The sequence below is a fragment of the Caloenas nicobarica genome, chromosome 4 (assembly GCF_036013445.1).
Source record: "Caloenas nicobarica isolate bCalNic1 chromosome 4, bCalNic1.hap1, whole genome shotgun sequence".
NCBI lineage: Eukaryota > Metazoa > Chordata > Aves > Columbiformes > Columbidae > Caloenas > Caloenas nicobarica.
The window spans coordinates 20,305,755-20,377,843 of record NC_088248.1 but is presented as its reverse complement, the minus strand read 5'-3'; the positions used below and the strand labels follow the sequence as shown (position 1 = coordinate 20,377,843).

The 72,089-nt window shown below is 37.5% G+C and overlaps 1 protein-coding gene across 3 annotated transcripts; it reads right to left on the bottom strand.

Moving 5' to 3' along the window:
* Window positions 1-19,569: 19,569 nt before the first annotated feature.
* On the bottom strand, window positions 19,570-57,974 carry IL15 (interleukin 15). Of its 3 annotated transcripts, XM_065634783.1 has the most exons (8): window positions 57,883-57,974; window positions 57,421-57,543; window positions 47,625-47,760; window positions 24,477-24,586; window positions 23,142-23,223; window positions 22,611-22,652; window positions 20,825-20,968; window positions 19,570-20,248 (listed from the first exon to the last, which is right to left on the bottom strand). In XM_065634783.1, the coding sequence occupies exons 3-8, from the start codon at window positions 47,685-47,687 to the stop codon at window positions 20,135-20,137; spliced, it is 555 nt and encodes a 184-aa protein (XP_065490855.1). In that variant the 5' UTR covers window positions 47,688-47,760; window positions 57,421-57,543; window positions 57,883-57,974; the 3' UTR covers window positions 19,570-20,134. The 3 variants fall into 3 exon arrangements, with proteins under 3 accessions (XP_065490855.1, XP_065490854.1, XP_065490856.1); XM_065634782.1 differs by lacking the exons at window positions 57,421-57,543; window positions 57,883-57,974 and adding an exon at window positions 56,461-56,725; XM_065634784.1 differs by lacking the exons at window positions 57,421-57,543; window positions 57,883-57,974 and adding an exon at window positions 52,411-52,507.
* Window positions 57,975-72,089: the final 14,115 nt, after the last annotated feature.

The window sequence follows — 72,089 nt, the reverse complement described above, 5'->3', positions numbered from 1 at the left end:
AATATACTAGAGAAATACAGTTCAAAGGCGATAGTGTTGTGTTCAGCAGACTGTGTCAGAGACCATTGCATCTGTGTGTAAAACAGAAATGAAGAGAAACTCGTGTTATCCAAGAAATGTTCCTTATTTCCCTCAGCTGTTATATGTGACGTGTATTAATTTTTAGAAGACAGCTCCAGGACAACTATTTTCTTAAAAATAAAATCAATGCATAAACTTGTGACCCTCGTCTTTACTACTGTCTAAACTCCTCTGAGGTTCTCACCAGATGGAACAGATACTTATTAGCCAGAACTCAGTTGAAAGAGGAAGAAAAAAAATCCATGCACAAAAAAGCATCTCTTCATAGGATAATACAATAAGCAGTGAAATAACAAAGAAAATTATAGCTAATTTAGTCTGACATTGTTTTCCAACTGGGAAGGATGAAGTGAACTTTTTAGGCAAGATGTTGGGCTAGATCTTTAGAGGACGTAAATAAGCACAACAACTTTTTTCTTTATGAGATAATGTCAATGATTTTATTTTTAAAGGCAGTTAAAAGAGACAGTGCTTCAGATTCTCAGAAGCATGGAATTTCAATGTAAGCAGGACGGAGTGTCTGAGGCTGGATAGATCTCACTCCTACTGTCTTTATTTTGGAAAATTGCACAGGATAAAACTGGCCTGCAAGCAAGTCAGATCACATTGATTGTTCTAAGGCTTCTGGTTTCTACGAGGGCTTTTGTAATTCATTCAGGGACCATGGAAGTGTATTATTTCTGGAATGTCATCACTCTACTTGAAAGGTATCACAGAATCAGCATAGTCATCATTAGAAGTGAGGAATATATTTACAGAGTTATTTTATCACCTGCAACAGTCTGCTGTACAACATCAAACTTGTCTGCAATGTGATATGCTTTCCACCTTCTGGACAAGAAAGAGTCAAAGGATTCACTATGAGTTTGAGAACCTTAACCTGGAACACATTGTGATCTTCAAGCCAGAGCATAAAGAGCAGCAGTTTCTGGGAGCAAAATGGAGAGTCCTTCAGACCCTGTATTCTACTTTCTGCTTGCCCAGAGAGAACAGGCATTTCAACGAATATAACAGTAAGATGTTCGGATGCGTATTAGCCATCTGCCTGAAGATAGATTTACTGCTGTGAGGGTAAGAAAGCAGGGGACTGAATTGCTGATAACCTTCTTGATGCTCTCTGGTACAGAGAGAGTTTATATAATTGGCACCAGGTTTCTTTCTTTCTTCAAGTGACTTAAGGTAGTCCATGTAAACTGCTTTCTCCGAATACAGACTTGACAGGATCAACTACACTTTTTCCATAGAGTATATTCATGAAAACATGTCACCCTTGAAAACGTAGCTAAAGCAACACACATCTACAGAGAGAAGGAAGGTAGAGCAGTAATACTGTTCACAAAGTATCACTTGCCAAGATGTCTGAGCATGTATCCACTGTTGTATCTGTACAATACCATGTGTGAACTTAAACATCTGTCATTGATCTGCCAGTGCTCAGGTGCAAGATGATGTGGACCTCAAGTGTAGTTACAGGTTCCTCACAAGAACTTGCAGCATTTGTGTGGGCTCCACCCAGCCTCTTTGCATGTCTATGTGAAGGTCTCCTCTGGATAATTTGCAGCTGGCAGATGTTAGGAAGCTGTTTCCTACTGCTTATTAACTACAAGATACTGCTTCCTGACAGAGATCTGTTATCTAAAGGTCTTCATACCGAAGGATCTTATAAGAGGATAGTATAATTTGTGTAGAGCTAAGCTCTTTGAATTTGGCCTAAAGGGAGCTATGACATCATTGTCCATAACAGTGGAAGATTAGTTTAACTGCCCCTCTAGTGAGAGCTACTGCATCTCCTCTCTGATTTGATACTGGACTAAAAATGTAGCTGGATTTACCATTCACTAACCTCTCAGATGTGTGTGCAAAACTTAGGTTGTAGCAGGCATCCAGTGAATGAACTTGATCAAGATCTCAGTTGAAGAGGCATGTAGACCACAAGTCTGTGGGAAGTTCAGAGATCAGATAGCCAGTCTGTTTCCAGCGGCATTTGGCAATAGCTCAGTTAAGAAATTGCTGTATTGTAAAAGAATGCAAGATAAATAAATATGCTTTCTTACTAATGTATAACATGTTCTTTTGTAATTTCCTTAGGGATGGAAGGCTTTTTCTCATGACTTGTTTCATTTCAACAAAAATAAGAGGAAAACCAGGATTAATATATTTAAGTACCATTATCGCAAGAGAAACTACCATTTCAGGGATAATAGAAGCTAATTCAGAAGGCTCATGCCTTTATATTGATGCTTTTTATTTTTTTTTTAAAGGAGAGCATCAGTGAAAGTCTAGAAGCAGAGAGCAGAGGAATTTGAATAACAGTAAACTGTAAAAAAAGCCAAACCCTTCAAATTTTTGATGTTAAAAAATCATGAGTTGTCTCTGTAGTATATAAACGCGATGCAAAAACTTTGGTTATGAGTTTATAAATATCAATGAGTCAATGAATTTGTAATTGTGCCTACAAGGGCTCTGCTTATAAAATGTACAATGTATAAAGAACAAAACGAGGACTTCTGCTCAGTCAAGGAACAACTGAAATTAGGCTATGCTCTGAGCTGTCCATGGCAGAAAATGAATCATTCCTTCCATTTAAAAAAAAAAAAAATCTTTTTTTTTTTTATATTTGAGCAACTAAAACATCTCCTAATTCTATGGTATATGTGATTTGGTGGAAGCCTCACTGAAACATATTGGAACAGTTCCACCACTTTCAGACAGACTCAGTCACATTTAAGATTTGAGCAACCAAAAATTGTTTTGAATTGACTTAGGTGACAAAACATTAAATACCAATCTTGATTTCATTTAACACATTCGGGTGATGTATGGTCCTGGCATGTGCGCATTTTCAGATTTTCACTTAAAGCATTTGAATTTCAATTGTATAATGTGATTTCATAAATTAAAAGATTGTAAACAAGTTGAAAAAAACCAACCCACAAAGACATCTTTTCCCTAATATATTTCGATGAAAAATATCAGCATTAAACGTATTTTTTGACAAAATAAGTTTGTTTGACAATTTGAACAAGATCTAAAGTTTCAAATGTCAGCTTAAAAAATTCTCACACTGAGACAAGTCTGTGAGCCTTCAGTTTATTTTTGCTTGTTTTATGGTAAAAGAAACCAAGGGATACAAACATGCTTTTACATGCACTTCTTTGTCTGCGGTCATGTTTTTAATGTTCTAAACCATGAGTGGTGTCTATGACCTATCTGCTATTTCTGTTCCAAATAATTGCAGTAGCTTCTGCTCTGAATCATGTTCTGGGCACTGAAGAAAGAAGGAAATGCCAGCTGTGCTGGAAGCAAAGCCTTTGTCTACACTGTCCCATCAGCTTGAAATCCTAAGTGTTTGGAGGACAGGCCAAAACCAGATGTTGAACATATGCCTTCTGCTGTGGATGGATTCCTCAGTAAACCTTATTCCTCAGTAAAGACTTGGACTATCTGAGATAAAACAACACCTGTAGCAAAGTAAATTGGATCTAATACAGAATGATGAAATTGATAGAAAATTCTATTTTTAAAAGGTCTGAAGTTTATTACTTTATTTAGGTTTCTACAGTAACTACTGAATTGGTGTGGTCACTACTCAGTTTAAGAAGTGAGAAGAGCAATAACAGAGTGGGAAGATATCATCACCAACAGAAAACTCCTCAGAGAGTAAGTTTGCAATTAAGTCATTACAGATGCTGACTTAGGAACTGAGAGAAACCAATGTTTCAGATTTGTACAACATTTAAAGAGATACCAGCAAATTCAGTGGTGAGGAGTGAAAAGCATCAGAAATCATGTGCGGATCTGGTTTGTTCCTGCTGGGCTCACTAACAAAGTTTCTGCTGACCATAAAGTCTCATGATCAGGTCTAACTGCTCGTGTTGTTGTTTGCTTTTTGTTCATGAGGAAAACACTGAGATATTAACTGGGGAAAAAAAAAGTTTAATTGGCGTAATTGTGATCTTCAAGAAATCTAACATTGTAATCTGAAGTGTTGGCCATTTTCCTCTACAGACAAGACATGGATTAAACTCCCTGTACAAAAAATATCTGACCTTTCTCTATTTGCACTTCAAACTAAATATGGCCTTTATTGTACTAGCAGTGCTGCTTGTAATGCTAGGGGTAACAGAAAAGAGATAGAAAACTTACTTTTACAGATGTAAATGGGTTGTTGAGACTAGCAATATTCCTTTTTTCTTGATTTTTTTCTCTTTAGGACAGTGATGTGTGAAATGGGCTATTACCTTTCATGTTAGGCCTCTTCTAGTCTGCTAAACATGGAAAACATGAAATGTAGCTGATAGCGTTAAACAATTTATTTTGAGCACATCTCCCAGGTATTCACCACTGAGCAGAAGCGGGAAGGTACAGTAACTGTTTTGTATGAGAAACAGCATTTTTCCTAACACGTGTTGACAGAGGCTTGAAGTTTAGGCTTTGTAGGTTTACCAAAAATTCCTTCCTTTGCATTAGTGATTTGAAGTATTTCTTCATCAACTAAAATAAATAAGGTGGGATACAGTCATCCTCCATCAATAAATCAAGAAAGGAAATCACAGTACTCAGTATTTATTACTGCCCAATCTTTGTAAGTTACTGAGACCGCAATCTCTTCAAGGTGGTTGCTGTCTCCTATGTTGTTTGTACAATGCACAGCATAATGAGCCTCTCCTTCTGGTTGCCTTCCCAGTGCTATCGCTATACAAAATAAGTAATGTCATTACGATTCCATCATATTTTCTTCTTCTTGTAATCAGTTTAGTCACAATTCACAGAATAACATCACCAAGACTCAGAATTATGACTGCCTTAGCCATAATATGAGAACTGGCAGCAACAAGAAGCACTATTCTTTCTTCTAAAAGGGAGTACCCTGATAAAAGTAAAATTTAAGACCTTTGAAAGGCCATTTACTCTTTATAATTGATGTGGCTCTGTGGCAGGTAGTGCAGTATTAAAATAGGAGAGTAATGTCTAATATTTGGATCACAGATGAATAAAATGAGTTTTGAGCATTAGCAAACCAGGTAATGAACTATGAGTTCTAATGAAACTGAAGTTTAGAAGGTTATTGTGGAAGCCTGGACACAGATATGTTTGAAATAAGCCTACTAGCACAAAATAGGTATGTAATAACTATAAATTTTGAATTCTGAATTCATTAACATGCTCGCATAATTACAGGACTAAGGGCAGCAAAAATAACAATAACTAATATGTAATCATTATGAAATACAAGTACATTTCCCTGTTCAAGTAGTCTTGTTGGTACTGTGGTGAGGAACTTCATAAGAGACTGAGGTGAAATCCCAGTCTGAGACTCAGACCATGATTTGTAGACATTCAGACTTTGACTCCTCAGTTTTAAGATTAGTCTGAAAACCACATTCTCATTACTTGTTCTTGTGCTTGTGATTTTTTTTTAATCAAGTTTGTAAGTGCATAACGTATATAGCATTTTAAATATTCAAAGTACTGGAAAGGCATTACTGTTAATTATGTCTCTTTTATTCCCCCCTAAGAAGAATAATTTCTTATTGCTCACTCTTTTTTTTTTCCTCCTCCCGGCTTTGGTGAACTATTATATTCAGTACCGAATAATGAGAATTTGCAGTGCCTCCCAGGTCAGATGCCCGATTAACTCCTGCTTCAGATTTGTTGAGCTCTTTCTCTGTCTGTCCTGAAACAGTGCTTGGACAGGCTGGAGAATGGCATGGTATGAAGCAGAGCTCTAAGTGCTGGGGACAAGAGAGCAAAGCTCACAGCTGAACAGGTCTGAGAGAATTAGGAACAAAAGTGCTAAACCTACACATCCTCCTGAAACCAACTTCTCCAACTTCTCTGTTAATTGTCTTGCTATGTTGCGGTAATCTTTTTCCTAGTTCAATAGCAAACCAAAGAAATCTTAAATTGCCCTAACAGGAATCTGATGCTTTCTTCATATCCTAGAAAGTGCTTTAGCAACCATTCACAGAGTATTTTTGAAATACTAAGAAAGAAGTTCGACATTGTCAAGTGTTTGGAAGTGAGAGAGGAAAACATCCAAACTTAGTTTTGGAAAGCCTGTGCAGTGCAATATAGAAACCTCCTTGCTGAAGTGAATGATGTAGCTCTATTTTTCAGTCACTATAGAAAAATAAAATGCAGGGATTCACTTTGCAGGAAAGGCACTTGATAGTGGTCTTGAGGCAACACTTCTGCTATCATGTAGACTTCTGTCTCAGGTCACAGCCTTTATACCATTTCTACAATTTGCATGTTGGCAAATATGATGTTAGCAAACATCTCTAGCTCTAGTTCAGGGTGAACCAGCTGATCCTCTAGGTAGCAAGGCTTAGGAACAGGGCAAAAACTGACTCAGAGGTTGGATTCACCTGGAGCTCTTTGCAGCTATGACCTCAGGCTTGGACACACACCCAGCTATCAAAGGGAATATCCAGGAAACTCCTCAATGGCTATCAAAGTCAAATGAATAACATAGGCTGGACTTCAAGCCTTAGGAATCTGTGTTGGTTAAGGGCACTTAGGAGCACATACAATTGTCTATGATTGTTAACGCGTTTTGGTGTTGCTTATTTATTTCTGATGAAGCAAGTGTGACATCTGTCGGTATCTGTCTTAGGTGAGCTCTCTATGATAACACACTCCTCTAATAACAGCACTTGTATGCATGCTTCCCTTCAAGGCCTGAAATGTGATACAGCTACTATCAAATTTCCATGCATTACTGCTTTTTAACAGTCAGCCTCTTCCAAGATAAAATTAGGACGGTTAAAAGTACTTCAGCATGAAAACCACATTTTATATATACATACAGCTTGCCTGGGCAAGGATATATCAACATTTTTCTGCTATATGAGCCTGTAGGGTGCTGCAAACAGCCGGTTTATAATAGGGCCTGAGATGTCAAAGATGGACTGCTGCAGTCTGAACAATCCACCCTGACCCCATCTGTTTCTGCTTAGGGTCAGTTTATGTGAGGATGAGGTAGAGAGTGGCAGCCCATGTCAGTAGCCCCAGTCCAAAGCAGACATTGTCCCTACCACCACATCTGCCTCAGGACTGCCAGGAAGGGGTCAGAGAGCTACATTCTCTGGGATCACCAGAGACTTTGGGTTCTGTGTCTGGTCCTATCTTATCTTCAACCCATATTACCAAGAGTCTGTTCTTGCACTTTCTTTGTTAGGGAAGCTGCTGGGAAGGAAAACTAGTTTATTGGAGGTATGGAATAGGAGGTGGATGTTAAGGTGAGAAGGTGCGTTTAGAGGTGGGGAATATGGGGGAGTTCTGTGTATTGGATGGGATGAGGTGGAGTGGAGAGACAACATGACAGAAGAGGGGCAGGCTGAAGATGGGGGAAAGGAAAAATCTTCGTCCCTCTCCGCACCTTTCAAATTGTCCCTCAGGCACAAGACCTAAGCCTCAATTTGTATGAATGATCTTTCCCTGGATCTGACTGCTTGCTCCCAGGCTTACTTAGTTACATCTGAGTACCCTTCTAATACTCCTCTGACTTCTCCCAGCCTATTCCCTCCCCCAGCTCCCCATGCCTACTCTTCTGCCCCGCAAAAATACAATCCTTTTTCTGCATCCAGACGGCAACACTGAATTTTGCTTTCATAGCTATGTAGCTCTGAGCCTTCACCGCTACAAGTTAGTCCAATAGTTTAAGCGGGGAATCATCATGTTGTTAATACACATGATACTTACAACACTTAGCAAACTTCTCTCCTACTATAAGAAACATTCTGATGGAAAAAAGGAGTTACAAACTGATTTCAGGCTAGAAAATAATTATAATCATAGTGAAAGTAACTAACCGATTTTTTTTAATGCTGAAATTCTAGATAGAGATCTTGAAAAAATACTTTAATGCTGCACAGACCTGCCCATTCCATTAGCATTCTTTAAATAAGACTTAAGGGAAATAGAGTGCTAGTGAAGGCTAAGGGCTTTTCTTGTTTGCTCGATGAATGTTTGCTGAACAATATATTTTTTTTTAATGGGGTGTGACTGGAAAGTGATCTTACGATGAAATATGCTCAAGTATTTTCTTGTTCAAAGGGAAGTACTTGAAAAAAAGGGAGCGGTCTTAGGTGTGATCCCAAAATAATCTCTTTCCAGTGTCTAGCTACAGCAGCATATGCCAAGGTGAAATATCCCATCATCAGATATAAAGTATCAGTTGGTGGTTGTTTACATTCAAGTAATGGACCATCTTGAAATTACAAATCAATCTGTCTTTGATTCCTAGGCTGTGTTTTAATGCACAGTGAACTATTTTCTTTGTGCTGTTCCATTTTGCTTAATTGTCCATATTGTTGTTAAGTACCTAAGAGAGTCGAGGGGTTTTGACTCAATCTGGAAAGAGCATGCTAAGGTATTTCTAACCTGTCTTTACATTTAAAATGTTGCATTCTTCTATCAAAATATTAATCCAGGTGTGACCATTAAAATCTGAAATTCTTTATTCCAGTTTTAATTGACCATCAAGCAGATGCACAATCTAGTTAAAATGCATAGAATACGATGGAAAAAAATAGTTCTCTTTAATTCTATTCCTTAAGATTGAGAACACATATCATATACACACACACACACACAATCATTTTCATAGGACATCTATCACAGCCCTGTTGAAGCATGAAGCATAGAAAAATATGAAACTCTGATTATATCCCCCAAAATCTCTTTTAGAAGGAAAGCAGGTGGCAGCTGCTTCTCTTTTACGTTTCTGGTTTGTGTATTTACAGCAATTGATAGTTCCATACTGGGGGGATTGAGGGTGGGGCGAGTGATTTTCCTTTGGTGACCACTGATTTCTTTTTTTGGTCTTTTTCCTGGAAGAGAAATCTAACACATTCCTCTGTTTAGCTTAGGCATAGGGTATGAAATTATACTAAGCACATGGATTGTGAGCCCTTTACCAGACAGGTAAAATGTCTGTCTTCTCAGACAGATATTCTTAAACTCTCCCTTTTGATGAAATATTTGACGTAACTTGGGTGCAGCATTTGCTGGTAATACTATTTTTTCTAGTTTGCTACACACCCATGAGAGAGAAGCAAGTGGGGAGATCTTGCAATCTTGAACTACCCTACATTTAAATGTGTATTTAATGTGTATTTAATGTGGACCATTTCGGAAAAGACACGAAGCATATTGAATAAAAATAATGCACCTTCCAGCTATTTTTCAATAGATCTAACATAATGAGTTTACTAGTTTGATAGATGCTAGCATTGATTTTAAGTTGTAAATAATTTTTCATATAATACTGTATTCAACATAAAATGGGCCTTTATACTTGACTGATAAGTCACTGAGCTGAAATATGGTCTTGGTTGTGTTGGTGTAAATGCTTATCGATGACACACTACTGCAGAATTTGACCCTTTTGCACGGGAGAGAGGACTCAGTAGATCTGCATATGAAGAGTTTTTGTTATAAAATACAATATGCCAGGAAAGTATTAACCATTGTTTACAATCAAGCAATTATCTGGTTGATATTGCCACTGCTACATATGTGGTTAAAACTGATTCCTAATGAATTTTTTTTCAAGAATTTTCAATCCTCAGGTATTTTTTTCAATGCAACTACAGAGATAATTTTAATACAAAATGTTTCTGGCTTTTGTGGCCATAATTTAGATATTTGATTGTGGAATGCTTCAGAGTCTTGACACTTAGGAATTTTTTTTATGCTCCTCATAAATATTTTATGCTCCTCACTTGCAAGAATCTGTTTTCATACACAAGTATGGCAAATGCCCTGATATGCAAAGAGGCTGTTTTAAGGACTTAGGATTTTTATTGCTTTTGTTTTGGTTTTGTTTGTTTGTTTGTTTGTTTGTTTGTTTTTCAAGTTTGTGCTCTTGAGGTCTAGCCAAATTTGGATAGAAGCATTTTCAGATTACAAAACAAGAAGCTATCTCATTTAATCTCTATTTATACACAACAGTTCCACAGAGATTTTTCCCATGCTCATTCTTTTCCCCACTTCTGACCAACAAAAGGACTGTTGTGGTTTAACCCCAGCTGGCAACGTGGACCACACAGCTGCTCACTCACGCTTCCCCCTGCAAAGTGGGATGGAGCAGAGAATCAAAAGGGAGAGATAAGAACAGTTTAATAAGACAGAAAAATAAATGTATATAAATAACATGCACAGTGCAATTGCTCATGAACACTGGTCCCATACAGCCCATCCCAAAAGAACAGAGATCCAGACAGCAGTTTGCACTCAAACACTATCATGCTGAAGAGCTGGTCCCGGAAGAAATACACCTCCCTCTAAATCAACGTGGCACTTATGAGCTGGATATTTCGCAAGCTCACTAGAAACAATATTTTAAAAGACAGACTTTTGTTACTTGTTTCTTCAATCCCTCCTATTCCCAGATCAGGAACCCAGTCATGCTGCCTTCTTTATTTTTATTTTTCTTAGTGCTAGTTATTATTTTATTTTTTTAAAATACATATGATATTTGTATTATGGATGGCCTCAGGTTTAAAGCAACTGCAGGTGTTGCAAGAAGGTTTTGTTACTAAACTTGGTATCATCTGAACACTTCCAAGAAGAGATTATCTTAGTTCACTGGTCCAGGCTCTGGTTCTCTGTACTGCTACTGTTAATTTGGCCTATCCCTTTTGATATCCTAAAAGTTATTTGGGAAATCCTCCAGCATGTGAAGAGCCAGAATGCAGCACAACTATGTTTTTTTTTTAAACTGTGTTCTAGTAAAATATTAAACTCTGTTGTGCAGATTTTAAGCCTCAAATTCTGTTGAGAGCTGGAACAGACTAATCTTTCACAGTAGGTTTTCTTCTGATAGTTAGAGGACATTCACAGTCATAACTCATTTGTGTTTTCCTCTGTGATAGTGTGATGGCTCTGTGGGGAGGAAAGGTCTGCACACATTTGTTCATTAACCTGATCCCTCCTTGGGATTGCATGCACATGGGAATGGAGGCACAGGGGAATCCATGTTGCTATTGGATATTGGATTGCTATTTGAATGCATGCTTTGTCTGTGTGGAACTGCAGCGTTGCTTAATCGGTATTTTCCCTTTGGTTACTTGGTTGAAAAGTCCAGTTTGTCACAGCTAATCTTTAATCCACAGCAACTCCCAAATGTATTTAGTGCACTGAGTAGTACATGTCGAGGCTTGAATAATAAATTCAAAGGTCATTTGTGTTCAGCGAAGTATGATTAGGGATCTCTGTAATTTGCACACCTCTGAGCTCACGTACCTCCTGGCAACTGTTCTATAGTGAAGGCTGGAGAGCTAGCTAGGTATTTCCAATAGCAGGGGATTAAAAGATGCTCAGTGCTCAACTTTGCTAGTTGATTACAGTTAGTATACAGCTGGCAAGAACTTCTAGTATTTTATTTCTCTTTCATCTGTCATTTAACATTGACTCTCATGTATGTTTACATGGATGCCTAAGAAAGAATTAAATATTTCTTTCATTGGAGATACAAAGAAGTTGACTAATTTTGTCTAGTGAAGCCAAAGTGTAAAGGTCCTTTATAAATATCTTTGAGGTTCAATAGCAAAAAAAAAAAATTATTTTAATTAAGGAAAATATTAGTGGTCCATTCTTTTGATCCCAGGATCAAGAGGCTGCTCATGAGTGAGTTTCCCACTTCTCTGTAGCTGGGAACATGCTTTTAACTGAGAATTGTTTCTTGGGCTGAAGCATAAGAGCAGCTAACAATGCTTCATTTCAGTTATTCTCTCTGATTCTGTTTTCTTCTGGATTTCATAAAGTTCTTTCAAATACCTGAAAAGGAGGAATTGAAGCAATACATCCATGATAGCAAACTGTCTTAATTTAAGCTGTCCACAGCAATTGAAGGCTGGTGATGACGGCAAAAGAGCAGAGATGCACAGCCTTCTGTAAATTCTACTTTTCAACACACGGAATTGTCACCTCACTGCTCTACATCTTCCTTGTTATGCAAAGCAGGATATCGCCATTCTTTACAACTCAAGTTAAAGTCAGTGTCCTGGAGACACAGTCTAACTCTAAAGGTATAGCCTTCCATTTTAAGAGATCGCTTTAAAAGCCTAAGCCAGGGGTGTCAAACTCATTTTCTGTGGGGACCACATCAGCTTTGCGGTTGCCTTCAAAGGGCCGAATGTAATTTTAGGACTGTTGTACATTTATACAGTCCTAAAATTACATTTGGCCCTTTGAAGGCAACCACGAGGCTGATGCGGCCCCAACTGCAAATGAGTTTGACACCCCTGGCCCAAGCCGTATCTGAAAAAAATGCAAGAAGGGAGAGTATAAATGAGATGGTGGACAAAAAAGGAATATACAAAATGTAAAATTAAATTATAGTCATCTGAATCACATTCACATGGGGATATGATTAATCTATTTTGCTTCTCAACATTTTTATTTATTTATATTTCTATTCTTTATTTAACTCTCTACCCTTAGCCACGATGTTGCAGGGTTTCTTCCTAGAAATGTATCCAATTGCTAATAGTTGGGATGCTTACAGTGAAGTTACAGAAATTCTGACCTAAGATTTACAGTAACATTCCCTGTTAGAATATATTCTGAGAAAGGTTTCAGTATTTTTAGATGGGGTAAACATTGGTTTGAAAGCTCCCTCAATTCTAAAATCACTTTTATGTATTTTAGACAGCTCAAGTCTCTCACTTTAAGTAAAAGATGTTTTCAGGTCTTTTCATCAAGGGAAAATATAGACCATCTTAAGCATAAAGTGAGTTTTACCATTATATTTGCAAAACAAGTATGAGTTTGTACAATTAGTTGTAGAAGTATTGCCAAAGGTACATATCAGACAGTATTTGAGCAATCTTGAAAGAAAAATATGCATAAACGCTTCCTTGTATTGCCTTTACACAAATGTATTTTGGAAAATTTTTAATCACTTTAGATGCAGCCAAGATTTTTACTGTTGAGCTGATTTTGCTGGATTATCTGAGAGCCATTTCAGACTAACTTTAAGTTGCAGTTTTTTTAAAATAGTCCAAGTTGAAAATTCCAGTAATTCTTTTTGGAATATAGAATAAAAACACTAAGTGTCCCTGAAGTCCTGAGAAAGTTTGGGAATGTAATCTATACACTGTTTATACGTGCTAGTATCTGTACACAGTGTTTTCCTAGTTTATGACAAAAATGCAAACTACTTCAATACACATTTTTGATATACATACATTTGTCATCCTCTTCACAAGGACAGCAGTAGTCTTATAATAAATCTGTAACTTAAGAAGTAGTTTGAAAGACTGTTTCTGAAGATGCAATAAGTGTTTCTATTAGAAAATATTTCCAAGTATAAAATAATTTTACTTACAACTCTGCTTACAACCAGAAAACAGCTAATAAGAATCTTTAGCAAAAATAAATTTCTGAGCAATCTTGATACGCTTTTGTCATAGCAACAGCTGTGAGTGAACATTGGGTGAAATAAACATCTTTTCCTTGCAGAAATATTATCCAGCCATGCTGCTCAAGTTTCAATGTATGTTCCAGTGTCAGAACTATTACGCAAAAACTGTTCTGGAAGACTGTCTGGCAGGATCTGAGGAGCTAAAGCAGCTTTTTGGGTGAGCGTTGTTTTGCCTTTTTGGAGGATAAAAGATATTGTAAGGCTTTTTGTTTTATTCCACTAAGTAATTCTAAGATCTGTTTGCAATCACTGTATTATAACTCACCTATTTGATACACTGTATTTTATTAACAGAAAGCTTTGATATGGAATTAGGGTTGCCTGGAGGTATTAATCATGCCTTTCTGGAGTGGCTTGTTAAACAAAACTCAGAGTCTGACCAAGAATGCACGGACAACCTTAAGCAGTCAGCTTTCGTAGCAAAGGTGATTTGCCTGCACTGAAGCTTGTATTCACTGTCTCAGGCATAGCTACTGTGAATATTGCAGAGCTTACTTAAAGCAGTTTGGCAGAGTGGTAAGGAAGTTTCTTTTCCCTAGCACCAGAATGATGCGTTCTGAAAGCACTTCACTGTAATGGCGTTGAGTGAACCTTATTTCTTGTATGGGGATGTACGTGGCACAAAAAAGGAGTGGATATGCATCTCAAGATATTTAATGTCTCTTGTTCAGTACTGCTTCAGCTGCAGAACCTAGGGTGGTATCACTGTTGACAGCAGTTAGGCTGGAGATGTGTCATTAAAAGTGTAACACACTTAAGGAGAAGAAGGCTGTAAAATGAAGTGCATACAACATTTTTTTACCACAAAGCAAGAAATGTTTTACTGTGGGAAGGTTGTATGGCAGACCTTGGTTTATAACGTTCATTAAAAAAGGTATCTATGGAACAGGTTGCTGTTAAAAATAGTGTCTGAATGCACATGCTACTTAATTCTTACTCCTTTGCAGAACTTTGAGATTTGTTAATCTCAGCATCCATGGACGTGATATTCAGCCAAGGAAATAACTGTTATTCTTTTATTTCTGTTTCCCAGGATTCCGTTGATTGTGTTGGTTACAGAATACTCTTAGGTGTTAGAAATCACTGATACCAAGATGGTTTGCGCTTGAAATGCTACTTGTAGCTGGGCAGGGCAAAAGGATGCTTTGGTTTCAACATACAGTACACTTTGTTATAGTGGAATGGGCATTTTGGTCATGATTTGCAGGCTTGGAAGAATGTAGCTAACAGCATAGTGAGAGGAGTCACAGATACCTGTTTGTCTAAATTCCAAATCTTGTCAGCTTTAATATCTACTGGTTACAATAACTTGAAGGACCAGAGAAAAAAAAATGACTTTCTACACCTTCCTCATGACTCCTGATAGCATATTTGTCAGCAGTGCTATAATTTTTGTCCTGTCCCTTTATGTCACTGCACTTCAAAAGTATTCCTTGCTTTCTGGCACTACATTCAGATTCATACATTCATGTGGTCACTCCCAAATAAGCTGTACTGTGCCAGTGGGCCTTAGGGCCAAGGAATAGTTCTTCATCCTTTCTTTTAGTTTGTATAGATGTAAAAGTCTTTGACAGTCATGAGAGCAGGACTTTAGAATTTTTATTTTAAGGCAACTTGCCTAGAAGAAAATTATCTGCACAAAATTCATGTTCTATGATAGCCATCATCAACATCCTACTCAGTTGCTAGTAGGACTTCTAGAACCTCCACTGCATGGAATCAGAGATTACAACTTGCAAAGAACTGTTTCAGGAGCCCTTGGCTGTTGGTGATTGTGTCCTTTTCCTGTGCATCGAGGAGGACAAGGCATCATTTCCATAGTTTGGTCTTACTGTCAGTCACTGGACAACGGAAATCCTGTACAGGCATCTATCTGGAAAAGCTTGTTCTTACCTGCTGACAGAATTGATGCCTGCTTTGTGGAAGTTTACTTGCTTGAGATCCTTCACCACTGCTGAAACGAAACATAGACTATCCAGGGTTATCAGTGCTTTCAGAGCATCCCAGAACAACATGAGGGGAAAAAAGGGGCATTAAACTGTCAAAAACCCCTTTAGGTATTTAAGGCAATAGTTAACATCTGCACCTTATATGTCATAGCTTGAGAACTTAAAACTTACAAATAACTTAAGAAATTCAGTGAATTCTGTTGAAGTTGTCCCAGGTAGATCTTCATAATTTATTAGTGATATAAAATACTAGATGGTGAGGTCCTAAAAAGGAATTGTATCAAGTGATGAAAATACAGTACAGCCAAGGGATTTTGGATAAGTTACCTTATCCAAGTGCCTGATACCTACTGCTAGGACGATTATCTAAGGTAAAATGAAGCCCAGTCACTGTCCTGCAGCAGGGAGTGTAAGAGAGAGAAATGTTGTCTGAAGATGTCAGTAAAAAATTTAAAATATCAAATGATGCATGGAAGCAGGAAGCTTGTAACAGAAAAAGTTGCATAAATTATTCATAATGACCTAATTTTCTTTGAATTAGTTGTAGCAAGCTTGCCAAAGGAACAAATAAAAGAAAATATAGATTAATGCCTCATTTGTTATTTTGCGAGTAAAAGAAGAAGAAGAAAAATGTTATGTATAAAGTCACAATTAAGGTTAAAGAGGAGAAGAAATTCCCAGCTATCATCATGGATGGCTACAAACACCTGCTATTCAGTATTGCTGATTTAGGGGACTGGGGATTTCCAGGTACTACTAACTACATAAATATTAAGTGACTTGAGTGCTTTGGGATTGACCAAAAGAATGATCTGACTTCTCAGGATGCCATTCAAAATCAGTCAACTCTATCAATTATAAGAAATATTAGGTTGTGGTGTTTTTTGTTTTTTGGGTTTGTGTGTGTGTGTGTGGTGGGAGCAAAAATTTTTGCTCATTGGGAATGTGATGGTTCAAAATATCCCAGAATGGGATTAATATGTCCTGTATTACTGCAAGAATACAGATTTCAAGATAACTGAGGGAAGTATACGAGTCTTAGAAGATCTAGGAAAAGTAATTTTTAAATAAAATTATTTCTCAGTTTCACCTATGGCACAAATAGCATAATTCTACATACAATGCTATCATTGTTTTTGCCATATTAGAAACTATATTTAAAATTTCTCTTTAATTCTCTTTTGTCACTTTAATGAGACCTGTCATTTGTGCTACAACAGCTGTTAAGGTTGTGTAATGATTAGTGACATGCAATATTTCATTTTGAAAAGCCCCCTACAGTTGGTTCCTAGAAGGCATTGAATAAACAAAGCTGCAAGCTGATGGCTTCTGTTCATCTCACAACAGGAATACTGTATTTGGGACTAATGCAGGTTCCTTCAGCAATACTGTCACTATATTTTATAATTTTATCTTGAGAAAGCAACTTGACATACAAAAAGTTAGTTGCAGTTCTTTGTTTTCCTGAACTACAACTTGTGAAAGGAGTGCATTAGAAACCAGTCTCAGAGTGGTTAAAATGTTTTTATTTTAACTGTATGCAGTCCTTAGAACTGTTGTTATTTTGGGGGGGTTGTCTGTTTGTTTTTGTGTTTTTTCCCTGCATTTTTATTCTGATAACCATTTATCATTTTCTGGTGGGCAATAGACTTGTTTTGCTTGGTTATTTTTTGCTTGGGTGCCCTGTGGACCACAAGCTGAAAATCTCTTGATTAGAGTATATGGTAGTCAACTCTGTACACAGACATATACACACATAAAATAAGCAACAGTATATGAAGAAGCTCATCTGTTTCATGCAGGAAAGTGGATAAGCACTAAGCTGTTCCAGTTAGAAGCCGATAAAATCTCGTTACTCCTGAAGACTCCAATGAATATAACAAAAATAACGCCTCTACCTTAAAGTCCTTGGAATGCAAGACATGAATAAGAAAATACAGCAAAAATAATAGGTAGAAATAGGTGTATTTGAGCCTGTAAATATCTAGTGGTAAATCTGCATGTTCCAGAAGTCTAGAGCACTCGGTGCAAATAATTTGCAATGATTTGAAAACCAAACCAAAACACCTTTTAATTTTGCTTGTTTAACTTTTCATAGTCAGTCCTTGATCCACAAAGCAATACCTGATTTTTGTGAAATGCAGGTATAAATTAAAATGTGTCTCTATCGCAAGTTGTAGATGGAACCTTTTACCTTGCTTGTACCACAAAAATTATGACACTTGGACTTTTTTTATATGGTTAATGTTCATACTATGTAACTGCCAATGTAGATCAAATGTGCAGTGCAAACCACAAAAAAATTTCTATTGGTTGACTAAGCAGAGTTAGGAATTTTATTGACAATAAACAGTACAGAATGAACACATAAATCAGTGTGATTATATTGTATTAAAGCAATGTTATTTTATTATTAGATTGTTATGTATAATATGTTCTGTCATAAAGCATGTCTCATACTACAGTTTGACCAGTGTCTATTCAAAAGCAACCCTATTGATGTATCAACATATAAAACAGCTGAGCATGTTTGTTAATAAATAGATAGCATACTACTTAAAAAAACCCTTTTTGTTAGAAGAAAAATTAATTCAGGTTAGATAATGGTAAATTTAACATTTGGACAGAGCAAAGAAAACACCAGGAATTATAAATTGATAGGAAGATTGAATAATCACAATATAAAATAAAACATAGATATATATGCTTTTTAATAAATATTAAAAATATATTTTTATATATGCTGCATGTTGATCCCCTGAGCATCACGTAGTTTGCCATATCACATATTATGCAAGTTTATTTAATTTGAAAGGCACAGCCACTTACAGGAAGATACAGAAGGTTTTGGTACTGAACTTTGGCTAATTCTCAGCTCTGTATCATCAGGTTTAAATAAAGCAGTATTTTGTATAAAACCATAACCACAAAATAGGAAATAAAAACTGAACCTCTTTTTGTGCTGAAGAAGCTAATGGCACAGGGAGAAGTGATGTAAAGCAGAAGAGTTTCAGACAGATGCAAACTTTGTTAAAGCTTGTAACTTTGACAAACATTCCCCTGCTCAAAAGAAAGTGCTGTAGAATGGTTGATGTGAGACATAAGAAAGGAAAATGAGGTTGCTGGAGGATGTATTAAGCCACATATAGCAGTCTGGTTTATCTGGGTAATTGAACTCTGACCTGTGTATATTGAAGTGGAAAGCCCAGAAGAGTATTGAGTCGAACTAGGGAAAGAAACAAAGGGGCAAAGTTTCTGTGGTTCAGGACTTCATGGAATTAGAGTTTGGGGGTGAAACCATGCTGTTGTTTTGTTTTCTAGACTAAGGAATTCAAATATGATGAGAGACTAACTGTAGATAAATCTTAAGTAAATACGTGGGTTTAGAAATTTGGGAGAACTGTGCAGGCATCCTATTGGAATATAAAGCCATTTATGTTCCCCAGGTAAATCAGATTTTGAAGGAGGAGGATGAAGGATTCAGCTCTTCTTCGGTGATGTAGTCACATTTGATAGGAACTTTATTATGATCTGTTTCTGTTGGACACATGTTTTTACAAATGGACTCATGAATCATTTGAAGATGAAGGTATTTATGTTAATTCATTTCTTTTGTCCATGAGGACATGTTCTAAAGATTATGCCACACATCTTACATAACTCCTGATATTTCTTCAACTGCTTCCCTCCCCATTCACCATCTGGCAGAGACTTCAAACCTTTTACCCCATAGTTAGTCACCATTCATCTCTGAAAAATCTGATTCAGACTCAGAAGAAAGAGAAACAGGATAAGATATTAATTTGTGTGCTAAAGTTAAAAGAAGCTTATTTAGCCTTAGGTATTTCTCAGTAAATACCCCAGAAATCCCTCTGTTTTCTGTTCATGTTCTAACTTCACTCCTTTTTTCCCCATACGTTTTTCACTTCTTGAGGTAGTGATCTGCCTATGCCATGGTACAGATAACTCAGTCATTTAATGAGATGTTTCATTCTTTACTGTATTTGCCAATTTCTGCCCCATTTTTACAAATCAAATTGATTCTTGATTAGTTTAATTTGACCAAGAAAATACCACCTCTAAAAAAGCAATCAGAAGAGGGTAAGGTACTGGAAGATTTTAATTTCTTTGTCTTTATTTTCTTCACATTGCCATATGAACAAGATGGATAATCTGAATACAGATGGTAAAAAGATAGATTTCAGATAATAAAGGTAGCCAAATGCTTTAACAGAGTATGATAATTTTATAGTAATAATAATAAAATAAGAGCTTTGCTCTGAAACCCCACTCAGCCCTGAACTGATGTTCATGAGGAAGTTCCTGTTCCAGACATCCTGAGATATTCTTAGAGAATTTTGTTGAAAGTTTGTTAAGTTTGGAAGGATTTCTTTTCTGGTGGACTTACAAAAAAATAAGGACATTTTAAGTCAAGGAGGAGTGTTAAACCTTGTTAAATTCCTTTTATTTATATTTCGTAAGTAGTATCATCTATATGCATTCAGTTATGAATACATTGTGAGTAACAGGGATTTTATTATTCTTTGTTTACTTGTGCTATGTAAGTAGGATTGTAAATGAAGTTCTTTGTAGTTTATTGTTGGTGATAATCTAATTTCTCTGAGGCGTGTTCGTGGAAGAATCTTGGTTCCCAGCTTGTGTCTTTTGGTCAGTGTCTGCATTCCCTCTGTATAACCTTTACAAAACTCTGTATAAATTCTGTAAAATTTTTTTCTTCATACTCTTCACATTCTTTGCATTTTGCTGATGTTGTGGAATTTGACTGAAAGAGAAAATGCAACAGTAAAGCAGGATACTGACCTGTTTGTTCTGACAGAGGACTAATCCTTGTTTGTCCTGTTTTTGTGAACAATTCCAATGCAGTCAATGGCTGCAGAAAGCATTGCTGAAGGCTTCCATGGTACTTATGTTCTGTGCAGTTCCTAGCTTGCTTTCTGAGTAGAATCAGACACTGCACTTCAGTGAGAGACGCAAGTGGCTGTCCCTTGGAAAACTAGGATACTTTCCTGTATGTGTCTGAGCATATTTGACTTTGGATACTGAAGTTACAAACTTTATTTATATATACACATTCAAACACCCTGACATATGTATGCATGCGGCGTCAAAAGTATTTGGATCGATAGGAATCGTGAAAGTGTTTTTCAGAAAAGCACTGAATTCTGCTGTTTCATCACTGTATGCGTAGCTTTTTTGTTGTTATATGTAGAGGTTACTGGATCCCATTTGCTTTCATCTGTACCATCCCACCTTTTATATCATGAAAGAGGTATTTCTGCTACTGAAGAAACACTTTTGATTTGTGGGGGTTTTTTTCCACAGTGTTGGTGTTACTTACCTTGTTATTTTCTAAGCTTGCATTTCCATTTTTCCATATGTTCAATACATCCTGTGTTTTACTGCAATTTTTGATATAACATTCTTGAACGATCACTTTCATCTCTAAGAAAAAGCATCTCATTATAGGTTCTTGGCATTCTTTCTGAAAAGCACGAAGTTATAATAGTTTTATGATTAAAAAGGAATAAGTAAATGTAAGTTAAAATTTACCACAAAGTGGCTGATTTTTATTTGCTGGAGATCTCTTCTTACTATTCAAATACTTTTAAATATCTGCAAAGAATGGCTGTAAGAGCTAACAACATAAAGGCCAGCCAGTTCACTAAGATGAAGTGAAACATAGCGTCTTGATGAAGAATACAGGAAAATAATTAATTAGGGAATAAATCTGGAATATAATTAAAAGTAGCAGATTTAAATTAGTATTATTCTTGGTAGTTCTAGCACTTTCATTCAGAGATCAGAATTCAGAATAGGTAAAGGAGAAGAGAAAGTAGATATTACCTGTATTTCACAAATCGAGAAAAAGAAGCAGAGCTACTGATTTCTCCATCAAGTCAATAATATAGCAAAGAATCACTCCCAGGCTGTCTGACTTCCAGATCAGACTGTCCCACTTTCAGAAAATCTTCCTGATATTACCAGGTATCAAATCAGCCATTGCAATGGCTTAGCCTCCCTGGCTCAGTTAAGTTAAGAGAACGTGTGTGCGGATGTGGACGTGCGTGTTTTGTGACATTTTTCCCTGTCATGTGCAGGACTAACTGTACAGACACATTAGCCTGTGCTTGCTCAGGCTTGCCAGATGCACTGAACACATCAGCATTACTGTATTCTGCATGCCAACTAAGAGTGCTATGCACTCAGGTAGTCGTTATTTCTAGGAAGTCTTTTATTAACTCCTTATGTACAAGATTCACATATTGTTCGTGCTTGGTACAGTCCTTGTGTCAGGAAAGCAGTGTCTCAGAAGCAGGGCTGCTGCCACACCAAAGAATCCAGCCAGTTCCACCACAAAGGAGACTGCTAGGAGTGTGGGGTACTGGCTGGGTTCATTTTTTTTGTGAGATGCACATGTCCCATGGAGTGCAGACCGAGCTCCATGGCAACAGATTGTGAAAAAATCTCTTTAGGATTGAATGTATGGAAACTGCATTTAAGATGATCATATTTTACATAGGTTTCTAAGATTGCATTAGGAATTATATTGATAAATTAACATAATTCATCCTTTGCAGGATAAATTATAATCTATAACTACTATAAATCTAAATCCTTGAGAGTACCTAAATTATAATGTCCAACTATTCTAAATCTAAATCCTCGAGAATACCTAGGTATTTGCTGCTAAAGCTAATGAATGGCAAAAGCAGAGAAATGCACAGGTAAATGCGGACAGTTACTTTCCATATTCCACTTCTCTGGTATTTTATTCCATTAAATAGTGCATGGTGTTAAATAATCATATTTGGAAGTATTTTCTTTATCACTTTTTCCCTCCCCTAAATTACAAATGAATACCAGAATTATTTTAGCAGTGTTTGTTTTGATAAGATGATTTTGCATAATCTCTTTTAATTGATTAATTTTAATAAAAGGTGATTCAATAAAAATAATTAATACATGCCTACATAATTTATCATAAGTACTTTAACTAACAGAACTGTTCCTTCCAAGGCAAATTATATGATTTCTGAAACTTCTTGCTTTAGGAGAAAGTTGCTAGTAAGAAATTAAACTACCCTATTATAGACCAGTTGTGGTCAAATTTGAAGTTTACTTACATCCTCATCTGTGTTTGCAGTATATAAGCTGACATCAATGTCCTAAAAGAAAACAAGAGTTAGAATTATGAACGTTAGCTAAAAGTCTGAGAGATAATAAAGCTAACTCTGCAAGACATGGACTAGCTCCAAGTTCAAAGGCCAAATCCATCCAGGTGCTGGGAGCCAGCAAGTCAGGGATGTCCAAGTCAGGCAGTAACCTGCCGAACAGGCTTCCCTGTGAGGAGAACTCATCAGAATTGAGTCCCACAATAGTTCCTCCGAAGAAGGTAACTCCCAAGCCCACTGACCCTTTTAGGAGGAAAAGTGAGAAAGAAAATCATATTTCATTCTAGACGCTGCAGTATTCGGTCAACTTCAATTCCTTTTAACTTTCTATTGCTTTGCTTCTACCCATGAAAGAGCATTATACCAACACCATCCCTTTTCCCGCTCCCTGTCACTGACACTTTACAGATGAATACAGTGTGAAATAATAGATTGTGTCTCTTCCTGTGATTATATGAAATGCCAACTTTTTTATAAACTTACTTTGGATGTCTTGATCTGCTCCAAATCTTTCAGAACTTCTGCCCACTTGCAGTGACCTGCTGCTGTCTTTGGTAAATAAGCACTAGAACAGAAGAAAAACAGTGACCACTAGGCTAAGCAGTAGGTATACACTTCATTTATGCTAAAAAAAGAGCTAGAGATTATTTAGATACTATAGATACATTGTTTACATGTATATATATTTATAAATGGTAAATATGTGTGGCAAGTATCTTTGACAAATCATAAAATCGTATAGCTATATAAACACTACATCTCAGTCACACGCGGTATAAACAGCTAATGTGTTTTTTAAAAAGGCCAGATTAAAAGAACGTAATGCAAGAGAAAGGCTCAACTACTAATGCAAAATTACAATTCCTTTAAGGTATACAAAACCCCCCCACATTTCAAAGTCTCTTATACTGAAAATTTCCCCTGCTGCTACTACAGAATTTCTACTGTAAGCCCTGTAGAAATAGTATTTGTCATTTTAAATGTATTTTTTTTGTATACAGGAATGCTTCTTCCTGCTACGGATAAGATTTTGCTCAAAGTGAACCACTAAAGAGTGGAAGGAAGGTTTCCTTCTCCTTTGCAAGATATTTGGAATGTGAATTGCAGCTTTAATGTGTCCGCTCTTGGATCCTTAATTTGGATGCCTTTCAGTACTGCTGTACTATAAATAATATACAACAATGTAGGGAAAGACAGACCGATTGTTTTGGAAAGTTAGTTAAAAAAACCCCAGTTGATAAACGTTTAAGCCTTAAGCAAAGGCTCAAAAATTACAACATTTTTGGGAAAGGAAAAAAATGGGGTTAATAAGAAGAATCGAAGGACACGACATTTTTGCCAGAGGAGGAGTGAGAGAAGAAATGTCAGACTTTAGCAAATAGATTTGGCTGAAGAGGACAACTAGGGCATGTGGGCCCTAGAAGCAGAGCCGCTTTTCTAGGACAGGGAACTGGAGTAAGAATGGAAGGACACGTCTCATATACATAACTCAGCATACACGTTTAAACATGTTCACGTGTGGTGAGTTGTTTGTCATCGCAAAGATATATGGCAATTGAGTGAGGTCTTTAAATGCATCGATTCCAACTACTTGAGGGTTATCATGGAGATTAGGGCCAAGATGCATTCTTGGCCAGACTGAGCCTAGTCAGAGAAAGAATAAAGTTAAGGGCCCATGGCCTATGAAGCAATGAGGGACTGCACATCATGGCAGTAGAGGATCCACTCTCTTAGAGCAGCTGGAGGCAAGTAACAGCTGTGATAGTAAAAATAAATAATTTGTATTTACTGTCTAATTAACATTGACTTTGTAGTTACCATAGGAAGAAGATTATTAGTCTCATCTCATTCTTTAAAAGGCAAACGAAATGGCTGTTCAGAAGAAGATACAGCTGATATTGCAGACAAATACTTTTCAGGTATGTTTTCTGGAAGATACAACCAAGATAATAGCTTGTCACAACCTGATTTCACAGTGTTTTGCTTTAGTACTAACTTAATTAACCAATTTGACAAGACATTCAATCAAGGCAAGACTACCTGTTGTGTGTAGATTAAAACACCAACTGATTTGTAGCTTGCAGAAATATATAATCACTTTACAAAACAGTTGGTAGAAAATCAGATGCTGAAGACACACTGCAAAAATCTGAACTCATCCTGGGCTCTATTTATTTTTCTGTTCATACTGCAGACTGCAATATAACACAGGCACAATATTAAAGAACTTCTGTTTTGTTTTCCATCCTGGAGATCGTTCCCCTGCCTATGTATTGCCACCCAAATTCTAGGAATTACCTACAGCTATAATATTACCCACAATGTTGTGGTTACATATATATGAAACTCTGCATTGAATACATCAAAAACTATAGTTACGTGTATAGATCTTAAATATAGCATTTATATATAGTATATATTTATGTTTCTTTACATAGTGTATATACACCTAATACTTGAAAGTGGTGCATTTAAGAATTTTGTCAGTGAAATCTGACAAATGGAAATAAGGAGGAGGTGTGAGCTGTGCACTGACCATGAGCACAAGTTTCACTGTGCACAGCCTGGGAACCTTCCTTTCAAAATCACGAGCCCTTTGATTTCAGCTGATACAGTTCCTTCACAAAGATAGGTTAATTGTCAGCAAGTGTGCTTCTGGTCCAATGTTTTATTTCTTATCATATGTGCAACACACTTATATTACCTGCCTCAAATGATGTTTCTTTAGCAGTGGGTTATTTACATGCTAAATTGCAAGTGAATAGTTTAAAATGGGCCAGACAACATAATAAAACAAGAGCTGGCACTGTGCAGGGGTAAAAATATCAAAATGAGAGGTCAATCCATACATTGGTAGGTTTGCAGCTAAATTGCTGAAAGCCACCTGTTTTAAAGCATCTACTGGTAAAGCCAGAAGAGTAATATATGTGTCACAGGCAACTTCTGAAGAGTATTTGCAACAAATGTTTGTTACTTTCATAAACAGAAATTTTTAAAATACATTGCAATTATTCTGTTTCCAAAATGCAAAGATTTAGCTGAAATAGCATAGTAACCTAATCACTACATAAACTTCTGCACTCAATAATGTAAAGCAGTGAGAGACCCTTTGTGCATCTGTGTGGGTCCAAAACCTGTTAAATAAGAAGTATGTAAACAAATGATAAATAGATAATCTAAATTAAAGTAAGGCCAGAGCAAGGAACATCCATCTACTGAACTATTTTAGTATGGAACATGCCATGTTATTGTTACCCAGTACTATGTCTAAGAACAAGGCTCAACCTGCTACTGTTTCTATAAAAAATGGAAATCTAAAATATATGAATATTAAAACCAAAAAGTGAAGTATATATAAATATAATATTTTTCAAACATACATGACTGTAATGGGAAAGAAATATTAACTTCTTGGCTATGATCAAAAGAGCTAAATGATTTTTTTATAGGATGACAGAAAGGCTGTAGCTGTAACCTTTTCACAATTACATTGTTTGATCTGAAATTTGTCATGGTTTTGTTTTGTTGGTTTGTTTTCTAAATCTCCATACTAACTGTTTTGATTTGATTTGACAGTCCTTAAAAATATATACTATTTTCTTTCTTTTACTATTTTTCCTTTTTTTTTTTTTTTTTTTTTCATTTAATTGAAGTTCAGAAGTAGCCTTATGGGGAAACTCAAAGTACATTTTAGGCAATATAAAATCTGGTTTGTTGGCTACAGTTGAAGAAAACATGTTTTAATCCCATGCTTGATTTTTAAAAGCATGTTTTAACAAAATTTTTTTAAATGTATTAGAAACATTTCACAAGCCAGTTTTTAACAAACAAGATGAGGTGGCTGCAAATGAAAACAGAAAAGACCTCTGTTGGGTCCATAAGCACTTACCAGCTTTGTGTTTCATAATTAGTATTATACGGCCTTAAAAAGCTGATTTGAGTCCAAATGCATCATCAAATTCATGCTGTAGAACGAAGTGTTCAAGATGAGGAGAATAATACATCACAGTACCGAATGAATAATGGGCCAGGGTTATCATTAGTTTGTCATTTGTTTCCTTGATCTTTGGTTTTCTTAAATATGGTAGGTAACTTACAGTAATGAAATAATCATTGGTAATTTGAAATAAACGCTCAGTTTCTAGAAGTAATAGAGAACTTGTACTGATTATGAAACATATACAAAATATACTAGATGCATACTCTAAAGTGTATTAAATTTGTTTATAGAGAAAGAGGTTCTTAATGTACAGTAGATCACCTAACACATTCCTTTCAACAATTCAGGGCCATTTTCTGCTTGAATTTCTTCATTATTTCATCCAAATTATAATTCAACAATGTAAGGGCTGTTAGCTCACTTACATGCTTTGAAAAATTATTATCCTGCCTTGAACATACATTGTTGTAATTTAAAAATTTCCTTTTGCTAGTGTCAGTTTCTCATTTCTTACTCTCTTTAATCATTAACCAATCCCTCTCTGTCTTTATTATGTCTCTGATACATACCCTTGTTTTATGGAAGCTTGAACTTTGGATAAGGGAGCAGCTCATATTTAAATACATAATACATTTTTATTTGTAGCTTGTGTCTTGATAACCTGCAACTCTAGCTTAAGGATTAAAGCCTTTGTAAGCAAATATATGTTATTCCACAATGCAATTGAGATTTATGAAATGCACAATTATTTGTTTTGGAAAGGAGTGGTTTTTTCTCATAAAGAAGTTAAAGTGAAACACTTTAAGAGCAGTTACCACTGAGTAAAATCTAAGACACAGTAATACTGTTTTCTCTTTAAAGAAGGAAGTGTATAAGCAAATGACAGAACTTTAACAAGGCAGAAACAGTTGCTGATTTTGCTGTTCTGGCTACCACAAAAACAATCATCTCTTAGTCAAAAGAAAATATTCAGAGCTCTTTACAATATTTAAATTACACGTGAAGGAGAGTACTGAAAGCTAAAATTACATGTGAAGGAGAGCACTGAAAGCTAAAATTACATGTCTTTGCCTACATACCATATATCTAAATTTCTTTAAGACTTGCTTATAAATTTCTCAGTGAATGCTTGAGATGTGGTATTTATAACTAGGAAAGTCTAGTTCCTGAGCAAGTTGGTTTTATCTACAAAGGTCCACTACTTGTATTGCTTCTTTTGAACTATATTTTTATTTTTCATTACAGAATTCAGATCGTGAACCCACAAGTCCTCAACCACCTCTTGTTTATGTGTGCATATGGTTTCAAAACTCTTCTCCAGCCTACAACAGCTCTTTACTTCATCGGGATCCTTCTTTGACAAGTAAGTAGACAGCAGTCTTCTCTCAGCTAACATTTTGCTAGACTAGTGTACTAGGTTGGGTTGGGATGGAGTTAATTACCTCTGTAGTAGCTGGTAGGGTTTTAGACTTGTGACCAAGCCAGTATTGACAACTCACCAATGTTTTAGCTATTGCTGAACAGGGCTTGCAAGTCCCTCTCTTGTTCTCACTGTTCTCTCCTGCCACCCCTAGAGCGCAGGTGGGGGTGCACGAGAGGTTGAGAGGTGACATGGCCAGGATGGCTGACTCAAACTGAGCAAAGAGATGCTCCATACCCCATAACATCATACTTGGCATTAAAAGGGGAGAGGGGAAGTTTTTCAAAGGTAACCATTGCTCAGAGACTGGATGGGCATTGGTCTGCTGGTGGGAGGTGAGAAGCGATTGCTTTTGCATTACTTGTATTTCTTTCTTTTTTTTTTTTTTTAATTAAACTGTCTTAATCTCAATGCCTGAATTTTTTTTCACTTTTACCCTTCCAGTTCTCTCTCCCGTCTGGCTGAGGCAGGGAGTGAGCAAGCACCTGGGTGGCAGCTTAGCTGCCAGCTGGGGTCAACCCACTGCAACTATACAATGCAATCTCTTCACGACATTTGCCTCTATTTTCATGATCTTCCTACCACTCCTCATCTAATACTTTCACTTTCCATGGGAAACATGGAACTGGCTAGTGCCAGTGTTTCTTCATAACTGTATCACACTGGTGGCTCAACCTTCAGTAGTATGTTCCCCTACCAGAATATTATGTGCAGTTCTTTCAGAATCCTGGAATGTCTGAATAATCTTTCACTAGTTGCAAATCCCTTCCTGCCTCTCCCTGAAAAACAAACACCACCACCACAACATCTAACATGCTTGATTTTTGGTTATTCTCAATTTACCACTAACTTTTTGACCTCTAGCTCACGGCTTTTTTCTTGATCAGTCCTTTTTCCCTTTGCCTCTGGGCTTTTTGGCTAGTCTCAACAATGCTGATAGGCATCACAAGTCCTCCTATTGCTTACTCCTGTAAACAAATCATCCTCCTCAGCCTGTCCTCTCTTGTGACACCCTGTATTCCATTTTTGTTCATCCTCGGCTTCTTGGTTTCCCTCTCTTTTTTGTGTGTGTGTATGCTGTATGATGTGTTGCTCGTCTCTTATTTGTTGGCACGCAATTTTTGTTTCTGCCCATTTCTCATTTTCATTCTCTGGTGCAACAGACCTCCTCTTGCACATTATTTATCCTATTTTAGTCAGTCTCTACTTCTTCCCTGTTCTACAAATATACGTCCTCAACTCTTTATCTTTCACTTCTCATGCAACAAACGGCTGTAAATCTTCTATTATTTTCTCTGCTACTGCTGCAAATTTTCCTCCAAAATTGTACCATTACCTCCAGTTCTCTCTAGTCCTTGGAAGTTTTATTGAGCAACATGTCAAGTATAAAGTGGTTTTTTCCAGATCCGTATTCAAAAACCATCTACATCATGCAGGTTTGAGCTCTACACCCATTCATTTGCATTGTTTCTGCAATTCTTCTCCTTCAGTGTCTCCTTTGCCACAATAACTAAAGCATCCTTCAGAGAACTCTGACTCCTCCTCCAACAAAATTTCATCCTACATCTCTTGTTCTGCTGTTCTCTGTTTGTTCTGTGCTAGGGCAATCCCTTTCAAGGGGACAAATCGCCAAGTAGCTGCACAACTAGAGTGCTACATCTATTTAAGGTTGTGTATTGTGCATAATATTTGAGCTCCTTTTCTATACTCAGATCATAGAGAGCATTTTTAATGTCAGAATCTATAAGATTGGGAAGAAAATCAGATATATTTCCTATTTGTATCCTTGTAAAAAAGAAGCTTAAAAAAAAAAAATCAGGAGAGAAGCCATGGAGAGAAAAGATTCCATAAACTAATGGAAGTAACTAAAAAATGAACGGAGCCCATAAAGAAACTAATACTTCTGAACTACATAGATGTTTCAGTATTGAGACCTTAAATAAGTAATTTTGAAATCAAATTTTCATGGATCATGAGTAAGTTTTAGAGGAAAGACATGTTCTTAGTGCCTTGTTACGGAGTAAATGCTGGAAAACACTCCAAGTCAAAGGAGCAGATTCACTGAAGGCTCTCTCTGCTCTTTCATTCCTGAGTTCCTGCAGACACTTTAAAGGGAACAACCAAAGGGAAACAAACAAAACCCCGGAATATGAATTAGTGTCAGAATGTATTTATTCTGATGGGATAGAATTCAGAGATAAAATCAGGGAACCACATTAATGTACTCTGAGACAAGAAGAAAATCTGTAACAGATGCTACCTACATATGCAGTCCTATAAACACACCTTGAGAGTAATTTCACTTGTGCGTTATAAAAACAACAGAAAAAAGTATTTTTCTATGATGGGATCTAGTACCAGTGCCTTAAATCCTTTCCTAATTTCTACAGACTATTCCCATATTTAACAGCTCTGGTAAGTTCTTTTCTGAACACTGATACAGCAACCATTAAGAAGTTGCTGCTTTGTTATCATGATGCCAGAGTCCATCATGATTCCACAGTCATTTAAGTTTCTTTTTCTCTTCCTAGCCATAGAAGCCTTGGAAATCAGCCCTCAAGCTCCACCAGGTGTTACCAGCAGCTCCTCTCCTCAAGGTCTGATGGCAAAGAGCGAGCTTTCCAGGTTTCTGTCTAGCTTTTACTTACTGATCCAGAAAGGAAGTCAGTGGAATTAGTGTTAAACTGAATTACATGCTTGAATGCTCACCCGGATGAGAGCCAAAACATGCCTTAGGTTGTTATGTCTTCAAGCCTTTATTCCACAAAGCTAAAGAGCCTTCTCAGAAGTTGTTTATTTAGCTAGAATTAGACAGGCTCAAGTATTTTTGCAGCTGCCATTTTAAAACTGGGCATTCTTTAGATATTATTCTTATTTGATTAATTCCCCTCTACCCTCCTTCCCCCAAGAACTACAGCTTTCCTTGTTTATTTTGTGTAGTGGCAAGTCTCCCATGGAGTACTATTCTACCTGGCTTGTTCTGCTTGTATGTGAGTAGTGTTGACCTTCAAAAGAGTATTCTCAGTAATCAGCATGGCAGGAAACTCAGTATAATCACTTATGCATTTATGTGTTCTTGGTTTGCCTAAATACCTGTTCATTTGCTTTTGACAGTCCTCCAGTAGGACTTTCTTCTCCTATACACTCTTGCTAACTGGCATTTATGCCAGCAAGTAAAGTTCACAATGCCTGTTTGAAAATTTTGCCAAAAGGTCACAGAGTCATTGCTATTCCACTCAATACCTCAAACATCAGAATTTGAAATGTAAAAAGTTAAATACTTCCTTTGACCTTTTTTTGCAAAACATACTTAATGCCTGCAGCTCATAACGTTGCCTTATGAAGAGGTGTCCTATACTTGGCTGTAGGCCTGAGAGGAAGTTTGTCCTTGGTGCAAAGAAAGATTTTGTACTTTTCCAAAGAGCCTTACAGTCACAGTAGGAGTGAAACCTAGCAGAAGTGCTGCAGTATTTAGGGATAAATATTACTAGTTGAATATAAGTACGAATATTATAAATTAAGAGCTTTCCTTTTAATCTGTCTGCTTTCAACAATTTGTCAGTCATAGTCTCAGAACAATTCATACTCCATGACTGCAGGCATCTTCCAATAATAGTTCTGCTTGAAATGGGGGTGCCAGGTCCTCGTTTACACGATCGAGAGACCAGAACATCAGATATGTTGCTTACTCCATAGGTTAGACTTACCCCTTTCTTGTCAATTCAGGATCTCTTTTTAGCATTTTTTGCCAGCCGGCAAAATCCAGCCAGAAAATAAAGCTGATACATACTTTTTTTAATGAAAGATCAACTTATCATTGTCCTTATGCAAGCATATATGACATTAATGCTAGGTTTGCTTGACAAACTGTGATTAATAAACAGAGAAGTCCCAAGTTTTAGTAGTGGCACAACTAATGAGTTAAAAGCAACAAGTAAAGCAAAGAGGAAGTACACAGCAAAAAAGTCGTATGTAGGGCACAGAGCCCCCCTGAGGATGCAGTACGCAATAATTAGTGAAAAGACCCTTCAGAAAATACTCTCCTGGATAAGCAAGCAGTTGAATCACAGGAAATCTGAAATGTAAAGGACATTAAAAAAACACACACAAAAGAGCCAGCAGAACTAGTCGGCGCTGGAGTTTGTTTAGCGAAATATGTCCTGATTTACATATGCTGTCTGGCGTTCCCTGTAAATATTATTTGTGGTATTTTTATGCCATGGCAACAAATATCCAACAGGGAACAAAATACGATCAGGGATAAAATTTCTGTGTTTAGGGGCAGGATTGTAACATCTAAAACAGTGCCAAACACAAACACATGAAGGATGTCATACTGATGCGTACAAGTTGGAAATCCTGAGACCATAAAATAGTTATCAAAGGAGCAACTGCTGGATAAATGCTTTCTCAGTCTTAGCAAAATACTCAGCTTAGAGACTGTGAATAATATCATATACTAATAGAGTTCTGTAACATACCTGTAATAGATAGAAGACTAAAAATAGCAAATGCAGTTCTCAAAATGGTAAAGTGAGGCAGTATTTTCAGACCTTTTTCAAAAAGGAAAAATTATAATCTATGTACCCCTCTTACAGAGGTACTTTTACTGGAATTTACTGTATCCTGAGGTAAACAGCCAGGATATAGTCTGAAATACTCTATATTTTCTTGTGCTTTTATTCTTCGAACAGCAGATTGAAATCCTAATGTGTGTCAATTGCTATAGCTTTACTAAAACCAGTGAAGTTATTTCCATTTCCAGAGTTGTTGAGAATTTGACCAAAATGTTAAACTGGGAAAAACAAATTTATTGAACAGCTGAGGAAAGTAGCACATAAATTTCCAAGAGAAATACTGTAAACATATCAAAAGTCAGAAAAATGTAGTATCAGGATTCAGAAAAAAGAGCAAAGTATCTCTACTATAGATTTGTTTCATATTTCTGCACAGGAAAGGCAAACATTTGGAAAGGAAATTATTTCTGGTTTATATTACTCTAAATCACTTATAAATAACAATGCACTAAGACTTACAGCAACTGAGCAATCATCCTTAGTTTCTTGCCTTAGGATACAGGAAAATGGGTCATTGGAAAAGCTCTAGCTTGTGCTACAGAAGCTTCCCACATTCATGTAAATTCTGAATATATCTTGTGGAATGTAACAAATGATGACATTGCACACTGAACCATTTTTTCTATGTGTATGCAAGTGGTGAATGCAATACAGTAGTTGTCATTGTTTGAGGTTTCTTTAATTTGTATGGGTGATGGGTCTTCCTTCATTTCTTGGCAGTCAAACCCAGAACATATAGAGGCATGGAAGAGGTTGTGTGTGTGCAAACTAATGAGAGCTGAAGCAATACTAAATTATATTAAGCTGATTTCTGTATCATAGCTCTTAAAAAAGAATAAATGACAGTCATAGTTCTTAACAGTGCAGCGCAGCACTCACGCAGAAATTTTCAAATTTTCTTTCGGACAGGGTAAAATGAGTCTACTGGCCAGCATGTTCATTTAAACAAAAGTGCTTTTAAAAAGAATGAAAAAAGTACTTCACAGGCATGTTAAAAACAGTTGTGTATAAAATAATTGGCAATACTGCAAAGCACAAATAAATCCCTGGGTACCTTTATATTATAAAGATGTATGGAATAACATTCTTGAAAAGGGGTAAACTCTTCGATAAATATTACAGGCCTGCACTCTGGGATTGCTTACTTCATTGATTTATCACACAAGACGTTAAGCCAAAAAAACAACTCACTTTGTTGACAGTAATTAACTGATAATAAATGTTTCCATTGTGCTCATACAAGATGCAAGATAAACTGTACGATGTACACATTGTAAGTTTAATCCATGACCACATTACAAAAAGTCAATCAATTCTATTACATTTATTTTTTTATATATATACATATATAAAAAATTTACAGAATTATGATTAGTCTTGCTAAGTAAAAGAAACATTTTGGGAGATAATGCAATCTGCCAGAAAAATCAATACTTCCTACAAATGAAAAGTACACATCTTCAGATGAACGACAATCAATGAAAAAAAAAAACTAGTCTCATTTTCAAAACTGACTGCTTTCAGCAGCTCCCACTGAAATAAATGCCTAATTCAGCTGAAGGTAACTAGTCTAGTAAATGTGTCACATCCACCTTGAGGGAAGGTGTAAGAGGGGGATAACCTAAAGATAATACAGTCTTTTTTCAAGCAAGTTTTTTTAATCACTTTTGTATGGTAAAGCAATAAATTAGTTCTGTGTCATTCTAAGCAAGGGCTGATACAGTGTTTGATCTACCTCAGAATCATAGGCTCTCTTTCTCATTTAAAAAAATACCGCCACAACAACAAAAGACAACAACAACAAAACCACTCACACTGAAAACCAAACTGCCAAACCCACAAAGATATTAATAACCGTGTTCCATGCCATTTGCCTGAACAATACTGGGTTTGCTGGAGGCAATATACCCTGCTGGTTTACATAGGCTTTTCTTTGCTCTCCCACCAGGACTGCTTACTGCTTGCATACTACCAAAGGAACGTATCTATTTTTCCTGAATGGAAGCACAATATTGCAAGCTAATTTACTTCCTTTTCTTTGTAAGACCAGCTAACAAAGTAAAAATATGGCCATTCACATACAGCCTAGCATCTTCACATCTTAAAGCCAAAATAGGCATCATGCACACTGCACACGGAGACACGTGGCAGAATGCAACTGAAGTGAAAGTAGTAAGGAAAATTCGCATGAATTCTCATAGACGAGTCCCAAGCTGCCACCTGGCTTCTGAAACTTCCCTGACCAAATGTTTTAAGACCTTAAGACTTAGCTCCACACTGAAGTCTTGTGATTGCATTTTGTATGACTCATGCTATTAGTAACAAATCTCTGGGTATTTCAGTGTGGGACCTCAAGAAGACAAGGATCCAGCTGACTCTGCCCATGTAAGCATTCCTGTTTGTTTTTTTTTTTAACTTAACAGGCACCCAATGCTATCAGTTTCCACGTGGGAATAAAATGGGAACAAAGCGAGGTTGTGTTACGCCTGTCTCAGGTCAGAATGAACACACATGCACACTCTTGCTCATTTAAAGATTTCAGCAACTCTCAAACCAAAACCAGAATTGTCATCAATGCAAACACTTTCTTTTCTAAGAATCAAGGCTCTTTCACTAGTGTTCCTAGTGTTTTTTCTGTAAAACACGCAAACTGGGTAATCAGCATAGCAGAGAGAATGGCTGAAATGTGTAACTGAAGAATTTTACATTTTCCTTCCCTAAAATCAGGAACTTCTAAATTTCTAACTGAGCTCACTGATTTTTGCCCCAATGCTCTTCTCCAAAACTCGAACTCCTGAACTACTGAACTAGACTCCTTCTCCTGAAATCACACACCTGGAAGATTTCAATACCTCTGCAAGAACAGGTCCAGTACCATTTCAATCCCAGAAAATAAAACTTCCTCATTTTTTTTTTTTAACTATGACATCTATTTGATTTTTCCAAAGTGAACTATCAATTCCTGCCACTCTACAGTATCCCAGCCACCTCAGAAAGTCTCTCTTGAAAACTGATTAAGCCAGATTTAATACTATTATTTGTTTTACACTTGGATATTGAGGCTGCAAGTTGCTGTCTTTTTTTTTTCCCCCACTGGCTTTTCTACCTTTTGCTTTCAGAGCCCAACGTTTCTGATCTTTGTCTTAGACCTGTATAGACAGCAAATAATAGTTTTGCATCAGAGTAGCCATGCAAGAGTTGTCTTGTTGAAAACCTATTTGATATTAAATTTTCTTTACATAGCTCCCGTACACTCTAAAGCCTGCAGAAAATCCTGTTGGAAGAAATATGTCACAGCCAGCATCATGACTCTTCATTAGCCCCTGCTGGTCTCCAGGTAGTATGTACCTTGTGGGTAAGTTGTAATAAGCAGATGAGAAAGAGTTATACTCCTTACTGGTTAAAAATTAGGTACATGTCCCTGATATGAATTAGAGAAGTGCATCGAATTTAGGAACTGACTGTAAGCAAAAGTCTTCTAGACTTGATGTCTCCAACCGCAGTCAGTTGTGAATGCCAAGGGAAGAGTGTACTGATAGCTCTGTGATATATCCTTCATTCTCCAGTAAAGGAGAATGCAGATAAAGTTTGTCATATTTTTGGGGCTAGTTTTTGCAAGTTTATAACTTCTCTAGCCTTTCAGCATAGATAATTTTTTGGTAATTTGATAATTGGTTGGATAATTATTTGGTTATTTGATAATTATTTAGTGGATTTTTAGAATTTTATGTAGCAGTTTCTTCTACGTAAATATTTTTTCAGCTCACATTTCACATTTTGACAGACAATGTTCTAAATTAAAAATATGATGGTAAGTAATTTAAAGATGCAAATATTACATTAATGAGGTCTGGTCATACTGTAATTTTCTAAAGAGTACTGCTTTTACAAGCATCTATAACCGAGGGGGACATACCTTTTATTTTTTAGGTCAGCTTGAACTTTCTAAAAGTCACACTATCACTACCTTGAGTAAACATACATATTATTTTCAGACATTACAATGGAACAAGTGCTCGTATTTACTCTTTTCCCAAAAACAAGTATTTAATTTTTTTGTTGTTTTGATCTAATTTATTTTTATTTCAGTTCACCAGGCACTGTGAGAACATCTTCACCATTTGAAATAGCTATTTCAAAACTGAGCAACCTAGCAGGAAAAGAGAAAACAAACTTTCTTCTCCCTTAGCTGAAAACTATGAATAAAAAAATGCATGGAAGCTCTATCATTTACTAATTCTAAATACCTGGGACAGTGTACCATACTTTCAAGATTGATTTTGGCACCAAGGCAAGCCGCTATAGAATTCTTCAGAGCACATAGCAAACTTGTCTCCTATAGACACAAGCTTTTGGTCAGCTGCAGGGGTGATAAATATGAGTTTATCCTAGTGGTTTTAGTAAGTGAAGTATTTATAATACTCAAATGTCTAGCATATTTTTTCCAAAGGTGGTTCCAAGTCCTCCAGAAAATCTGAGAGATACTGAGCAAAAAGGATAACCTATTACTTTGAGAATGCTCCTTTTTTTCTTCTGTATCAGAAATAGTTTAGCTACTCATATTTAACTCATACAAGGCAAGATTCAAATATTCTTTGTGTTACTTTCATTCCCATTTCTTTGGAATGGAGACTGACAAAAGCTGTAAGCAAAATATAAATCAAACTGGAAAGCAAAAAAGGCATAATACACTATCTTCTCAGATAAAACTGCTCTAATAGTTAAGAATCTGAGTGTATAACTTACAAAATTGTTTTTTTCTACTTAGAAATATGAAGTAGTAAGCTTAAAGTAAAAGTTTCTTTCATTTGCAAAAAGTTTTTAGTGGTTAAGCAAACTAGAGAAAAGGATCCTTTCTTTAGAAAATAATTGAAGTATAAACATAAAGCAAAATCAAGATCCATTATTTAATTGAAGGGTGTTTTTTTGCTTGCTAACATTTAAGTCAGTACAAAATAGGTGTCTTAAATCAGTCTGTCCCAGTTCTTGGATGCCACCATCATTTCGATGTGGTATAAGCACTGAGCTATTGGGAAAGGTACTGGCAAAAACCTTCAGATCTTAGAAAGCACAGAGGATCGCTATTAGCAGTCCATCTTGTTGGATCACCTTATTGTTGAAAAGTCACTTTTACTAAATGTAACACAGAGCTTGAGTTATCCTTCCTGACATTTATATATCAATTCACTTTCAATGCTGTATCTTACTCAGAGTGGTATTCAAATTATCTATTAGTTTCTTGTTAAAAATTGTCAAATATGCACAGCACATACATTTGCATTATTGTCAAGTCATTCATCTTTAGCTGGATGAAAACTACTAGAAAACTACTTTGTCCTCACTATGACCCATGTGTCTTGAAATTGCATACGGTTTAAAATGAGACCTGAAATATTCATGTCATTTAAATTATGCAAACTAATCTACAGGCTTCTATAAAATCTTATGAATCCAACAGATATTTTCAGTACATGAGGGGAGGAGATGAGTGGGGGTTTTGTCCTTCAAAAAAAAAAGAAAAAAAAAAAAAGGAAGAGGGAAGAGTGAGGGGTTTGTCCTTAAAAAAAAGAAAAAAGACAGGAAAAAGCAAAACATGAGAAAAGTTTCACAAAAGTCTCATAGATACTTGAAGAGTGAAAGTATCAGTAACATATATGCTCCAGACATTTCTTTTGTATCACCATACATTTATAATATGTTCAGGTATTGTTAGATAACCCCTAACCCAGGTAACAAATGTTAGTAGCATAAGGGTTTTTGAGTACAATGCACAAGTCAAGTGGTTCTGAGTATGGGATAACAGAAGAGAAAGTGCAGGAAAGTCAGTAAAGCTGCCTGGATTATATATCCTCAGGGTATCAAACTGCTGAAGATTGTTTTCTCAAAGCTCAAGATAAATTTGAATACTAGAAAAAAGAGGTATGTTTTGTGTTCTGATTAGCTACAGGAAATGCAAATGATAGCACCAGGTACTCGTAAGAGAAATTTCAATGGGGTTTATTCATCCCTGTGGGGAATTCAAAGCCAGTGCATCATAGCTCTTCACTAGGTTTTCCCTAGATCCTCTCTAGATCACGGTTCCTTCCTTCTGCCTGGTAAGGAAATGAAAGCAAACGTATTGATTTTAAGTGAAGGGCTCCTAATTAGAGAAATGATGGCATAAGCTGAGGGATGTGTGTGAAATCAATGCTTGTAGTGATGACCTGACTGTTTTATATTCCCCAAAAGTTTCTGATTAATCAGCTTAGGTGTCCATTTGGCTACAGAACAGATGTGGTAAAAATCACATTCACACCAGAACAAGGGGTAAGTTCAGCCTATGAAGATTACCTTCTAGCTCTTGGTGCTACTTTCATATTCACCAGCACCACCAAAGTCATGGTGCTGAATAAGACCTCTAGAAGGTCTCCTTTAGTCTCAACCTAGTAATCAGAAGTATTCTATACTGAATTACATCGCAATAACTTCTAGAGACAACACAGCTATTGAGAGAGTCTTCCACTTGAAACTGAGAGGAAAATCATGTAAATATAACAACTTGACATATGTTTTACTTAAAAAATAACAAATTCCTCTCCTGATCCAACCCGCCTTCTCCCACAACTGAGCTCTGAGGCATCTTATAAGGAGCTCATTATTGAGAACAGTCCTCAATTCTTCTCTTTCTCTCTCCTGTCATTGCAAGCTCCAGCTTGTATATCACTCTTCCTCCCATATATGTGCATACTGTGTTTCTGGCTGGAGGAATAAGCCAATCGCTCTCATAAATCAGGATTGTGAGGGCAGAGACTTGCCATGTTTCTCTTATCATTCAGGAGTATTAGAACCCAAATGCTTCATCACATCTAGAAAAATGTTACATTGAAGAGTTCCAGCCTTTATGAGAGCATGGGGGTATTCCTAAGATGAAGTTGTCAATGAAAATGTCTCCCAAAGTCAGGACAAATTTAATATCTTCTTTGTATTTTCTTCAAGTTTTACCATAAAAAATCAATAAGGGAGTATTCCGTGACAAGCTTTTGGTTCAACTTTAACAGGAAATGAATGCTGGACTGAATCACTAAAGTAATTTTTAATCTCAAAGTCAACCTACAATCTGCATAAAAGTACGTATCTCTTTCTCTGAAATGGAGTCTTTCCATATGATATTAACTCCTGTATATTCAAATTCTATTTTTAGAAGGGGTGAATGTAGTACAAAACAACATTTTAACTACATAATTTAGCAGAAACAGAACCAAGCACTTTGATTCATGCACCAATCAAAGTAGAATCGTTCAATGTATCCCCTTAACAAGCCTTACAGTTTTTTTTATAGAGCTATGAGATCTGTCTAGATGTTTTCCAGCAATGCTTTGGGTCTGGTATAATTTTTCTTCAATAGTCATATTCAGACCTGATAGCAGCATACCGTATGTCAGAATTAGTACATACATGTTTTTGAAGATTTTTGGCAAAAAAGAATTTGCCCATTCCTCCTAACCTTCTCTGATGTGATGTGGTAGATGTAAATTTTTCTGAATTTCCTACCTGTTTTTAATTGTCCTACATGGGTCTGGAGAGGCTAGGCAGAAGTGAGCAAAGCCAAGCACAGGAGATCAAAATAAATGGAAAAAAATACCAGGAAGCTTCAGCAGTTTTCCTGAAGCTGTGTTGTTTACTTTACTTGTAATGATCTCTTAATGGTGTGACTTTCTCAAGTCACAGCATATTCATAATCATTTTGTTTTACAATTGCAGAAGATACTGATTAACATTCAGTTAAAGGACACTTATTGAGTCATTTCCAAATTGTAGATAAAGTTTCACTCACACACAGCCAACTCAGTGTATCTGACTTGTCTTTTTTAAAGTGGAGTGAATAATAGTAATTAATTTCAATAATTGTATATGCTATTTAGTTACTTGAATGTCAGCATGATTACTATCAGAAAAAAATATAATAGCTTGGCTGAAACAAACTGATTATGTTTGCTTCTGTGTGAACTCATTTTTTAGATAAAAAATTGAGATCATTGCCTGCATTTTTGAAAGGCTGAAATTTTTTTAAGCAGCTGTACTTTACATTAATGATATACTACTTTTTGTCTAATGGTAGCAACTGAAAACATCCCTTAAGATGTAAACTAGTGTACTATGCTCTAAACTATGTAAATCCATAATTAGGGCTAATGTTTTCTATTAAAAAACACCTCAGCAATTCAGACAAAATACAAAAAGGAAGGAGTTGTTACATCATTGTTATTGCTTGGGAGCTGAGACACAGAAATATTGCTTTACTGGCCCTGGTCATGCATAGACTTTGTGGAGGTTTCAGAAAGTGAACTGAATTCTCCTGAATGCCAGTGTGGATTGTAAGGTGAACAAGCATCCTGCTCCTTAGAAATTATATTAGTTTCTCCTCAGGGCTTACACAGTGGGACTGTTCTTGAGAGACTGGCTACTAAACCACTTTGCAGTTAAAAATCTCAGTGACACCTAGGCCAGGTTTCAATGGTCTTTAGACACTGGTTTATTATCCAGTGTCACAGTACTGATGTCACAGACTAGAAGAGGCTCCTAGTTTCAAAACAGAACCAAATGTTGATTTTATTTAAATTTTTTTTAAAGATCTTTACCTGCTACCTAACATTTCTACAGAAGATTCTTCAACAACTGCATATCATAGAATCACAGAATCATTTCGATTGGAAGAGACCCTCAGGATCATCGAATCCAACAATAACCTAACCTAACTCTAGCATTCAACCATGTCCCTAAGAACCTCATCTAAACACCTTTTAAACACCACAGCTTAATCTCTTGTAGTCACAGCATGTGGACTCTCACTTTGTAAAATGGAAAAGGATATGAAAAAGAATATAAAGAAAAACTTTTAAGGACATGTAACCATTGCCTGTTGCCAGCATATTCATAGGAACCTCTGAAAGGGGAGCTGCTGGGCAGAATGGGTAAGTAGAAGATACCACTGAATTTTGATTACACCTGACATGAGTGGGATTTGAGGAGCAGGGCAGAGGAAAAAACATCTGTTGACGCTGACAAAAATATGAGGGAGATAATGTACTATTTGCTGATATGGAAGATAGGATTTGAGGCCAACAAACTACCCTGTGTGTAGGATCATCTGTTGACTAATCTAAGGAGGGGACATAGTGAGTGGGACAGGTGAGAAAGAGAGTCATGGGATGTCTACAATGGAAAAAACCTCACATCCCAGATATTTATGTTTGCAAGAAGAATGGTAGCTGGGAGAGGGAAGCACAAATTATTTCTAATTAATCGAGTAATGATATTAAGTGAAAGGCACATTCTGCCATAAGGCAAATAAAGACTGCTTCTGCACAGGTAGAAAAGACTTAAGTCCAAAATGTCATAGCATACCTCTCAAATTATGTTGACAAATTTATCTACAAATCAACAGCAAATTAGAGAAGTATTGTGCATGATTAATATAATTCAGGATCTCAATTTTGATGTATTATTTAGTCTTCTCTCTGAATTGATATCATGGTGCAAAATGAAATTCACATTATTTACTGGAGAATTTTTAAATCAGACCTCTTTAGTAGCACAGAGAGGTGTATCTTGGAAAGAATAAATCGACCAAAATATGCTGGGAAGGTCTAAGATCAGCCAAATTATGGCACAACCCTTTAGCACTCTGAATTCTGAATAGAAGCAAGCGAGCAAGACAATGGGGCGATTCTCTGGCTATGTGGAACAGGATAGTGAGGTGATAAATGCCTTTGTTTGAAACAAAAATAGCATAACTGCAGGCTCAAAGCTATAGTCCATTAAATAATATTTGTGTTTGTCTAGACATGTTTTTTGTTGTTGTTGTTTGTTTGTTTTTAAATACAATCGTGTAGCTATCACAGGGCTTCTGGAGAAAACTGGAAGTCAGAGGAGTCATCTCATTATTTTTATATATGTACAAAGCATACAAATCAAGGTTTTCTGCTGAAAGGTTTGCTTGAAGGTGTGACAAGGAGACATGAAGAAACACATACTTGGGATTCAAGAGAGAGGAAAAGTACTTATCCACATAAGAATTTAGCCAAGACATAAAGGCAACCAATTCTTCTTCTGCAAAGAGTACCGTGAGACATAAATAGTCTGGTACTTCATGTTATATTGCAGTAGAAACAATTACTTTCATAGGAGCCTGTGCTTTATGAGTTTAGTTGGAAACTGTCTGATAGCATAGATGAGAACTAACTGTCAATACCTGCATGGAGAATGTATTTTTAATGTGTGTATATATATATATATCTGTTTAGGTTTTTTATAAATAACATAATTCATTTCAAATAAATAACTGTATTTCCATAGCTGTTTTTCTTTAAATCAGTACATACAAATGGCACTGAAAGGTCTTTCATTCCTCCTTCCCCACCTCCACTGCAGGATATCTATTAGATTTTGTGATTTAACAAAATCTCATGTTTTCTCCAAAAGGACTTCATTAATCACCTGTCTTGACTGAAGTGGAACTTCTAGATTGCATTTGGAGAGGGAGCTTTGTTTTCTTCAAAAAAAAGAAGTGCTAATACACTTCCACTTGAAGCTGCTTTGGTTTGCAAGTAAGTTGCGATGCTGACATTTTCCTCCCTTTCTTCCAGCTAAAAAGCTTAAACTTTTCCTGGAGCAACTTCATTCAGGAGACCATTATTTCTTGGCACAGTAAACTACTAGTGAATGTTGGGAAAGAACCGTGATTCACAACAAGGCATAGTGATATGAAAGCGAAATGACTACATGGCATGGAAATGAAGGTCATTATCATAAAAATCTGCTCAGAGACAATCCAGAGGTTAAAACGGTGTACCAAAGAGATAGTTCCACCTCAGGGCATAGTTTACTACTAATCCCTAGCTCACCAGTTTGCTGTGGACAGATCAAACAGCAAGGCTGTAGATGAGCAGATTACATCAGTTAAGTGGATACTGAAATCTCGGCTTACAAAATTTTGCAGTGCATGGATGACAGATGGATTTGCACAGTTTGGATTGCCAAGCAACACCAGGAACATTAGGACTCGTCTGCATGGCCCTTCAGGCGTCGCAGTCTATTTGCACAATGTTCCAAGGCTCAAGCCTTTACTACGCCCCACTACCCTGCCCCTGATCCAGTCACCAGACAAAGAGGGTAGGAGGGAGGATGTCAAGAAGTTGTAAAATGACCAAAATCTTTTCTGCTAGGAGGTAGAAAAGGAGTTCACAATGGCTACTGCTGAGGCTAATAACAACATTTAGATGGTGCCTGCCTCAGGTGCAGGAAAAACTTCCTTTATTTGACACAATACTGGCAAAAACAAGGGAGGGGACTTCCACAGGGGTTGAGAAGCAAAACTGCTAAGACTGTTGTTCATGCAATTTAATCCCTCCTGCCAGCTGAGTACAGCACCAAGGTTGTCAGCAGGGAAGCTATAAGTTGAAGGTTTCCATGTAGCTGTTCCTTTAAACAGCTTTCTTGTGTGTGCTGCACACACCTTATGATGTTGCATTAAGCCTTTGTCAAATATAAAGGTTTTTTCCCAGGAAAAAAAACCAACACACAACCAAACAAAAACAAAACCACAAACCTTACACCATGAAGTTCAGCCTATAAGAATAAATATTTCAAACTTCATTGAAAGTAACAATGCAGATGTAGTAAGCATGCCTGCAACTACTAAGGCTGCAGGTTTGACTTAGTCTATGCTACCACTAACATAGTATTTCTGCCTGCTGTCCTGACACATGCAGAGAAAGGCAAATAGCAGGAAAAAAGGTGAGGTTGCCAGTGACTCATCATCTTGCAGCCTGAGTGAGGGAGAAGTGCACAGTTGTTCTCAGCATGTCATTAATTTTAGGCTGCAGAGCTTTTCTGGACTGGAGTTTTAATTGAAATATTCTCCTGCAGCACCAACCTTTTCTGCAGTTACTCCAGCAGCTGTTTCTGCATGTTGCTGTGTTTCTCAATACTGACTTCGGACAATCTTCTATGCTACTCCCTTTTTTTTAAATAGAGGCTTCTCTCTTCTTTCTATTGTCTGATCCCTCTTCAGGATATGGTAACTGAATTAATCTTACACTAAATGCATGGATGGTGAGCTGAGTAGGTAAGAAAAGGAATATTAATCTTCACATAAAGATTTGTTTTTTCTGAAATAGAAAATGGTCCTCTCAATGGAAGAGAGTTTTTGTTATTCTCACTCTGGAACTAGGGAACAGAAAATATTATTATTGCATCCATTTCTCCTTGGCAGCAATGATGAAAGTTGTATTTTTCAACAGGTTTGGAATGACTGTTCCGTGGCTTTTCCCTTGGTTCCTGCCACCATCTGGAAAGCTTGTGGAGAGAAAGTATCTTCATTCGGCTTTGCAAAAGAGGCCTGATTCAGGCTTAGGCTGTTTTGTTGGCTGAAGAACTGGAGATGCTGGACAAGGATAGAACAAGGCAAGTCTGCAGCCTACCCTAATACCGAAGGAAAGCTTAACTTAGAGGTCTTAGAGGTGTATCTCCAACAGCCAGTTTGTTCAGAAAGGAAATAGAGCAACGCTACCCTGGGTTGCTTTCACTTTTCTTGGAAGTTTCTCACATAGTGAGCATGTCCACCCTGTTATAGCCTATCTCACTTCCCAAGATGATATAATTAAAAACTTGTTACTGAGTAATTCACAGAAATGCCCATTAAGTTGCACACTAATTGCCATGCTCACCTCTAGTTTCTTTCTTTTTATGACTTTGATAAATTTTAACTCTGACACTGAAGAATTATATGGTTGGTGTTTGTATTAAAAATAACTTTGAGGAGTAATAAGGCTAGTGAAAATGTCTGGAGCTATTTTGGAGGCTTCTATTTGCCCAGCAACCTTGGTAGGTTCACAGTATAACAGAATAAATCTGGTTTACAACTGTCTAGATGATTACAAAGATGTAAAAAAAATGCTGCATATGAAACTACATTCAAATGTGAGCATGAATTAGCTAATAAAAGCACTGAAATTGTGTTCCAGTTACAGATGTAAAGTTGATTGTGTTTAAAAGAAAAAAAAAAAAGAGTTCCTAATGTAATGATGATGAAAAGGGAGACAGGAGAGAATAGTGAAAACTGAAAAGGCTGCACTCTCAGTGGCATTGTGCTGTCCTTCACAGACATGCATCTCCTAAACAACAGAAGTCAAAGGTTGTGTGCAGTGAGTTTTATTTCTTCAGTAGATAAATATGCCTAACACTTGCTTTAAACTGGCACATTTTCATTGACTCAACTGAATAAGGAACAGGCATTTCAGAGAAAAGAAAATAAATTAACAACCAAGCTCAGGGCTGATTTATTTCATTTTCATGAGTGAGTGAATGAATTACATGTACTGGTGGCATTTCAGTGATCATTTTAGAAGTAAATTTTGAACTTTCAAATTCAACTAGAGAACCTTACACTAAGAATAATGAATCAGCTAGTGTGTAATTTAATTTCAACTTTTAGTTTCAAATCATATGCTAAACTATTGCAGAAACTTTTAAGAGAACGAAACATTCTGCTTTTACTGGGAGCTAGTAGAATCAGTGGAGCAAGACACCAGGTGGCATGTACATCTTCCCCCTTTATTTATGTTGTTCTCATTTTTATGTTAGTGTAACTGTTTATATTGAAGGTTTAATATGAGGAATAAACTCTTATTCAGAAATCTCCTTAACAATGACCTTCTTCAACATCACTTAAGAGTATCACACAGCCCACAGGCTAGCACTGAATAGGAGCTAGTTCAGTGCATGCAGAAGCACCCTTGGGTACACTAAGGATAAGTAATTATTTGTGAGCCTGTGATTAATGCCTTCTTTCACTGCTTCCCTGTCAAGTTCCCAAGGACCAGCTGCTCCATTCTAACTTTTTGTTTATGGCATCTTCTAGCATGTGGAGATAACTCATAGCAGAATGGCCAACAGACAGAGATTCAGTTACTCAGTGTCATGTTGGTAGTGGAAGGCTGGTCTGATTTCTGGAAAACAAACTCTCAGAACCTTGGTTGCTAAATATCTGGTAATGTTGTAACGACCTGTCTGTTCAGCAGTGAGTGATACCTCTCTGAGCTGATCTCTGAAAACTGTTCTGAAACTTCTAACATTATCGGAATACCCTTAGTTAGCTTTTGTGCAGTTTTTATTTTATATAAATAATCTCAGTTCAAAATAAGTGAGAAGATAGCTCAACTACAAAACCAACATCCCGTTCATATTTTTATCGATCACTAAATATTTAAAGCAAAAATAATCTTTACAAAACTATTACAGAGTGCACAATAATATACTCTCAGTGGATGGAATCCACTCGACTTTTTCCTCATAGTAGACTAGTCTACAATGATTAACTATTTTCAACTTCTCTTGTTGCCTGGGCACTAGCAAGGATTTTCTTCCTGTATTAAATACCCTTGAGGGTCAGAGGTTATAGCCTTGCATGTTGTGAAAGTTCAGCTAGAATCACAGAATCATTTTGGTTGGAAGAGACCCTCAGGATCATCGAGTCCAAACGTAACCAAAGTCTAGCATTAAACCATGTCCCTAAGAACCTCGTCTAAACACCTTTTAAACCCCTCCAGGGATGGTGACTCCATCAGTTCCCTGTTCTAATGCCTGACAACCCTTTCCAGGAAGAATTTTTTCCTAATATCCAATCTAAACCTCCCCTGGTACAACTTGAGGCTATTTCCTCTTGTCCTATCACTTGCTACTTGGGACATGAGACCAACATAGACATGGGCATTAAGTCCAAGCAAGAGGGAAAGTCTGCTAGAACTTGCTGTGCCACTGTGAAAAACACAAATGTGAAAAAATCCAGGCCTGATTACTGTGTAATTTTGGTCCAAGTGAACAACAACGAGTGGAAAAAACAAAGCAGAAAATTACAGGGTGCTAGTGATCTCATCTAAAATACTGGAAATGTTTCCAAACACTAAGTTTGCTGTGGTTTTATTGCTGTAAAAATAGCATTTAAAGCTTTGCTGAAATGTCCTAAGATGTCATGTTTAAATGACACTTACCTGACTCTCCAGCCTGCTCAATGCTCCAGCAGAGTTTTGTGTTGGCTGCACAGTCCCCAGCATCCTGCCTGCTGGAACATTACTCCAAACAGACACACAGAATCTGGGTCACGAAAGTACAATGTGGGACCTAGAACTGGAGAAATAAATAAATATATATATATATATATGTAATGTTGCAATAGAGTTCTGAGTAGCTCTCAGCCCATCTGTTAAGAACATTCAAAGCAGGATGTTGCTGAAATTTTGCAACTAACATCTGTAAGTCCCCTTTAAATCTTCTGAATTAATGGAAAACACAAGACACATAGTTTTAAAAGGGGTTATTTTTATCTAGATATTAGAGACTCCTCTTACACTGTCATCTTTGAATGCTGCAGTATAAGGAGGGTTCCCCCAGGAAAATGTATATGGTCATCAAAGGATAATTTTTTCTGACTTCTGATTGCACTCAGAGGAGAGGTTGTAGCCAGATTAGCTAGTAATGAAGTCATTAACATCAGTCTAATTCTAGGGCTGGAAGAGTTCCCCTAATTCCTACAACATGGTATGACAATTGCTTTTAATAGCTGCCTTTTATGTAGACACAGTACTGTCCAGATATCCAGTTTTACTTTTGTTCTTCCCTCTTTTACAAAATCAATTAGAAAATAACAAGTGAGGAAAACCACATGGAACCGAGGTCAGGTCAGCAGCAATCCACTATACCGCTTCCATTTAAGCAGTGTGTTCATCATAAGGATCACAGCAGCTGTCTAACCAGCTCATTCCTCTTTTTATTACCTTTTTAAAGATGACACAATGAAACCTGATTGGAATGTTTCCTTTCTCTTTTAGAAACTTTTTTTTTCTGGATTCACTTTCAAATCTTTCAAGTGTCAGGGTTGTTGAAGAAACCAGCTTTTTTTTTTTTTTTTTGGTTCAAACAACTGGTTTTGTATGCACAGCAAGACCTTGAAGAGATCACAGAATCACAGAATGTTAGGGATTGGAAGGGACCTCAAAAGATCATCTAGTCCAATCCCCCTGCCGGAGCAGGAACACCTAGGTGAGGTCACACAGGAAGGCGTCCAGGCGGGTTTTGAATGTCTCCAGAGAAGGAGACTCCACAACCTCCCTGGGCAGCCTGTTCCAGTGTTCTGTCACCCTCACTGAGAAGAAGTTTCTTCTCAAATTTAAGTGGAACCTCTTGTGTTCCAGCTTGAACCCATTACCCCTTGTCTTACTGTTGGTTGTCACTGAGAAGAGCCTGGCTCCATCCTTGTGACACCCAACCTTTATATATTTATAAACATTAATGAGGTCACCCCTCAGTCTCCTCTTCTCCAAGCTCAAGAGACCCAGCTCCCTCAGCCTTTCCTCATAAGAGAGATGCTCCACTCCCTTCATCATCTTTGTGGCTCTGCACTGGACTCTCTCCAGCAGTTCCCTGTCCTTCTTGAACTGAGGGGCCCAGAACTGGACACAATATTCCAGATGAGGTCTCACCAGGGCGGAGTAGAGGGGAAGGAGAACCTCTCTCGGCCTGCTAACCACCCCCCTTCTTATACACCCCAGGATGCCATTGGCCTTCCTGGCTGCAAGGGCACAGTGCTGGCTCATGGTCATCCTGCTGTCCACCAGGACCCCCAGGTCCCTTTCCCCTACACTGCTCTCTAATAGGTCATTCCCCAACCTGTACTGGAACCTGGGGTTGTTCCTGCCCAGATGTAAGACTCTACATTTTCCCTTGTTATATTTCATTAAATTTTTCCCTGCCCAACTCTCCAGCCTTTCCAGATCTCGCTGGATGGCAGCACAGCCTTCTGGTGTGTCAGCCACTCCTCCCAGCTTGGTGACATCAGCAAACCTGCTGATAGTACACTCTAGTCCCTCATCCAAGTCGTTGATGAATATATTGAACAGTATTGGTCCCAGAACTGACCCTTGAGGCACTCCACTAGATACAGGCCTCCAACCAGACTCCGCCCCATTGACCACGACTCTCTGGCTTCTTTCCTTCAGCCAGTTCACAGTCCACCTCACTACCCGATCGTCCAGTCCACACTTCCTCAGTTTTGCCGTGAGGATGCTGTGGGAGACGGTGTCAAATGCTTTGCTGAAGTCAAGGCAGACCACATCCACTGCTCTGCCATCGTCAATCCACCTTGTTACGTCTCCATAAATACAGCAGAAAAGGATGAAAACATGTTGACAGAACACTTTATTTGGACACTAATAGTAGTATTATTTATAAAAGTAGTCCCAACACAATCTGAAACAAAATAAGTTTGTGAAGAAGGCAGCTTAGAAGAAGTTGTGGAAGCTCCATCCTCAGAGGTATTAAAAAAACAATGAAGATTGGAGCAACCTGCTCTAATGTTAAAGTTAGCCCTGCTTCAGGTAGGAGGCTGGAAGAGATGACCTGTAGATGCTGTCTTCCAGTGCAAATTATTCAATGAAATTAGGCCTTGAATTAAAAAATAATGTGATGGAGGAGGGAGGCAGAAATATGCAAATGCACACAGATGTGTGATTGCATAAGCATTATTTTCTTAGGAGACTAAATTAAACACCAATAATTCCAAAGATATGAGCTGGGAACACAGTCCTATTTCTATTAATATATATGTAAAGGAGCTATTGCCTACAGTTTTGTTAGGGCCTTCTGCAGCTGGGTCTAAAACAATAAGCCTCCGTTTCAGTTGCTTTTAGTTTGGTCAAGCTGAAATTGTTAGAGCTGAAATTTCCTGCACTGAATGACTTATTTAGGCTAGTTATTTTAAGTCCCATCAAGAGTAGTTCAGTCATTTCCAAAAACAAATTAGCCGAAATATGCATTTCTTTCATGTAAAGAAAATGTTTATAACTATTTAATTAAAGCTGTGCTTTTTAGTAATGTGTTCAAGTTTGGCAGCCTAGAAAATCTGCACGAACTTGGCCAAGGCATGAATTGGTCAGTTTATATGGCTTAGTTTACATAATTGCATAATTTGTTGGCACTGTGTAGCTGGTCTCCAGCAGCCTCTTCACAATGAACATGCTCCATCTCAGATGTTGCTGGTGGAATTTGAGTATCATGACTGAATGGACAGCACAGTAAAAAATTAAGACAGGGTGGAGGTGAAAGGAAGGAGGAAAGGCTGGGTGTAGCGGAAGTGGGAGATTTATGAACACTGAAGCATATTCTTTTCCCATGCTCACTATCTTCTCATGAATATATCATTTTTTAAAAGTATTAAATCTTTAATCACAGTATGATGCAACAATTTCCTTTTTCTCTCACAGGTTTTATGAACAAAGTGGATTCTCTTCATCAAATGGACCAAGCTCATGAAACAATTGTATAAATATCCTTACTTGAAAGAGGAAGATATGTAGAAAAGGAGGCATAAGATGACAGAAAGCAAAGCATGGGCTTGATGACAAAGGCAACTGAATGCAGCCCTGAGGAAAGAAGTCCTGTCCCTGCCTTCATCTCACCATTTCCCTGTGGTTTGGGCAAGTTCCTTAACCTAGATTTTTCACAAGTGATGATAATTTTTGGAGTTCCCTCCTACAAGAAGTCTTGACTTTAAGTTGCTTTGGATATCTGCCCTTAGGATGAGATGCTTCATGCTCCTGAAGCATATACTTTGAGCTGTTATAGTCAGCTAGCTCAGATGCAGGTTTCTCCAGTGCAGACACTGTGATTTGAAGAAATAAGTGCCCTCTATAGAGGTGAGTTCAAAAAAGCATTGAGGTCTCATAGCTGCAACAGAACACACTGGGGGCTGTATGTGAACACACATAGTCCTAGGGAATGCTTAACAATCTTAAAAATCCATCTCCAAGTATCACATACTGGACCCAAAATTATTAGGTTCTTCCAGTCTTTTTCCATGTGTAAAGTAAAATTCCCAACCTTCAGGATTTTTGTACCATAAAAGGAGGGCAAAATAAAAGATAAAATTATTCTGGATTTATAACATGGTGCAAGGAATGTGCAGCAAATCAGACATGGGGCCATACAAAAGAAGAATACATGAAATACAGCGTATCTGGTTTTCCTGGTTTTTATTTTTATTTTATACATACATATTCTAGCCAGTGTGAAAATCACATTTCTTGTGCCCATGTACCTAATTACTATAAGATGCAGTGTAACTAAGGCTTTTTTTATGAAATAAAATTAGTGAGAGAAAGCTGTAGCCAGCAATGCAGCATGTAAACCCCAACCTGATGACTTCTGCTGTCACCAGCATCCGGTGTTGGTCATCACAGGGCAGGCTGACACTTGGAATCCCCAGGCTGAGAACAGGGACCGGTGAAATCCCAGGTGGGCTCCCAGTGCCTCCCTCCTTCCCATCTCCTCTGCTGCCTGGCAGTGATCTACGCTGCACGTGGTAGCCCTGAGTACAACTAATCACGTTAACACTAGTATCAGAACTAATCTAGCCTCAGGAATGTGAAACACTATTTGATCTATTTACCCTGACAAGAAGCAGCATAAAGAAAAACTCCACCTAGCAACTATGCCATTACCAAAGTACACTAGCAGGGAAATAAACCATACGTTTTGGGTTTTTGTTACAGGCTACAACAAATTAGCCTGGGAGAGTTCCTGTGACTCCCGTTCCTGTGTTCTTAAAAGCATGCTACACACACTCAGTTTTAACAGGTATGCAGATGTTTAGTATTTTAAAATACTTCGGCACAGCTTAATATGACATTCAAGCTGAGGCTACGTGACTCAGGGGAGAGCCTGTACGGCTTATACAAACAGATATAATTAGTAATTTTAAAACAAGTGTGCTTATGTTGATACCTTTTACCCCTTCAGGCAGGTTCACGACAGTAACCAGCTGCAGCTTTCAGATTTCCATGTTCCTGCAATACCTTAATCCTGGAAGGACAGGTAAAGTTCCTACTTCCTCTTGCAGGAAGACAGATAGTCACTCGCCAGAGGCAGGCGCCACTGGTACAAGTGGCATAATCCTTAATTAGCCAGTGCAGCATGAAAAGAATCAGAATTGGTATTGTGTTAGTAACAGTTAACAACATATTAACAGTTAATATGATATTTAAGATATGTGGAGTGAAATCTTGCCAGTGTTGTTATTCCTGTACATGAAATGTATCTTCTAATGCACCAGTTGTTCACAAAACCATTAGCTCAACAACTGCATGGTCATATTTTGTATCTGTGCATGTAGGATCTGTGGCAGACAGTGACCTGACATCACCAATGAGCTCAAGTCCTTTCCCCAGCAGAGACAATAAACTTCTCCACACTGTCCTTATTTATAGCTTAAACTCTAGGGAAGAGAATTACTAAGCACTTGACATTCACAGCCTTCTGGCAGAGACTGCAGCTGGGGAAGGGTGCAGTGTAAGCCATTTTTGGCTAGTGGTTTAGAATATGACGATCCCTCTACTAAAAAATAAATTACAGACAGTAAATTTGCTTCACTTGCAATTTTATTTACAAAAAGGTATCCTAAAATATTTGATAAAGTCTAGTCATGGATGGGTTGGTTTAGCAACTTTGCTATAAGATTTTTTTAACTGTCACAGGATCAACCTTTCTAGTCTACAGGTATTTTTATAAAGCAGGCTTTTAAAAACAGTCCCTCAACTGCCAGAAAAATCGACCATTTTTGGGTAAAGAATTTTCAGGCGTTGGTACTAGAGTTAATTGATAAACTATTAAACTGTGAAGTTGTAATTTACAGCAGCTATAATGGTAACAATATCTGAATGATCACCCTATGCTGCCACTCAAGCCATACCTCATCTGTTATAGCATGAAATACTGTAAGACGGTTTGTAACGATGCATATATCTTGTTACCTGCTGATAATAACCTATCAGCAAGGACAACAGTTTAATTATATAGTACATCTCCTGCTGGCTTCCAGGTATTTCTGCTGCTCTTTGCTAATTTCTTAGCTAAAAAAGAATCAGTCTCCTTGTTTTACACTAGTACATTAATTTATGAATGGAAGACAGAAAGCTTTTATTAGCTGCTGAGGTGCCTTAATTATTTGTGTTGTCATCATGATATAAAAATCTAGCCCCAGCCGCCTATGAATCCTGATGAATGGTGAACAGGCCTCAGATCAGCTAAATAATGTGGAGGAAATCCCAGAATAGACCTCCACAGAGACATGCAGGATATTATCTGAAAGGTGGCACTCAGCCCTGGCCAAATGGGATCTCTGCTTACAGTGATGCAGTACAGACACCTTGGATTAAATGATGTCCTGCTACTATAGTCCTTCCTTGAGGTTCCCTCTGAGCATGGAATCACAGCACCTGTCTTGGGAGTGGTACTGGCCCAGCAAAAGCAGAAGGGCCTTCAGTATGCAGGAACATTGGAGGTGGGCACCCGTGGATGATTTTCAGTGTTTGGCACAGAAGCCACGTGAAGGTAAATTGATCTGGAATTAATGATACGGAATTGGAAGTCCTTATGTCTATGGAAGAATAATCTATGTGGTCTAGGTACTGGAGACCTCCAACATAGTTCAATGCCTTTGAACGCCTCCTCAAAAAGGAGTTTTCAGCATATATTCCCTTGAGCACTATTAATAGTGCTTTCTACCAAAGTTTGTTCTTTGCAGAGACAAATGTATCAGCTTGCTTGCAAATGCATCAGCATTTATTCCTGGAGCGAACTCCTGTCCTATTGAAGTCTGTAAAACGGGAATCAGAAATCTGGGTTCCATGAGAAGAATGTCTTTAAATTTGGGAACTACTTATTAAAAAAAAAAAAGATGTTGCTTCGTACACATCTCTGAGTAATCAACAGCTGTTAATAAATAACTGATAGTAGGGCTTTCTCCCCTCCATTTCTGAGCAATTACTTTTGAAATACGTTTGAAAACAAGAAATATTTTATCATGCATGCCCAGCAAATGGACATGTCTCAGACGTTCTTGCTTTGCCTAACACACTATAATTTGGCATTGAGAACTGGCAATGTATTATAATAATGAGAACTGGCAGTGCATTATAGTCATGTAGTTAAAATGACCTTTAATGTCACTCTCTTCTATTATGAATTTTTAAGTGCACAGAAAGACCTCATGAAAAACATGAATGCAAGGGTATTCACCCTCCTGGGTTTTGGCTCCTGATGGTGCAGTAATGAAATAAAGGATATATCAACAAGAGTGTGTCATGTAAAAAGAAAAAGAAAAAAAAAAAAGAAGGAATAAAATAAGTATATCTGTGCAGACTAACAAGTTTGTTCCAACAACTGAGGTTGGGCTGCTCTGCTTTACTGACCTGCAGAACGTGATCGACTTCATGCAAAACAGGTTATTTTGACAGAACAATGCATCTCACAGAGGGGCTGTTCCAGATTGTCCTTCTCCCAGCTGTGGTGGCTGCAGCAAGCTGAACACCCTGAGCGCACAGCAGGGAAACGTTTGGCTGACACAACCCTGCACCTGACATTGGAAGGTTTGTGTCACATGTATTACTGGCCACAGCCTGGAAGATGTTTATGTTCTTACAGAGCCAGGATACTGCAAGGCGAAGTGACAAGGGGCTTTTCACTATTCTGAAAAAATCTAGCATTATGTTATCCATACTACCCATTTACTCCACATCAGCCTGTATCTCTGTCCCCTATGATCCCTCTCTATTTTCAGTGAAGATCAAGAAAGCCCCAGAATGGATTTGACATTAATATCCTTTTTCCCAAATAATTCAAACATTCTTTAAGACAGTAGGGTATAATATTACACTCTAAAGAGCTAGCAAAGCTGACCTTTGTTTGAGTTTGCAGAATGAAAATCATTGTGACAGGCTATAAAGTCATACTACATGCTCTTAGAGTTTAGAACAGCCCAGTAGGCTTCCAAAGAATGAATTTGATACCCCTGTTGATCTATAAAAATTGTTTGTACTAAGTTGATCTATAATTATCTTCTTCCAAGATAAGATGATCGATACCTTTTTCTTTATCTAGTACATGTCAACCCAATTACTGACTCTAAATAGAAAGAAAAACATTCATAATGGGCAAAGGAAGTGCTGTGCTATTGGCTACTTGGAAAGTATAGCAAAACATATAGTGGTAATTATGAGGAGTTTGTTCTGTGGTATCAGACTCTCTTAAACGTAAGCAGCACAAATATACCTGCTGCATAGAGAAGGAATCACAAGGTAGTGGTTGTGCACAGTAAGGAGAATTTCCTATTACTGACTTTTACAGAGGTCATTTTGCATGTCTTAACAATACAGTTCTTAACAAGTTTCTGCCCCATGCGTCCTTTTCTTCCTACCTTTTGGTTTCATTAGGTGGAAAGTGCTATTTTTAACAATGGACTCATAAATCTATTTGCTTCCTTGGGTTTACTACCAGCTAATACCTTCCTGTTATACTGCTATCAGCTACAGTATCCCTGGATTACTATTTTCAGTAGGATTTCACTTGACTGCAGGTTTTCGGGTCCCTGCCTGCATTTAATGCTCTTTCAAATGTATACACTAAGATGGTAAAGAACTTTTCCTCTAGCTTTTTATCTCTGTCACTGCTATGTTAACTAGGCTCCCTGCAGAATAGGTTTTCTCCTCATTTTTGCTTTGTGAACTTCTTAGAAAACAGTGACAAATTTTCACTAGCTAGCATCAGTTTTCCGTACTTGCTGATGTCTCTCACACAGCAGACACAGAGACACATGCGCCAGGTACAAGGTTAAATACAATACTTAAACTATGTATTTTATATTTATAACAAAGCTACAACACAATTTTAAAACTCGTGAAATAATTGGAAGCTAAGCAGTATGAGTCCCCTCATGTTTTTAATACCAGAAAAAAATAAAGGAAAGCAAGAGTATATTAAAAGATGTAAAATACTCACAAGTCTCGGAGAAGCTGTGAGCAAGTTTGCACAGAACAAGTTAGGATGAAGTTTGCTCCAGTGACAGCAGCAAACGCTCCACCCCCTTCTCCATTCTGTTTTACTTTCAGTTGTTATATAATAATGGAGGACTAGTACGCAGTACAGCATGAAAATTATTCTCACTACAAATACCAGATAGTAGGGATTTCCTACTGCGATTTCTGAGCAATTTTCAAACTTGGGAAAAAAACAAAACAGAAGATCCCACAATGTGGGGAAAGACACGTGCCTCTGATTCAGAAGGCAGGCAAATGACTGACAAGCACAAAAGGCAACTGTTTGCTGTCCCAAGCAGCGACATTTAAGCATGCTACCTCTTATCCTTCCATAAAGGCATACAGTTTGTGCCCTTGGCTCTGCATAGTCCCTCCCCTCTTTGTAATGTATGTTCCTAGCCAGAGCTCGGAAGAATTGTGTATCTTGGAAGCAAACATTGTAGCTTTATGCTCTAATTCCTTCTCTTCTCCACACCCTGAACAGTATTTTACTGGGGCAGCCACCACAGGAGGGAAAGAGAAGTTGCTTCTCAAGGCAACATCAGGAAAGAAGAGCACAGCCACAGAAAAGGATTGGCAGGACAGAAAAGAGTTTCTCCAGAAGGTACAGCATCTGGCTTGCTGTGGGAGAACAGGAGGTGTCATAGGTCCAAGTGGCGCCAGAAGAGAATCCTCATAAAGGAGCTGAAAAAGTACTCTGTGAATTGCACTGGACTCAAAAAGTTGTGGATTTTAGCTGTTAAGACACATGTGGGGTTAGTACCTATGATAATCACAGGGCATGGCGGCTGTAATCCTAAAGTCCTTCTTAGTCACCTCACAATGAAAAAGGTTTCTACCTGGAGCTAAACTTTAATGTCCCGAAGATGACGCTCAGCAGCTCTCTAGGAGCATTCTCAGGCTTCCAGGAGCCATCACTTACCTATGTAAAGGTCATGCACTCCAGAGGAACAGCGAAAATTGTATTTCCTCTCTGTGAAGTTTTCTTTTTTGTCCTCTTCTATGTTATTCTGGGTGGTGGTTGTTATTCCATGCACATGACGTTCTGCAAGGTGGTAAAAATATTCTGCAGCTAAATGAGAGGGTTTTAGAAAAGGCTGTGTCTCCTAACTGAAGAAGAGATGAGTTTCCAGAGTTGAGCATTTCCTTCCTGTTTCTTGGTGAAATAACATTTTTTTCAGGAACACTATTTATAAAACCTGCTGAACAGTACCAGTTAGTTTCCTGTGCTGGAATATTCTATTACAGCCAGATTCAGAAAAATCTGCATAAGGCCCTAAATAAGACTTCTGTATCTTGAACATCTGTCATACAAGAGAGAGAAACAAGGACCGAAACTGCTTCCAGAGAGTAGTTCTAGATGGCTGCATGATGAATTCATTACCTGAGGCAGTTTGCTGCCATTTCTTAGCACCCCTGTGAACCTCGTCCTGTGGTCCAATGCTCAGGTCCAGCATCCGTTCCGCAGAGAAGGCACCAAAGTGAAACGCAGCCACGTGGATTAGCTCCTGTAGGGGATCTGGTTTGGAGTCACTACCACTGCAAAGAAACTTCCAGCAATTTGACACTAGACAAAAGAGCAGAATTCACAATTTGATGCTCCCCAGGGACTCTTGGCTCTCCCACATGACACCGTATCTGAGCCTGCAGAAAAGTAGCTGCTCACATTCCATGTAGTCTGTCTCAGGTTAGAGTGTTAGTGTCACTTTACAAGCAGTTGTGCAGACATAGGAGGTGAACTGTGCCTCAACTGGCAGCTGTTAGAAACCTGAGCAGGATTTGAAAGAGAAAATAAAAGTACAGACTTGGCTGGAATTGTTGCCGTGACAGACTACAAAAATGCAAGTAAAAAGGAGGTACCTGCATTGCAAGGAAAAACACCAGCCTAGAGAAATATTTAAACTGAAGAAATATACTCATTTATTAACTGTCTTGTGATAAGGGCACTTCTAAGACAATAGTGGTCATAAACACCTCTGTTTCTTTAGTTAACACCAACTCTTTCAAAGAATGAGAGCAAATAATTGCAAGTATACATGAGTGTATATATTTGGACTTGGGATCCCAAATTATCTCATATTTGTTACTGTTTCAAACTGAAAGAAAATGGATTGTTTTCCATTTGTCTTTGCTTTTTGATGTGACACCTTTGCTTATGCTATAATTTGTCAGAATTTTCTCAGCTAGGAAAATTTATAAGCAAACAGCCAAGAATAAGCACACAGAGCTTTAGGTATTCAGGAATTATATTCTGTGGGAAAAGGAGAAGAATCACTCAATTTTTTTAAATCACTTTTCAAGCAGTTTTCTTTGAACACTGCAAAATGAAAACACTGTACGTAGAGTGGATTTTTTTTTTAAGCTACCTCTCTGGGTTCGTTCTTTTTTAATGTTTTGCTGGCATTTCTGAAGATAAAGTATATAATTTTCTAGCTTAATATAAAACCTGTTCCTAAATGTTACAGTAGTTGTATATAAAAATAATGCAAGTGTCAGTATTTAGTATGTTACAATAGATTGGCAATACCATCTGCACTCAACATTTGATTCTCATTCATTTTCTTAATTACACAAAAATGTGCTTCCTAATTACACAAGAGACATTCTATAGTCATCTAAACAGTACTAGCCACATCAAGGTGTTTATAGCATAAGTTATTCTCATACTCTCCTACAATCGAAGTATCCATTTCTATTATAATTTATGCAAGTTTCATTTATAGTGGACACAGGCTATTTGGCAAGATATTGGCAATTACTCTCACTAATGAGCTACTAAATTGTGAATTAGTATTGTAATGCAGTGACAAAGAACTTGAATCACGCAAACAGAAAACTGAAAAAAGGTGCATTAATGGCATTTTGAAAATAAAACAGGATCACTGAAAATTCAAACACGACCATCCTGGTTTAAAGCAGCATCACCCAAACGTTTTGTGTGGCTGCACGACAGCCAACAAGAAGTATGGGTTTTTTGTGCTCTTAAGTTTCCCCATATTCTCATGAAATTAATTCCTTTGGAATCGGTGTAGTTCTGTTGCTGAACACCAAGAGAGGAAGTATTGCTACAGGAGCAAGAGAGTGAAGTAGTGGAAGGGAAGTAGGGTTTACCCAAGCAATGTGGTGTGGGTGGTTGTACAAAAATGCTGGATTTTCTCTAGTCTGGGAAAAAAATGACAGTTCTTGCAGAGCCAGATACCTTCAGGATGGCCCCCAACTGACCCAGCTCAGAACCAACTTTCTTTGCTAAATTACTGAATGCTTAAAAATAGAACTCCACTATGCTCTTATCACCTACTGTCTTGGTAGCAGTTCTTTTAAAAAAGCTGTCTTGAAATGGAGGTCTTCTCTGATGCGTGCTGTTAGAGAACCTGAACCCAGTTGTACAGGCAGAAGCAGAGGACAGTATTTGCAATTCGAATAGTGTCTCTTCCGGAGTATTTTTTATATAGTGTTCCTGCTGTGTTTGAATTTTTGCCGCAGGGCTGAACTACTACACCCGCAATTATCAACCTAATGAAATTTGAAAGAACTGTTGTTTTCTTCCTCTAGGTGACAGAGTGGATATAAAGAGCTGCTAAGCAGGTACAACTTTGGCTCCCCCACTCCAAGCGTGGCGGCCAGAGGAGCTAACTCAGGGAGAAACAGCCGTCTGCCTCTGAGGAGTCACATCACAGTCATCCCAATAGCATTCACCATTGCTGCATGCCAAGAGCTAAGGTGAGCCTTGATTGTAGTGACAGTGGCCAGCAGCAGAGTGCCTTACTCCTGAGGAAAGGACAGAGGAGAACTTTTATGATGAGAGACTTATGTAAATCTGTCTGTGATATCCACTAGGAAGGTGTATTTCTGGAAATTCTAATCTTCGATGAATCATACACATGACTGAATTTAGGAACTGTCCTGCACCAGTGCCATAGCAACACATAAACCAATATTCCAGTTTGCAATGATTCTATGGCAGAGTTATTGCTATAATAGAACATCACATACTAAACATGTTACTAGATGGGAATGTGTCCCTTCTGAAAATCTAGGCAACTTCTGCTTTGTGGTTGGTATAGGACTATAGATAATGTCTCTTTTTTTTTTTTTTCCCCCATACTAAATTATAATGTGCCCCAAATTATAGACTCTTCAGATTGGTTATTAAAAACTTCTGGCATCTCAAAAAGGCTATTTAATTTCTAGACACATCTGGAGAGACATTAATAATCTACCTTTCAGAGGCATGCACAATATTTCTGACATGTTATAATTTATCAACTATTGCCACTGAGCATGAACTATTCCTATTTAAAGAGATAGTATTTCCAAGCCAAACCATACCAAGTACTAAGCTACATTTGGAGTTGGAGCTTTCAGGACTGCAGAAGGATTAGATCCTAAACCATATGATGATGCAAATAAGTAAGTCCTACTAAAAAGAATTAACATACAAAAGAGAGGGCTGATAGATGGAAGAATGCAACCAAGTAATGATGTGCGTTCCATCAAGATTATTTCCCTTTCTTTCTCTTTAATACTAAATACAATAACCATGACATATGTGTCATATTTCTCATTTAATAATATTGGTTTATAGTTTCATCATACTGTAATATAGTTGGTCCCTTTAATGTTCAGAGCTTTTGTGACAAGGAGAAATCACTCAGTGAAAAGTAATTTCTATATAAATAGAGAAAACAAGCTATCTAGCTACCACATGGACAGAAGGTATCCTTAACACTGGAAATTCAAGAGACTCTGAACAATATACTGTATTTAGCCAAAGGAAAGGAAAGGATTTTCTTCAAGTAGTTTAACTTAAAATTAGGAGTCATCCTGAATTCAAGGTTGTCTTTGGTTTTGTCACATTGCTTTCAGGCTACTAGGGTGTATGAAGAACCTTTTCATATGTTATGACACATCTGTGGAATTTTAAACTCCTGTATCATCCCACAATACATTGCTCACTCCTTTACATTACACAATCAATGTGATTTTTGTAGGGAATCTTAATATATGACACACTGTTTACAGAAAGGATGAATGCACTGGGAGTTATACAAACTTTGACTAGTTGTTGAAAAGGTAGTGTTTTGAAATTTACTATCGATAATTAGTAATTTGTCATTTCGGCCCTGGGGTTTTTTGATAGCTTATTTTCCTCAGACCAGCAGTTTTTTCCATCCATTATTTCTTACATTTCCCTAGAGCACCCGTTATTCAGAAGCAGCAGTTTCCTCTGAGTGGTATGCCATTGCTTTTGGTGGCACTGCGTGGGACACAGACATGTTCAATATGCATAAGAATAGAGATTCCCCATTTTTAACCTCCGCTGCTCACTCTGAATTTTTGCATCCTCTGCCTCATGCCTGTCTAGCCTAAGTCACTGAAATGAATTGTAGGAAATCGTACAGTGGCATGTAGCCACAGAAATGTACCGGGTTTTTCCAGTCTGCTCCATTTCCCTGATTATTTATCTGTATGTACTTCATGTACCCTGAAAAGAGCAAACAATAAGATGTTTGTGAACAGGATTTCCAGTGTCAGGCCATTTAACTCTATTTGTCTAGTGAGCAGTTCAGATTGATTTTCGGTATCAAGGAGTTGGCTTGCAGATGTGAACAGTGGCCCACAGAAGCAGAAACTGCTGAGGGTAATACTGCAGCTGTGCAGAGCCATGGCCAGGCCCATCCGGAGAGAAACGAGAAGGTCCCTGCTTCCCAGAGAGACAAAGCTTATGAAGTGAGTTTTAGCTGTGTGACAATTTCAGTGTTTCCTAATATCAGCATGTCTGGCTACCCCTGATTTATGACTTGCAGTTTGTGTTACTATTTAAGGGGATTCGCAATCTGCTCAAGATGTTGCTCAAAACAGAGAAAGACCGAAGAATAACTTCCGGGCTGTGTCCTAGCATGGAGTGTAAAGCCCTTTGATTTGCTACTGCAATAACGTGTCCAAACTGATAATAAGCCAAAAACTTGTCAGTATGGTTGGATCAAAGCTTCTGTGTATTAAAATAAAAGATGAAAGGCACTCACCAGATTATGATCTTCTCTGCAGAGTTGAAAATGTGAAAAAAAGCAACTTTCTGTAGAAAAACATTGTTGATGCTCAAATCACTCATTGTTGCTAACTTCGCCTACTTTTGTGTCTCCAGAAGCTGCTTGTACAGTGCTTTGTCAAATATAACCAAACAGTAGCATCCAGAAATATCTGAAACATAAATAAAAATAATATATGCTGAATTTCAATCAATATAGGTAGAGATGGTTTTTTTGCTGGAACAAAATTGAGACTTCACTGCTACAAAAGGGAGCTAGAGACTGTAGGGCATCGCAACTGAGAATGCAAGTACTGATATGTGGCTATTAGGCTTCATGTATGTATTTAATAAACAAATCAAGTTTAAACTCAGGAAAATACATTAACCTCAAAAAGATATCAGTTTTGTGAGAGTGCAACTACAAATAGTAGTGGTAGTCCATAAGATTATGTCATGAAAATACTAAGTAGTGAACTTGAAAGACTTGGACAAGCAGTTAGTGTAGGCATACTCCAGAAGAACAGTGGACTTGATGTCATGTGAGAAAGGATAATAAAATCTCTCTAAAACCTTAGATATGGAAAACTATAACATTTCTTCTCGCTTTCCAGATATCTAAATTACTGGCAACATCTTGTCGTTTGCTTTTTCTATGACTGCATTCCTTCTGAAGCGACTCCCACTGGACTTACCAAGTGCATCTATTTTTGTGCAGCTCCCAACGTAACTAGTTTTCTGTCTTTAAAATGAATGTTGTGTGGCTTAGGGGAGAATTAAGTTCCTGTTGATACTACACTTTCTTGCAAACCCCTGCATGTACTTACACCAGCGGAGACTCTCTGATCTCCTAGGTTTACAGTACATGCAGCTGGGACTGTATGAAATCAGTTTTAATCTACACATACCAATAGATGCTTAGAGCTAAGAATCTAATGCACACAGTCGTCTTCAGGCACCCAAAGGGAGTAAGAGATCCGTTTAATCTTTCTCAAGGAGGAAGGGCTAAGTCTTTGCACTAAATGTATGAAAAAGTGATTTGGTATTTTGATGATGTTGCAAGTTCATAGTATCATAATAGCTGAGACCACAATGTCTCAGAGGCCTTTTCCATCACCAGCCACCCCAATTAACAATAGCTATATTGAGCAACTTTGAATCAAATGCTATATGCTCTACTTCGGCTGAAATAGGACTTTTAGCTTAAAATGACTAATTTGCTAATTTACACATTTCTCAGAAGCAGGGTAAATATATGAAACAGATAGCTTTCTCAAGACTGCCTAGGGAATGTAAATGGCCGCTATGTGATTGGGACAGGTAGTGTAACTTGGGTGTACTAGAAATATTAATATATTTCATCTGATAATTTAAAAATAACTACTGCCTCACTTGAGAAGGAGAAGAACTGTTTTCCTGTGGTTATTCACAGTGTGATTTCTGTTTGGAGATTTCTCTTCCCACCCCACTGTCCAGTTGTTGCTGAAGTCCTGCTCACATTAAATCAGAAGCTCCACTCTTACAGCACTAGTCTTCACCTATCCTTTTTCCCTTCCAAAGCAAACTTTAGATGTCATGGCCTTGTTGGGCCATACTATTCCCTTTGAAGATGAGGATTGCTACCATAAGGAGGCAACTTCATTCTCCATAAACATTGGTCAGGAGCTGAAAGCTTCCTGTGCCAAGCAAATAGTAATTCAAGAGGTAATGCTGGATATTCATGCAGTCTAAAAGTATTTGTTAGGATCTGAACTTTTATCAAGGACTCCATTATTTACTTTTTCTCCTTCCCAGCTCTTCTCCAAATAAGGAGATTAGCCCTTCAGCTTTAGATGAGTCTTTCATCTGTGATTGCAACCTCTTTTAATATTTTGCTTAAAAATAGATCACTGATCTTCTGATTTATATGGACTGTTCTTCAGTTGTGTCTATAATAGTTTTAGAGTTATCTGTGTTAAAACAGATCAAAACTCGAGTTGTAAAGTTTTTACGACATTGTTTAGTGCATCTTTCTACCCCAAGGTGTGAGCATCTATGCTGAAGAACTTCACAGGGATGTGGCATAATATCTCATGCGCAAGCGGTGCACAGCAAAGGTAGGATCCTGTGGCGAATGCAGGGAAACTGTGAGAATGAGAAAACACACAGCAGAAAGGCAGGTCTTAGAGGTGGGCAAAAAGAACTTTTAGAGGACCAGAGGCAAGTAAGCACTACATGGTCTAACTCAGGACAAGAAGTGATGTTCCTCCATTTAGGGACGAGTGGGCAGGGAGGGAGATATTTTTAAAATATCCATTCTGTCTGAACTGGTGACTCTGAGTTAGTTTGTAAAAACAGGTAATTTTTATGCTTTGGGTATTTTTACAAACTATTCAGAATCTCTTGGTGCTGTTGGTGATTCGTTAACTGGCCTCTGGCCTCTGGCTGAGCAGCAGATTTTCTTCCTGTCTTGTATACAGGCTACTCTTGATGTACCCCCATGTTTGTTTGGTTGGTTTTTTTCCTTCGTGACTGGCTGTCCTCTCCACACGTGTGCCATGGCTGGTTATCCCCATGTCATTTTGAGCAGCTGATGATTCAGATTTTGCACTCAGTGAGGGTGTGTTGCAGTTTGGCCTACTTCTCCAGTTTTTCAAGATTATTTTGCAGTCTGCTCTTCCCTTCCAAAATGTTTCATTTCTTCTGTTTAGTACTGTCTGAGATTTTGTCAGCAGAGCTTTGATAGCTGCATCACAAGTGCTTGAATAATACTGGATGACCAGACTGTATTCCTTTCTTTCAATTACACTGGCTCCTCTGTAACCAGCATTACTGAGGCCACCTTGCCAACAGGTTATGCCCTCTCATGCTGGCAGAGTCCTTACTTGCTTATATTAATTTCACATGACAGCCCGTCAAAAGTCTTACTGAAGTCAAGGCAATGTGACAGCTACTGCTTCTCCTCTATCATTTAGACTTGTTATCCTGTCACAAAAGGAAGAATAATTTGTCATAATTTGACCATAACAAAATTATGTGGGCTTCTTCCTCACCCAGTTTCCATTTTCTCTGAGTGTTTCTTCTGGTAGGTTTTCAAGAATGGGAGACTACCTGTCCGAACTGTGGTGCCCTCACTTTCTGCCCCCATGTTGAAGACAGGCACTGTCCGCCTTGCTTTTTACCACCTTGGACCCTAGCATGTCAGTCAGAGTTTCTGAAGGGGAGCAAGGTAGGAAGCCCTCTATCAGTCAAACCAAAGGTCTGAGAGCAGAACGAGGGCACAGGAGCTCTTCCCCAGCAATACCCTCGTGTCCTCCAGAGGTCTGTCTGCTCCTCTCCTTCAGGCGGCAAAGGGCTCTGCAAGCTTTAACAGTCAATCACGTCAGATCTTAAGTAGGAGTCCCATTTTGGTCACAGTTGGTCCTAGTTGTTCACTGCTTGTTCGCTACACTTTTCTTGCTAATGAGAATTTACTTTTCATTTTTTGGTGACATGATCTGTTCTCTGTCATAAACAAAGTTAAACTTTTAGATTTTATCGCAGAATCTCCAAGTGATTTTCAGTTGTGGTGTCTTGATAAGTGAAATGTTGTATATTATTTTCAAAATATTAACATATCTAAAAATGATGATAACACCTTATTTTACATCTCTTGGTAAATGTAGTATGTCCCTTGTACAATACTTCCAGAGGCATGGGAAGTACAACTATTTAATTATATGAATGCCCAGTTTGGCCCTAAGTAGATGTATATTTGCTTCATGAATCTTGACCTAGGTATATCTGTGCTTCGCTTTCAGAAGCGATTAAACCTTTCTGTATAAATATTTGGAGATTTGGGGCCTGGAATTTTTAATAAGTCATAGGATGTTGCATGACAGATTGGCTAGTCTAATCCTATAAACTGTTGCAAGTAAATGCCTGCATTTCATTTACCCTCATGTCTTCAATCACGTCTTTGCATTTCAAGTCTTGACATGGTCTATTGCTACTAGTTTGTACGTTATACATCTAGAAAAATTTTAAACAGCGGCAAAATAAAAACTATTGTCTGACAATGAAATGTATCCTTCACTTATAGAGCTACCCCAAACATAGGATTGGAAAAAATAATAAGCAATAGTAATTTGTTCATATACTTACCTGTTCATATACTTACCCAGCATATACTGAATGCTGTTAAATGATAACTAATGCAGCTTCGGTAGATGACTTTTAATTAAGCTTTTAAAAGATTTCAGCACACTTAATTCTTCCAGCAGTTAATCTTTCTTCTACAGGTTACAACTTTACATTAACTCTTAACTTACTTTTCAAACCATGATTTAGATGTTTAAATGGAAATTACATTTCTACCCAAAGCAAAATATTATATGGCTTGCTTCTCTGCTCTCATAATGGCTAATGGCGTTATAACAAATAAACAGTAGGATGCTAGTTGGCATGTATGGCATAGATATTTATAGGAAAGGGTTAGTTTTCTAAGATAATTTTTCATTTGCAAAAAGTTCACTTTTGCATTGCTGTCATGTAGAAAGATGAAGGTACTTTTAAAATGTGAATATCAAGAATAGAGATGATGATCCTGTGGGTGAATCCATTAACATGGACTACTTGGGGAGGATTTATGGAAGATCTTCACATCTAGGAATCACAAGGATAGGAGACAGCGCTGACTTTAAAGAACAGTCAATTCCATGTGATAGATTAGCAAGGAGACTTAGCAGATACGCAGATTATATCTCTGAAGCTTTAAAAAGTTTTGTCTTCCAAAAGCCGCAACCAACTTAATTGGTTTTCTAGAACCTTTGACTCTGTTCATTGTAGGACAGTATAAAATAACAAACTGTTCTAGTAAAATATATGAGCATTATTGCAAGAAAGAAGAGAGGTCAAAAGGACATGTTGAAAGGAAATGGAAACAGATTCTTTCCAAGTTGAAAAAAAGGGTAAATGCTAAGAGGAACTCAGTGATTTAATGTTTCAGGACAGTTCACTAAAGGTCGTAAGTTTTTAGACAAGCTCCAGTTTAGTAAAAGTATCTTAATGTCTCTTAGCCAGATAGCCAGATAGACCAGGTTAGGATTTTTAGCAATTTAGATACCTGTTTATTTTTCCAATCTTTTTTTTTTTTTTTTTTCCCTACTCACCCACCTTAGAAGGTGAGAAGGTCTTCTTCTCTGGAGACATTCAAAATCTGCGTGGACGCATTCCCGTGCAATCTACTCCAGATGAACCTGCTATAGCGGGTGGGCTGGACTACATGATCTCCAGAGGTCCCTTCCAACCCCAGCCTCTATCTGTGAAGATAGAGGAACTCCAGTTTCTGTAACGTTTTGAGAGAAAAATGGATCTACAATTGCTCCGGAAGGCCTGTATCATAAAGGAAGTTCTTTTGCTATTTGTGGACAAATCTTTACTCTGTTAAGATGACTTTATTTTATGTATTTGGAATTTGTACTACAAATTCAAGTGTTGTTTCATGTGGAACTGAAAAGTACTATATAAAAGCCAGGAATTACTATTTATTTACTGTGTGCTATTCATAGTGAGTAGTATGTGAAACTGTATGGTAACATGTTTGCTCTTTCTTTGCATGAGCTGACCTTTATAAGCTTGCTCTTCTTGACTAAAGGAATCTTACAATTCAGTTTCCTATTTCACTTCCATAAATGAAACCGTTGTTGAATGAGGGCTCTTAATGAATAACCAAAATGTGCAGAGCTGAAGAACTGACTTGTTTGCTCATCTTACATCCATACACTGTAGATTTTTTTCTGCAGTCAATGGACACTTCTTGTACAGAATTTGAGCTTTTATTTTTTCAAGCCTTCGTAGGCTAAATGACTGTTAGAAGAACTTTCCATAAATTAACTAGATGTAACTGACGGGATACTGTCTAGGAAGTAAAGTTTTGAATGATAAGGATGAGGGTTGTGTGAACTATACTTTTTTATCACTGATTTTTCAAACCAGTCAACAGTATGAAGAAAATAGAAATATTAACTGTTGTACTGGTGCCTCCAGCAGACAGGGACTAGCTATTATGTCTATCTGTTGACACATATTAAGGACAAGTTTCTGCCTGGGGACACATAGTCTCTTCTCTATCTCCCCTTGGCCCTTCTCACCATTCTTAAAAACCTGGGACTACACAAACAAGAGGGGTGGAAACAGAAGTTGCAGAAGGCAGTTGCCACCTAGTCTCCCTTTGAAAGTTCTCAATTTCTTGACATATTTGTGACTTCATTGCTGAGGTCAACGTTGCCAATTGTACTGGGACGTATTGTGATTTGAAAAGCAGGACCACTCTGTGCCTATGAACATGTGATATAATGCTCGTAACTCCATGTAGCCATCAATTTGCTGAAAAGTGTCTTGTCTACCAGAAAGCTAGCTGGGCTGAATCGCAGCAGCTGCTGTAGCTAACAGTATGTGAATGGATTTTCTGGACTGTAAAGAAGTCAATTTCTTGCAGATAAGTAAAGCAATCTGCAGCAGAACAAAACCACAAGTGATTACTTCAAATAAAACCATATCCTGTTTCTACCAATAGCATGATTAAGCTGATGCTTTACTCAGAAGTAAAGATGGGAAGTATTTGGTTTATAGTCTGCTGAACAGGTAGTGTTTTTTCCACTGGTTTTGAGGAGCATCAAGACTCGATCACAAAACAAAGTTGTTTGAATTAAGAGTTCTGCTTTTGCTGCCAATTTTTAGGAAGATTCCTTTAGGCCATACTTCACAGTAGCATTAATGTATTTTTAAAAAATATTTCTATCAACAGTCAAAAAGTGTGTTACATAAGTCTGAACATGTTGTAACAACTTCGATGTTAACACATGTAAGAGCTTCTCTATGCAGAGAGATTCAGAAAACAGGCAAAGCAATTAGAGCAGTATGCATAGATGAAAAGTTTTAACACTTGTGTTCTGTTGCTTTCATTTTGGAATAAAGTGACTAGCTCAGATCACTTCCATTGCAATCTCAAAGCAAAGGTATTCCTTTCCCTTCCAAGGGATTACAGGTAAGCAATGTATATACCAGCCAAAGGTTTTCATCTTTTGATAGGATGCGATTTTGGGATCTAATTCTTATCTTGCAAGATGCAGCCTCAGGGTTCAGTGTGATTGTTTTTGCTGATGTTTTAAGAGTTTAATTCTGTTCACATAACTGAGTGGGGCTCTGAGCTTATTGGTTCCACCAAATACTGTGAAGCAAGGATAACATAAAGATATTTTTATTTTAAGGATGTCAATTTTTTCAGTCTTGGCAAAGATCTTGGCTGTAAAATTTTCTTCAGATCACAATGGTCGCTGTGAAGAAAAGAATCTTGAATATAAAGCAATTACAATTTTTTAGTCAAGGGATATGAGATAAACTTGAGTTTATATAAACCATCTTTTCCTACAAATTGCTGTTGTCTTTGTTTCTCTTGCTGTCTCCTCTAGATGTTTTGGGTTTTCTTGCTTTCCACTTGGGTTGAAGATGTGTTTTGATAATTTGTTCAATATGCCTCAGTCTGTTTGTATGGACCAATTAAGGATGAAATATATGTTTATCTAGAAATGCTTGTTTGTAGAGGCAGAGGAAATTGTGACATTTTTCATGTGTGTATTCAATAGTTTGCCTGTTGTTTATGATACTGTTTTATATTTTAGCTTAAAAGCCTGAATCTGAATCTTCAAATCTGGCCACTCAAAATTCTTTTTCCTCATGGAACTTCAACTTTCTGACTTGTAAAAATGCTTATAAAGTGGAGTTCTTTGCATAGTCTTCTAAGAAAATCAGTCCGGTACAATTCCAGGAAAGTTGTTGTTGTTGTTATTATTATTATTATTATCTTCCTTCTTTTTGTAATCACACCTTTACTCTTGTGTCATATTTTCTCATCTGGTATTTGCTAGTTAGGTAAAATCTTTCTTTAAAATTCTGGTCTTGAGTTTGTAATCAGCACTTCACTTTTTGCTTTCAGATTTCTTATGAAGTCCTGTACTTTTGGCATATGTTTCCTCCATAATCCAAATCCAGCAATTTTGTTTGTTATGTGGCATACTTAATATCCTTTCAGGCCTAAATGTTTGTCCATTTGCAGTCTCTGGGAAAACAACATCAACTTATTTGAATATGCTAAGCCATTTGAGATAATATTTGCCTGTCTTTTCTGAAAAACAGGTGGTTTTACTCAGTCCTTCATGTTAACAAGTTAACAGAAGATAAACTTGTTTGCCATGAGCCTGCTATAAATTGCACATCAAAACAATGATGTTGCAGAAACCAACAAGAGGCAAAGACCTGCCACAATTCTGCTTAATTACTGCCTTACTAAACAGTTATCTTTGCACTATGGAAAGCCTATAAAATCAAAGTGCTGCTTTCTAGAGCCTCTGTTCCTCACCAAAGTAATAATGTCAGCTATTAACAATTAGACTCAGGACAAGGGGGCTTCTTATTACCTGCCTAAGCCCAAACTTTCAAGTGTAGTCTTCATGCTCTAAAAATGGTGGTATATTCTTCAGCAACAGAATGAAATTTAAACCATGCCCAGTGAGAAGGGCATGTTACAGCTAGTACTTGTTTGACCGCAGTGTCTTCTAGTAACACTATCTCAACCAAGTGGTCACTGTGAATGCATCCGAGCTCTTCTGGAGCAAGAAATCTTAAACCACTATTGGGATCTTCTGTAATTCCTTAATTTTATCACCTTTTATGCCATTCACTAGGGTGTCCTCCTCATTGAGGACCCTCATCATTCCTTGAAGTTTCACTTCAAGCACTGACATGATGACAAACTGCCACACAAATGACAGTCTCCTAGATATGAGCCAGCACTCTTCCATCTGCTACTTAGCAGGGGTCCATGGAAAAGTAGCCAGCACAAATAATCCTACTAAAAAGCTGAAATAAGTTCTTTTATGGAGAAAACCATATTAGCCTAATTTAGCAGAACCCTTATGGTTCAACTGTGTGGAACATTTGTTCAGTGATGAATCCCAAAGGTGGCTTGTTTTTAGCTGCAGGGCACAGGCTGCATGCAATCATTGACCTTCCCCCAACTTTGATCATTGCCTTATCAAACAATGTTACTTTGGTCAGCTCTATGCAGAATTTTAGAATGACAAAATTTCTCAAAGCACATACTTTATAGCTATTCTGTGATAATTATCATTTAATTTGACAGAAGAGGAGGGTGAGAGGGCAGAAGGTTTAATTACTGCTATGTGGTTGGAGCATTGTATCTTCATCAGATAAAGTGCTGTATAATTTGTTCGTAGAGTTTTACCTTGTAATAGCTCTAATAGTGTGATATCTCTAACTAGTTTTCCATGTATGTTTGCAAACTTAATTGTTAATAACAATCATAATACGGTATTCATTAGCCTGTTAATTACATTGTCATTTAGAAACCCTTGCTTCCAATTAGCTTTAATGACAACATCAGAGTCATTTTTCTGTTCTGCCATTTTTGTGCAACACTTTCCCATTTAAACTGCCTCCTGTTCTATCTTAATTAAATTTAATAACAGTAGTGGTAGTTTATGGGGAACTTTTAAGCCTCATTTAATGTCAGACCATTTATACTA

Excerpts from the sequence above, each read along its gene's own strand:
- IL15 (XM_065634783.1), bottom strand. The coding sequence starts at position 47,687 with ATGCTGGGGACTGTGCAGCCAACACAAAACTCTGCTGGAGCATTGAGC. Across the intron at positions 22,653-23,141 it reads AGCAGATCAAGACATCCAAA|GACATTGATGTCAGCTTATA; the intron begins GTAAGTTTATAA and ends GTTTTCTTTTAG. Across the intron at positions 20,969-22,610 it reads CTGCAAACACAGATGAGGAT|AAAGAATGCCAAGAACCTAT; the intron begins GTAAGTAAACTT and ends CGTGCTTTTCAG.